This window comes from Cibotium barometz, chromosome 49 (assembly GCF_041138505.1).
Source record: "Cibotium barometz isolate CiBa-2024 chromosome 49, ASM4113850v1, whole genome shotgun sequence".
Lineage (NCBI taxonomy): Eukaryota > Viridiplantae > Streptophyta > Polypodiopsida > Cyatheales > Cibotiaceae > Cibotium > Cibotium barometz.
The window spans coordinates 16092902-16164990 of record NC_141094.1 but is presented as its reverse complement, the minus strand read 5'-3'; positions in this window follow the sequence as shown (position 1 = coordinate 16164990).

The window sequence follows — 72089 nt, the reverse complement described above, 5'->3', positions numbered from 1 at the left end:
TATTTCATCTCTCCTCTCTCCTCATTTAAGTCTAGTTCCAAAAAGTTAGCTTAACTGACCTAAAAATGGTCAAATATTGACCAAACTGATTTAGAAAATTCTAGAATCAGTTTGTTTGGTTAGGAGCTCAATTTTTCCTATAAATAGAAGCCTCCCCCTTGTTGAAAAAGATATAGTGTTTATGCATCGTTACTCTACTCCACCTAAGCCAAGAACTGTGAATTCATTTAATAATTCACTAGTTTTTGGAGTTTCCCTCTTTCTTCAATCCCCATTAGTGGCTCCATCAACATACTTAACCAATTGATTGGTTGGGGGCCTCTACCGTGAACAAAGAATCAAGCAAGTTGTAAGGTAATTAGTGAATATTGATCTTTCTATAATTTCTCAATGTTTCTCTCTTCTCAACCCCTCTCAAGCTTGAGAAGTTTAATTGGTATGGTTTTTTTTTAAATACTATTGAAGTTTGAATAGTAGTGAAGAGTTACATAAGTTAATAAATGCTATTGAAGTTAATTTTCATTTATGTTTAAATTCTAATGATTTTTATATAAATTCTCTCTCTCACTCAAGAAATGGTCATACTCATGACCCGTTCTCAATCCAAATCAAGCTTTTCATAAAGCTTTTCCTTAACCCAAGATTAAGCTATGCTTGAGGCCAATTTAATGGCTTTTTTTTATGCTTTTAGTTTATACATATTGATGATTCAATCCACTATAGATTAATGATCCAATTAGAGATCATTTTAATTATTTCCTTAATGATAAGCTTTATCCCTTAGAAAAAATTGAGATTTATCAGTCATAGCAGCGGAGCTATGGCAAAATTTTTATAAAAATTATGCATAAAATAATTTCATTCAAAGCATAAAAAGAGGACTTCCTACCATATTCCAGGAATTATCATCCTAGATTAATTGAAAGAATTTCATTATAATCATGGAGAAATTGAATTTTAATATCATGCATAAAGGATAATTTTTTTTATATCAAAAGTGTTACTTTTATCATTTTCATGCATAGACGTATGCATAAAGGATAATTTTTTTATATCAAAAGTGTTACTTTTATCATATTGGATTTCATGCATAGAGGTATGCATAAAAGTTGAATATTTTATTATAAAAGTGTTACTTTTAGCATAATTGAATTTCATGCATAGAGGTATGCATAAAAGATATGGGAAGTGATAAGATATGATAAGATGCATGTGGATGTGGATGTGGATGTATGAATGTGGATGTATGGATGTGAATGTGGATGTGGATGTGGATGTATGAATGTGGATGTATGGATGTGGATGTGGATGTATGAATGTGGATGTATGGATGTGAATGTGGATGTGGATGTGGATGTATGAATGTGGATGTATGGATGTATGAATGTGGATGTATGGATGTGAATGAGGATGTAGATGTGGATGCATGGATGTAAATGTGGATGTGGATGTATGGATGTATGCATGTAGATGTGGATGCATGAATGTGGATGTATGGATGTGAATGAGGATATAGATGTGGATGTATGGATGTGAATGTGCAAGTAGATATGGATGTATATATGTGAATGGGAATGTGGATGTGGATGTATGTATGCATGTGGATGTGGATATGGATGTGTATGTATGAATGTGGATATGGGATGTGGATGTATAAATGAGGATGTGAAAATGGAGATAAGCATGTAGATGTGGATGCATGAATGTGGATGTATGGATGTGAATGAGGATATAGATGTGGATGTATGGATGTGAATGTGCATGTAGATATGGATGTATATATGTGAATGGGAATGTGGATGTGGATGTATGTATGCATGTGGATGTGGATATGGATGTGTATGTATGAATGTGGATATGGGATGTGGATGTATAAAGGAGGATGTGAAAATGGAGATAAGCATGTAGATGTGGATGCATGAATGTGGATGTATGGATGTGAATGAGGATATAGATGTGGATGTATGGATGTGAATGTGCATGTAGATATGGATGTATATATGTGAATGGGAATGTGGATGTGGATGTATGTATGCATGTGGATGTGGATATGGATGTGTATGTATGAATGTGGATATGGGATGTGGATGTATAAATGAGGATGTGAAAATGGAGATAAGCATGTAGATGTGGATGTATGGATGTGAATGTGGATGTGGATGTGGATGTATGAATGTGGATGTATGGATGTGAATGAGGATGTGGATGTGGATGCATGGATGTAAATGTGGATGTGTATGTATGGATGTAGGCATGTAGATGTGGATGCATGAATGTGGATGTATGGATGTGAATGAGGATATAGATGTGGATGTATGGATGTGAATGTGCATGTAGATATGGATGTATAGATGTGAATGAGAATGTGGATGTGGATGTGGATGTATGTATGTATGTATGTGGATGTGGATGTATGAATGAGGACGTGATAATGAATGTATGCATGTGGATGTGGATATGGATGTGTATGTATGAATGCGGATATGGATGTGGATATGGATGTGTATGTATGAATGTGGATATGGGATGTGGATGTATAAATGAGGATGTGAAAATGGAGATAAGCATGTAGATGTGGATGTATGGATGTGAATGTGGATGTGGATGTGGATGTATGGATGTGGATATGGATGTGAATATATGATATGTGATGTGAAGGAATCTGAAGTGAAGAGATGGAAAATGATATGATTGGATGAGTACACATATAAATGAAATGTGGAATAAGTAATGTGGATTGCATGAGGGATAATGTGGAAAAATGAGAGTTAATATAGAAATTGTATTTGTAAACTGTTTGTAAATGGCTGTTTTATGTCAAGAATGCTGGGAAAGCATTTTGACCGTCTGTGATTAAGGTCGTGGAGACCTAACTGATAAAGTTGCAACTGCTGACGGAGAGTCAATGGAGGACGTCTCGCGTAGCAAGGTCGGCCGAGGTCTTGACCAGCCTCGGTTCGATTAAAATGGTGAGCTTCCGGTACGGTGGATGAGGAACCAAGGAAGCGGCCTATGAGTGAAGCGCTAGGTCACCTGCGAAGGATCCTAGAGGGTGCTGACCATACGGTGCTCGGGCTCTAGGTCGCCCAGGATACCCACGCGTGCGTCGAGGAAGATATTGGAACAAGGAGTAAGAGTTGTCTTCTGGAACCGGGCATGGATCTGGTTGACTGACCTTGCTGGTCCTCAACGGATGAGTCCATGGCTCTTTTATATGGATCTGTTGGTTGATCTTGCTGATCTTCAACGAGAGTCCATCTTGATAAGTGATTATATTGTTGAGTATTATGGGCTAGGAACTATTGAAACGGCCCCTGTGTGGACAGGTGGTGAGCGTTCTAGTTACCAATGATGCCATAGATACTCTGATGAAGGAAAGATGGGAAATTATGAATCAACTGGATAATTTGGGAGATTGTGATCAGTGGTACTACGGTTTCATTAAAGGATTGTTTTAAAGTTAGCTGATGCTAAGAAAAAGGCAATTTTCATATTGGGTGTGTAAGTGGTGTGGCTAGTTTTATGTTTGCATGAAATTCTGGCTAGGGGGCCTTGGAACTCTTTTCCTTGGTACCCGGGACAAAACCTAACCAAATTCCAAATTGGATCCCATCACTACAGTGGTTGGGCGGTTGGCTAACCCAGGGGATCGGATGGGGTTAGGCTGGACTGATGGATCCGTAAATCGAGACTCAATTTCTGTTATTACGATAGATAAAGTAAATCTCGGATAGTAATTGTTCTATGGATAGGAATCAACGGCTGTGCCTCCTTGGTGGGGAAAAAAGCGTTGATCCCAATGATCCAAGTGCAAGTTTCTTCCTTGTTCTGACCAAGTATCTTTATAGATGCAATCGGTTCTGTTTGATCAGTAAGAGTTTTGACTACGTTAGAGTAAAAATTATCCTGGTGGAATCGCCCGTGCTTTCCGGATAAGGGAAGTTTTTCCGGGTCTGGTTTTGGAAAAACCGACGGATTAGTCTTTTGTCCGGATATCCGTGGACGAGGCCCCGAGTGTGGGACCCTGCCTCGCGCAAGAAGTGCTACTTCCGCTGCTAGTACCCCGAATCCGTTGCGCGGTGGGAACAGGGATCTCACAGTTGGTATCAGAGCATTTGGTTAATAAAGATCAACTGAGAAACCAAATATGTCAAAAATTTATCAAGAAGCACAAAAAAAGGTTGTAATTGTGTGATATAATTCATACAATTTGATATTCAAACTGAAATTCATAATTTGGTAATTGGGTCTTCAGATGGAAGTACCGCAATTATATAGAATCCTTGACTTGCTTGAGGCCTAGACATGATGGTATTTACCTTATAATTCCAAGGGCCGTGACTATCCGTATATACCGAGAGTATAACTGCAGCTCTTTACTGACAGTATATACGAGTAAATCTAAGACTTGAAATTATAAGCGTTAATGCTATCCAGATGATGAATTCGAATGTGGTTGATATGATTTTTAATTCTGTTTGGGAACTGATGAAATTGATTTGGATTCTGATTGAAAATGATGATTTCTGAAATTTGGTTGAAATGTAATAAGCAGAACGAAACCACAATGAGGATGAATGGGACGAGTCCCTGTGATGATATTCATAACTGGAATGATGATAGTGATTTCACCAAATCACTATGAGATTAGTGGATTGTGCTGTCAAAGTGCTACTGTTAACACTTGACTCGGTATATCAAGTTAAGGGATGACAAATTGAAAACTTGCTTGACTGAAATTCCCGTGGAGGAATGTTCAGAAAAAGAAAAATTTTCGATCTGATGGACCATTATCGTGTTAAAGATATGAATGATATGATCTGAAATGAATTGTTATTTAATGATGAGTTCTATATAAGGGATATTTATCCCCGTATTCTGTTGGGTTGACCAGAATATAAGGAACCCTAGAATAAATTGGATCTTAAGAAAAAGAGTTGTCCTCTACTTGGCGAGATGAGGACATCTCGCACTTTTTAAGTGGGGTAGAATGTAAGATTCCTCCCCAACCTTCGAGGCATACAGGAGTAAGAATCTCCCTTTCTGATCTTATAATTATTCCCTCTCTAAAATAAAAGAAAGTTTCTGTTTAAAAAAGGAAGACCCTTTTCCTAGAATACTTCTCAGGAGTCACGCCTATTTTAAGGATTCAGAACAATGAGTTCAGAAGTGAAAATCGGTGTTTTGGATACCAAGGTTTTGGTTTTCATTCGAGTACGGCCCAAAAGAAGTTCTTTATCTATTGGGGAGTTTAAGAAGTTATCCCCCAGATATTGTGAGCCTTATATCTGAATTCAATGAAAGTAGGTGACTTAGCCTATAAACTTCTTTTATCTCCTCATCTCAAAGTTCTGAATACCTTCTATAGAAAAATGTGCCAAACCCAAATCATGGAAAGACGGTAAAACTTCAGTGGCAAGTTACCGTTGGCTTCTAAGTTACGCTAGCTCCTTCCTTTATATAAGTCGCAACTTTTACTTGTCGTTCACAGTAATCTTACTTCCATCGATCTTCTTTCTTTCTTAATCTCCTTCATGGCTTGGCAACAAGAATTAGTTTTATCCATGATGATTTCTCACCTTCAAGACGCAAGGGAGTCTGTGAAGAAAGATTTTATAGAGCAGTATGAGCGCTCACTTTTCCCTCATTTGGGAACTTCTGTAGCGCAGACAAAATGGCGGACCTATCAAGACATAACTAGGGTAACACCCTGGGGTCAGCAGCACTTTCGTAACAATGTCCGCTTGGCCATGGTTATTGAAGCTTTGGGTTTGGGTCCCCGATACTACTGCGTCATGAGATCAAGGCATCCTGGGTTTTCTGAGCGGGTCTTCTTACTGGCGTGTTTTCTTCCTCATGAGAAGATATGCCTTTACCCCGTTTTTGACTTGCCTCTCAGAGGTCCTTTTGTTAGAACACCTCATACCACTGAGATAGGCGCAGCAATAACCCACAGAATCATTCCCATAGATGAGTTACCTTATACTTGTGCAGCTTGTGAGGACTGCTTTTGTGACCATATGATGGACGGGCTTATGGAAGTGTAAAGAGTTCTTCTATCTTTACTGTATAAGTTCCGAGAATGAATAAAGTTTAAATCTTGTTCTTATTTTGAATCTTGCTCTCTTTAAGACGTTTCTTGGTGGTTAATCTTGATTAAATTTTTTCTCTAAGTCTCATATTCGTGCATCTTGCGAAATTATCCCAGTTTGCGAGATGAGGACATCTCGCATTTTTTAAGTGGGGTAGAATGTAAGATTCCTCCCCCACCCCCTTTTTGATGTCTAGTATCTTTCCCTGTAATCAATCCCTCTTCAGAAATATAAAGACCTTGTTTCTATCTGTAGAGAGAGAAAAATATTCTAGAGAGAGAATATTCAGATTTTGAATATTTTTGGATAGAAAAATATCTCTTCTAATTCAGATGAGTTCCCTTGAAACAGAAATTCAAAAAGAATTTTCCAATGTGCAATTGGAATTAATTGAAAATAGGTATAAAGAACCTTAGCCTAAGGGTCTAGATTTTTAGAAATCTTTAGACTATGGTCCAATTAAGGTTCCTATGGACCAATAGCATCAATCCATGTGTAGGGAGGAGATAAATCCAACTTGTAAAAAGAAAATACCCAAAAATGAGTAAATGCTCACATGAGGTGAAGAGTTGAAAATGTACAAAGTTTATTAGTAAAAAACTATGAGCAATATTAAAATGATTCCATTATGACACATATGTAAGGAAGGGGAGTTCTTTAAAGGATGTGCATATTTCACATAAGATGAAGAGTTGAAAATGTACTAGGTTTATTAGTAAAAAACTATGAGCAATATTAAAATGATTCCATTATGACACATATGTAAGGAAAGAGAGTTCTTTAAAGGAGGTGCATATTTCACATGCTTGAATGAGTTTTAAACTCATAAAAATTGAGATATTTCATCTCTCCTCTCTCCTCATTTAAGTCTAGTTCCAAAAAGTTAGCTTAACTGACCTAAAAATGGTCAAATATTGACCAAACTGATTTAGAAAATTCTAGAATCAGTTTGTTTGGTTAGGAGCTCAATTTTTCCTATAAATAGAAGCCTCCCCCTTGTTGAAAAAGATATAGTGTTTATGCATCGTTACTCTACTCCACCTAAGCCAAGAACTGTGAATTCATTTAATAATTCACTAGTTTTTGGAGTTTCCCTCTTTCTTCAATCCCCATTAGTGGCTCCATCAACATACTTAACCAATTGATTGGTTGGGGGCCTCTACCGTGAACAAAGAATCAAGCAAGTTGTAAGGTAATTAGTGAATATTGATCTTTCTATAATTTCTCAATGTTTCTCTCTTCTCAACCCCTCTCAAGCTTGAGAAGTTTAATTGGTATGGTTTTTTTTTAAATACTATTGAAGTTTGAATAGTAGTGAAGAGTTACATAAGTTAATAAATGCTATTGAAGTTAATTTTCATTTATGTTTAAATTCTAATGATTTTTATATAAATTCTCTCTCTCACTCAAGAAATGGTCATACTCATGACCCGTTCTCAATCCAAATCAAGCTTTTCATAAAGCTTTTCCTTAACCCAAGATTAAGCTATGCTTGAGGCCAATTTAATGGCTTTTTTTTATGCTTTTAGTTTATACATATTGATGATTCAATCCACTATAGATTAATGATCCAATTAGAGATCATTTTAATTATTTCCTTAATGATAAGCTTTATCCCTTAGAAAAAATTGAGATTTATCAGTCATAGCAGCGGAGCTATGGCAAAATTTTTATAAAAATTATGCATAAAATAATTTCATTCAAAGCATAAAAAGAGGACTTCCTACCATATTCCAGGAATTATCATCCTAGATTAATTGAAAGAATTTCATTATAATCATGGAGAAATTGAATTTTAATATCATGCATAAAGGATAATTTTTTTTATATCAAAAGTGTTACTTTTATCATTTTCATGCATAGACGTATGCATAAAGGATAATTTTTTTATATCAAAAGTGTTACTTTTATCATATTGGATTTCATGCATAGAGGTATGCATAAAAGTTGAATATTTTATTATAAAAGTGTTACTTTTAGCATAATTGAATTTCATGCATAGAGGTATGCATAAAAGATATGGGAAGTGATAAGATATGATAAGATGCATGTGGATGTGGATGTGGATGTATGAATGTGGATGTATGGATGTGAATGTGGATGTGGATGTGGATGTATGAATGTGGATGTATGGATGTGGATGTGGATGTATGAATGTGGATGTATGGATGTGAATGTGGATGTGGATGTGGATGTATGAATGTGGATGTATGGATGTATGAATGTGGATGTATGGATGTGAATGAGGATGTAGATGTGGATGCATGGATGTAAATGTGGATGTGGATGTATGGATGTATGCATGTAGATGTGGATGTATGGATGTGAATGAGGATATAGATGTGGATGTATGGATGTGAATGTGCAAGTAGATATGGATGTATATATGTGAATGGGAATGTGGATGTGGATGTATGTATGCATGTGGATGTGGATATGGATGTGTATGTATGAATGTGGATATGGGATGTGGATGTATAAATGAGGATGTGAAAATGGAGATAAGCATGTAGATGTGGATGCATGAATGTGGATGTATGGATGTGAATGAGGATATAGATGTGGATGTATGGATGTGAATGTGCATGTAGATATGGATGTATATATGTGAATGGGAATGTGGATGTGGATGTATGTATGCATGTGGATGTGGATATGGATGTGTATGTATGAATGTGGATATGGGATGTGGATGTATAAAGGAGGATGTGAAAATGGAGATAAGCATGTAGATGTGGATGCATGAATGTGGATGTATGGATGTGAATGAGGATATAGATGTGGATGTATGGATGTGAATGTGCATGTAGATATGGATGTATATATGTGAATGGGAATGTGGATGTGGATGTATGTATGCATGTGGATGTGGATATGGATGTGTATGTATGAATGTGGATATGGGATGTGGATGTATAAATGAGGATGTGAAAATGGAGATAAGCATGTAGATGTGGATGTATGGATGTGAATGTGGATGTGGATGTGGATGTATGAATGTGGATGTATGGATGTGAATGAGGATGTGGATGTGGATGCATGGATGTAAATGTGGATGTGTATGTATGGATGTAGGCATGTAGATGTGGATGCATGAATGTGGATGTATGGATGTGAATGAGGATATAGATGTGGATGTATGGATGTGAATGTGCATGTAGATATGGATGTATAGATGTGAATGAGAATGTGGATGTGGATGTGGATGTATGTATGTATGTATGTGGATGTGGATGTATGAATGAGGACGTGATAATGAATGTATGCATGTGGATGTGGATATGGATGTGTATGTATGAATATGGATGTGGATATGGATGTGTATGTATGAATGTGGATATGGGATGTGGATGTATAAATGAGGATGTGAAAATGGAGATAAGCATGTAGATGTGGATGTATGGATGTGAATGTGGATGTGGATGTGGATGTATGGATGTGGATATGGATGTGAATATATGATATGTGATGTGAAGGAATCTGAAGTGAAGAGATGGAAAATGATATGATTGGATGAGTACACATATAAATGAAATGTGGAATAAGTAATGTGGATTGCATGAGGGATAATGTGGAAAAATGAGAGTTAATATAGAAATTGTATTTGTAAACTGTTTGTAAATGCTGTTTGTAAATGGCTGTTTTATGTCAAGAATGCTGGGAAAGCATTTTGACCGTCTGTGATTAAGGTCGTGGAGACCTAACTGATAAAGTTGCAACTGCTGACGGAGAGTCAATGGAGGACGTCTCGCGTAGCAAGGTCGGCCGAGGTCTTGACCAGCCTCGGTTCGATTAAAATGGTGAGCTTCCGGTACGGTGGATGAGGGACCAAGGAAGCGGCCTATGAGTGAAGCGCTAGGTCACCTGCGAAGGATCCTAGAGGGTGCTGACCATACGGTGCTCGGGCTCTAGGTCGCCCAGGATACCCACGCGTGCGTCGAGGAAGATATTGGAACAAGGAGTAAGAGTTGTCTTCTGGAACCGGGCATGGATCTGGTTGACTGACCTTGCTGGTCCTCAACGGATGAGTCCATGGCTCTTTTATATGGATCTGTTGGTTGATCTTGCTGATCTTCAACGAGAGTCCATCTTGATAAGTGATTATATTGTTGAGTATTATGGGCTAGGAACTATTGAAACGGCCCCTGTGTGGACAGGTGGTGAGCGTTCTAGTTACCAATGATGCCATAGATACTCTGATGAAGGAAAGATGGGAAATTATGAATCAACTGGATAATTTGGGAGATTGTGATCAGTGGTACTACGGTTTCATTAAAGGATTGTTTTAAAGTTAGCTGATGCTAAGAAAAAGGCAATTTTCATATTGGGTGTGTAAGTGGTGTGGCTAGTTTTATGTTTGCATGAAATTCCGGCTAGGGGGCCTTGGAACTCTTTTCCTTGGTACCCGGGACAAAACCTAACCAAATTCCAAATTGGATCCCATCACTACAGTGGTTGGGCGGTTGGCTAACCCAGGGGATCGGATGGGGTTAGGCTGGACTGATGGATCCGTAAATCGAGACTCAATTTCTGTTATTACGATAGATAAAGTAAATCTCGGATAGTAATTGTTCTATGGATAGGAATCAACGGCTGTGCCTCCTTGGTGGGGAAAAAAGCGTTGATCCCAATGATCCAAGTGCAAGTTTCTTCCTTGTTCTGACCAAGTATCTTTATAGATGCAATCGGTTCTGTTTGATCAGTAAGAGTTTTGACTACGTTAGAGTAAAAATTATCCTGGTGGAATCGCCCGTGCTTTCCGGATAAGGGAAGTTTTTCCGGGTCTGGTTTTGGAAAAACCGACGGATTAGTCTTTTGTCCGGATATCCGTGGACGAGGCCCCGAGTGTGGGACCCTGCCTCGCGCAAGAAGTGCTACTTCCGCTGCTAGTACCCCGAATCCGTTGCGCGGTGGGAACAGGGATCTCACACTTTGAAATGTTGAAAAGGGGAAGAAAGAGGAAAACAAAAGGTTGTGTTCACTTTTATAATTGAATGTAGACTAATATGTTTTCACTTGCTAATGATTGTTTTCCATGCAGGACAACTTCAAGCAATAAGGACCTAGATAAAGCTTCCAATATAACAGATTATCAACCGGACAAGGAGAAACCTGCCAATATCTCTGAAGGATCCGGACGAAAAGGTGCTACTGCCAAAGTCAAAAAAAGATTGCAACCCTAAATTCTACTAGTTCTCCCCATGAATGCATGTCTACCCCCTTTTTTGGGTTCGTCCCATCAATAGCCATTCTGGCTCTGTAACCAAATTGTTGACATTTTCTATTTAATGAATGAAAAGAGTCCGACTATTTTGTTTCTTATATATCTCTCATTGTTATGTATTTCATTCATTTCTTTTCCAATGTATGAAATTTATTCATTTCTTTTCCAATGTATGAAATTTATCATTACAGACACTGTTAGTGTGTGGATGGACTAGCTAAAATATCTGGCAATGTCCTCACAAGCCAGAATGGTGATACACTACAAGATAGTGATAAAGTGCATGATGGTGTAAATAAAGTGTAGGATGGTGATAAAAAGCACGATGGTGGCGATAAAGTGTAGGATGATGGTGAAAAACTGCAGGATGGTGGTGATAAAGTGCAGGATGGTGAAAAAGTGTAGGATGGTAATAAAGTCACAGAGGAGGATAATGATGTCTGGGAAAAGGCAGGTTTTTGGTATTTTGTCCAAACATCATGCCTTGCAGCCATAGTACAAAATGCAAGGAAAACACAGGATTGTGGTGTTCCTATAGACAATTCTGCTGACATGCTAAGACAGATTAAAGCACATGCTGTTAGTTTTTATGATGCATCTGAGGGAAAAAGTGAGGTAAAAGGTGAATGTGGGACTGAAAAGGATAGCTCTCAGAGCTCAGAAAATGCTGCAGAGAACTATGTGTTCAAGGAGCATTATGAGGCACAAGACACAGCTTCAGTGGAGGGTGATGTAAGTGCCCATATTGCTATTGATCAGAAAGCATCAGAGTTGTTTGAAAAGCATGAGAGTAATCAAAGAACTGAACTGAGAGATGATATTGAATCCATTAGATGGTAGTGTTAGACAACCTAATGCAAAGATGTTTCGTGCCTGGGAGGATCCAACCAGCCCTTCATTTCAATTACGACCAGCTTTAATTTTGGATCTCAATGGAGTGCTACTCACAACGGTTGACTGCAGATATGCACAAACCCCCCCTATTGGAATATGCTTGAAGAAACAGATATGGGTGGCAGGAAGCTGTTAGGGCAAAAGCATGATGCAAAGAGGTTTGTGCAATGGTGCTTGGAATGCTTTGATGTCTTTATATGGACTTGTGCTAACAAGGTCAATGCAAAGAGAATTTTGAGGTGCTTTATGCATTTTCACGTCCACTGTTGGTTCAAAGGCATGCTTATGCAAGAGTTTTGCACACAGGAGACTAAGTTCCCAAGAAACTAGTGTTTTATAAGAAATTGACCATGTTTTGGGAGGCTTATCCTCAGTATTCACCAACAAACACTATCATGGTGGATGACAGTGAGTACAAAACTTTATGAAATCCTCAAGGAACCGCATGTATAGTAAAGAAAATGGAAGATCAAGACCCTGGGGAAATGCAGGCTTATCTTACGACAGTCCTCAGAGGCTGGCTTGATACATGGCTTGGTGTCGAGGATTGCCTCACCTATATATACTATAGATACGCCGCTACCAATCATGGAAGATGATGACAGCATAGCTGTGCGAAGGAGGTGGATGTATGAACATATGAAAGAACTGTAGTATAGCGAGACTTGTGATCAGTCCATTATGTTCCCAACGAACTAAATGTAAGTTTTATTATGGAGTCCACTTTGAAACCTTGTATATGTTGTAGAAGTGTTCTAACTGACATAATGCGATGGCCGTTTTTGCACTCTTGCAAAGCTGTAGACTGGATATATAAGTTATTGTCTTGATTATAGGTATCATTTAGTCTAAATTTGAAACATTGGTATAATGTAAAGTTTTTCAATTTCTGCTTTTTTTTTTTGCACTACTAAATTTGAAACACTAGTATAATCTGTAGATTGCTACCTTGGTGCTACCTAGGTGCTTGTAGGCTACTACCAAGTGCCACCAAGTGCTACCAAGTTCCTGTTGCTAGGTACTGGTATACTGGGGTGGGTGATAGATTTATTTCCAGATGCTGCTAGGTTAGTATGTAGATGCTTGGTTTATTCCCAGGTGCTGCCAGGCTAGTATGCAGGTGCTACCATACTACTACCTGCTTGATACCATATCATTGTCTTCTGCTATCTTGGTGCTACCTAGGTGCTTGTAGCCTACTACCAAGTGCTACCAAGGTCCTCCTGCTAGGTACTGGTATAGTGGTATACTTTAGAAGCTCATTAATTGTGCATCTTGAGCAATATGGTTATGCCACATCATAAGACCCATAGTGTAAAAGAATACCTTGACATGTATGGAATGTGCCTAGTAAGATTTACCATGTACCACAATTTGAGCATCCGCATGAGTAGACGAGGATCCAAAAAAAAACAAGTATGTCCAAAAGAAACAGCTTGAATTATTTTCAGCAAGCTATACATCAAAGGGAGTGCTATTGTAAATAGCCTCATATGCTTCTGGGGAAATCAAAAATCTCATCCCACATCCTTGAACCTTTTCCATTGGAAACTTGATGGATCTTACAAGGTGGGATGGCAAAATAGCTTCAGGCTTGCGCCGTAATAGCTTATACTCATAGGGATTTCCTTTCGCTTGTTTGTACCATCATATTCCCTTGACAACAAATGAACCAGCAAGGCAACCATTCCCCCAGCCATCTATTAGCTTAGTATCAGATTTTTGCTTTTGAGCTGTGCATTTCAAGACATAAAAATCTGCAAGCTCCTCATTGTCATGAGGAGCTATGACAACAAAATTGTCACCAATGCAGTGCATCACTCAAAGGATCATGGTGTCCTTCGTATGCAAAATCTTCAACTTCCATTAGGAAGTGAATGGGGTCTTCTTGGGCCCTTTAATTTGCCCAAGCCTAATCAAGGTGATTAAGGAATAGCCAAATGGGGGGTTGCCATGTGGACTGAAATGTTGGGTTTTTAAGAGAGGTGTAAGAGTGGTCAAAGGGTGCACTTTTTCCCCAAGGGGGGGGGGGGGGCAATTTTACAATTTTCGGACCTCCATAACTTCTACATACAAGCTCCGATTTGAGCGGAGATTATAGATCCGTGATCTATGCATCAAGAGCTTTCCATAGATATGTTACATGATATGGTTTTATCCGCTAGATTTTAAATTCTATTTTCCCCCCAAAATTCAAATTCGAATAAAGTAGCCGTTTTGAAGCTTCTAATTAGAAAACGTTTCTTCTTAAGAGAAAAGGTTTGACTCCCTTAAACTGCCAAATAAAAGGGCCCAAGAAGCCTTCCATTGAGGTCCTAATGCATTAGCATCTCTGACATATTTTCAAGGTTCAAGGGCAACATACTCCCACTTCTTGACATGTGACTTCCTAGAGCACCACCTCCAAAGGCCTTGCATACAAGAATTGCAAAAGCATGATAGGTGCGTGCATCTGAGAGCTTTTCCATTTGTTAAAGAGTAACCTGAGACACAATGTATCCCACAAGCGCCATCCACAAATTTGCAGTCCCACTTCTTGCTTCTATCCACGTCGCCTTCCTTAACTTCCCAAAACACCCTCAAAATTGGTCTTACTTTGGATGCATATGTGGTAGTAGCCCCATCACACATGGTTTGTCTTAAAAAGGCAACCACATCCTCTGCACATTGCAATTTTCTATAGTCTGCTGGCTTATGCTACTCTTGAGTCAAAGGTCTTTTGATAACAGCACCTACACCATCATGTTCACCCTTCCCATGACCAGATCCCGAGAAATGATGTGTCATCTTTAACCCTGTGAGAGTCCATACCACGCAACAAAGTAGAAAGGCCTCTTTGCCTTAAACTGTGAAGCTGCCCCGTCTAACCACACCCAATGCTCCTTGAGGGATAAGCCTAGCTCTTTCAACCATCCATGATGGAGCATGAAGCAATGTTGAACAAAAAGAGTATCATGAGTTTTATCATCAGAAATGTAAAAATGATAATACTTTTGAAGACTTCCTATAATCTGCACATATGTGATATAGACAAATATTGTAACTTGGCAAGAAAACCAATGCATTGATTGAATCTCATTTTGTTCTTTGAATGTATAATTTTCAGCAAAGTCTATAAAACTGAAACAACCATATCGTCAGGAAATACACGTAGACACTCTTTAAATTGCTCAGCTTGCCATCTGTAGATAAAGTTGTGCTTTATGAACTTTTGTAAGTGATCCTTAAAGAGGTCAAATAGTTCCCCAGGTTGCATCTCCTTGTGGAAGAGAACTTTTCTTTTCTTTTTCTTGCCAGAATCTGTTTCACCAACTTGAATGTCTTAAAAAATCTTCACCTTATTGTGCGTACGCTACTTGATTCCTCCATAGGACACGTCGATAGCTTCTTTGAGGGTCCACAAGATGGGCACTCTCCCATCAAACACTTCAAAGCAAAGAAGTCTGAATTGCTAAGCTTCAAACACAATACTGATTCCCACAAATTTGTAAGGCTCGAGTAAGTTTGTGTGTGAGCTGTGCATTTTTCTCCAACACCACAAATGTTACATTGACATATACACTCTTTTCCATGCACACCTGGACCAGCTTGGCGTAAATGGTTGATAGCATCTTGTAAGAATGACATCTGGACATGTGTGATGCAACAACAAGTGTACCGATCTCGAAGCTTGCGTACAAAACAAGGCTTCATCTTTTCAAATGCTCTTTCGTGAATCTATACCTCTGGATGACTCTGTTTGAAAGCAAGAAAGAATTCTACCTGCAATAAATCAGGACAATAAATCAGCCTATGAACAACATATATAGCTTATAGAAGTCAAAGAATTAGAACTAACTTGGTAATTTAGAAATTTTTCATGCCAGAAATAAACAATGGCTTTTATTTTAAAGGTTTGGAACAATAGCTGCAGTGTTAAGAGGGTAGCTATTTGGTTAGACATTAGGGGAAGGTTGAGGTCTATGGGGGCCCTTTAAGCTGCCATGAGATTAAGGAGATGATTAGTGTGAAGGCCAATAGGAAAAATACATGTGTACAAAAATGTTGGGTTGATTAAGAACCTAAATCTTGTGGTCAAAGGTAGAATCTTACCTTTTTCAGATCTGCCAGCAAAGAAAATCTTCAATATCTTTTCTTTTTATATTTTTATAAAGGAAAAGTTTCAAAAAGTTACCCCCTCACTTCCCTCTTCCCTCCAAAAGTAGGGGCGTGTTTCTCTCTCCTCCCTTTTAGACTAACCCACTCTCCCCATCTACCACTCTCTACACCCTCACTTGCAGCCCTATCTTCATCTCCAACTTGAGGAAAGCTCTTTGCTACCACCTACTCAGAGAAAGCTCTGTTATCAGCCTCTCTCTCTCTCTCTAGAGGAAGCTCTGTTATCACTCTCTCTCTCTCTCTCTCTCTCTGCAAGCAGGCACCTAATGCAATCTCTCATTAGCTTTCTTTTGAGGAAAGCTCTTTGCTACTAGCTACTCAGAGGAAGCTCTGTTATCAGCCCTTCTCTCTCTCTAGAGGAAGCTCTGTTATCAGACTCTCTCTCTCTCTCTCTCTCTCTGTGCAAGCAGGCACCTAATGCAATCTCTCATTTGCTTTCTTTTGAAGGTTTAGCTTTCTATGTGTGTGTGCATGTGTGTGTGTGTGTGTGTGTGTATTGTGTGTGTGTGTATGGATTTGCAACGATCTTCTTTGAAGCTTTAGCCAGCTCTCTCTCTCTCTCTCTCTCTCTCTCTCTTTCTCTCTCTTTCTCTCTCTCTCTCTCAGAGTAGGTATTTGCTTTTTTGCCATATTCTTAACATTCACTTTCTTTTCATTTGGGCAATCTATGGCTCTTCAATGTGTACGCACGCCATCATCCACTATCGAGTCCATGACTATTTCCAAAGTACAGGATGATGAAGGTTATTGGATTCCTACCGTTTTTAAGCAATTCATGTGGATAACAATGCAACCCAGCTTGAGGGGTGCACACAAGGTTCCTCGAAGGCATATGGCTTCCACAAGCCATCATTAGAAAGGAACGATCTTAGAATTCAAAGTTTGCAACAAGGATGGAAAGCGGCTTGCAAAGGTGCAACATGTTTACACCTCAAGCCAAATACATCTTGAAGATGAGAACTCACCACAGTTGCCAACTAACTGTAAGTTTCAAACTTGTTTATAGTTTCTTTGCTTTAGAGAAATGCTTGCATGAAGACTATGTGAATATCAAGAACTCCAATGTATTCTATTGTATGCAGATGTTTTCCCTTCAACTTGTGTGGAATGGCAGCCTCTAGAATGTTTTACAGGGACCTTCGAAGCATGTCATGTTGATCTAGGTAGGCTTATGTATGCTGGGGAAATAAGTTCCGAACTTGCAAATAGAGGAGTATTTTTCATTACTGCAACATATGTTGTGCCACAAAGGGGAAGGTTTGGAGCACTTGAGCCAATTTCTCCTCCTGCACTAAATAGCCCGGAATGGCCCATTCCAGACCCCACCACAATGGAGAGCTTTCAGTGCAGGATTTTCCATGACATTCAGTCAAGCCTAAAGGCTGCATATGGATCCCACAGGATAAGTGTATCTCTTTTCATGCCTTTACATGTGTTTATTGCTATTTTCAAAGTAGGCAAGTTCCATCGCACCCCAACAATGTGGATAAGCAAAGATGGGGCCTTTGAAGCTCTAGATACATTTCTAAAAGGCGATTGGACCACCAAGGTGGCAAAACATCAAGGCGATGTAATAAAGTGCTCAGCGGTAATGTCAATGGTAAGATGCAGGTATCAGATAGGCAAGCAAAATCTAATTATGTTGTACCCAATTAGAAGGTGGAAATGCTCGCATGGTGAATGGGAAGCTTTGGACTCTGATCTCTAGGAGGTAGAACTTCATGTTGAAGTTCACCTAGGAGAGGAGCATACAGTGGTAGATGATGATTGGAATTTCGCTTAGTTGAGAGATCGTATTGTCATGTCCTTTAATGTAAGGAACCAATTCAAGTTTGTTGTTTCTAATCAACCTATGCGTCACAGGTCAGAGAAACATACACTCTGTGTGTCATTGGAGCCCCCTAGGGTCCTTAGCCTGAAAGACTATTAAGTTGCAGACTTAGTAACATTTTGAGTGATTTTTGGCGATAATTTGTAGTGGTGTACTTTTGAATACAAAAATTTTGATTGCACCATAGCCCCAATGTCCTCTTTATTTCACTGTAATTTGGATTTAAATTTTGTTAATTTTAAAAATTTTAAGTATGTTCTATAAATTTATTAAATGTTTAAATGGAATGCTTTATAAGAATAGGTTTTGCTCTATAAAGCTCATTTCATTCTTAAGATCTCGCAGTTTCTATTTTCCTTCAATATCTCGCCATGGCTTCAAGCTCTAACTGGCTACGCGCAAAGCTTGAGAAAATTGGGCTCTCAGCAGTGTGCAGGTCAGAACATCGCCATTTTTGAGGGGGTGATTGATATGCAGAGAACTATAGACGTTCAAGCAAAGGCTTTTCAAGAGCAGGTCCAGTACATGATTGATGTAGTGGCACAATATGTCATGCAATTGCCTAAGTCCACCACTAAATGGGTTCCAGTGGACTTAATCAGGCATCTATACCATGGTGACAAGTCGTTCGGATTCAGGCTCAATCGATTTTTGAAAGGGCTTACATCTAGCAATTACAGGGTCGAAGATGATGACACCGTTTATGAATTGCAAGTTGATAATGTAGGCACCACCTTCCTTTCATGGGATATGACGTTAGCACTATTTCTGCAAGAAGCCAGGGATGCAGAAAAAAAGAAGGGAAAGGCAATGAGTAAAGAAGTAGCTCTTGTGAAGGAATCCAAAGGCGAGGTGAAAGAGGTTTTCTCAGAAGAAGCTGAAGCATCCATGGCCTTGGTGCTTCTCCAACAAGGGTCAACTGAGGATGAAGAGCCTCATCGTGACCTCGAGGGGGATGAAATTGGGGAAGAGATCCCTGAGTTGGATGTAACCACTTTGAATCCCATCATCATGGATAACAAGGAATTTATTTTCCTTAATGACAGTTGTAAATCCTTGGGGTTAAGGGAGAATGAGGCCCTAAGCATATTAGCAATTGGGTCCGGTTTCTGCAAAGAAGACACACTTGAGCAACAGACTGCAGGTGTTCAAATTGATTTTGATGACCATGATCTTACCAAAGCACTAGCATTCCAAGGTTATGATACAGAACGTACAATTGAGGAAATTGTTTCCAATGCTCTTGTTGCTATAGAAAATGTAGCAGCAGAGTATGAAACTGTCCCTCAAGAAGCATTTCAACCACATAAGCGCTTGCATGTAGATACATTAGTTGAGCAGCGTGGAAGCAGTATAGACATATGCAACCCACGCACAAGCCAATGTGATGATGACATTGAGGTGGGGTTAAATCAAAGTCGTGCCTTCATATTTATAAAAGAGTTGTTACTAACACCTAAACTTTTTCTCTTGTAGAAAGCTTATATTTTTGACAAGTTTGCTGCACGTGCAGGTGGAGTTCGTCTGCAATCCGATGGACGAGACACCTCCCTGATTCATTACCTTCCTAGCCTCTCTCCATCATTTATTCGAGTAATCCATTTAGAGTACTCTGAGGAGGCACAAGCAGAGCTCATCAAGTGTAAAGCTCTAAGTGGGGTTCTCACCGAAGATGGGCTAGCAAATAATGCAAACAAATGTATACTTATTAGCAGGGCGGCAGCTATGTATACATTTACAGGCAAACCGGCCATGTGCTAAGCCATTGTGCTACATCAATCTCCAAAGTTGTAACCAATCCTATTATTATAGCTAATAGCCTAGGTGAGAAAGCCACGTAGAGTGACCAAGATAAAGAAGCTCTCAGAAATCTTCTTAGGAACTTGTAATTTTCTTTCTACGAATTCAATACAAAATGTATACTTTTTTAATTGTAATTTTTTAAGAATTCTCAACCATTTCTCTTGTTTATTTGCTGTGTCAGCACTGTGCCCTATAAACTCGCAGCCATGTGAATGTGTAGGAAATTTCATTAATAATGATCAAATATTTGTTCAAATATTGTCAATTAACATCCAGCTGAAATTTGGTAGTACAAAATTTGAACAATTTAAAAAAAATCAAATTTTTTATATTTTTTGATGTTTGTAAGCATATTTATCATCAAAAAAGTGTACATAATGCATGAAAGAGTACAAAAATGAAAAAAACAGGCCTGTGCGCTACGACGCGAATTTAAGCTTTTCAAAGTTGAGGAAAGGCTTAAATTCGCGCCGTAGCCGCACAGGCATCATTTGTTCATTTTTCTACACTTTAATGCATTGTGTACACTTTTTTGATGATTACTCTACCTAGAAACATCCAAAAAAAAAACTTTTGATTTTTTTAAAAATGTTCTATCTACTGTCAGACTTCACCAGGTGATTTTGAGCCCCAAATGACTTTTTTTTTTGTCCCTGAGCTTTTCTGAGGCCTTATTGAGCTTTAAGCCTTTTTCTTGGTCCTAAAATAAATTCAATTTAATTTTGTTTCTGCACTATGTAAGGATCCTTTGTTCAATGCCAACAACAATACCACGTATAACAAGATAATATTCAAATTTCATATTGGTTTTCACAATCACCTTATCAATAATACAAATTTTGTTCCTATTTGACTAAAGCTCTTAATACTTGATCAAGAGTTTTACCCATTCAAACCACAGTACATGAAATGAAATGTCTGCTTTTATAACACAGTTGAAACAACTAAATACGTTGGTTAACGAGTCATTTACAATATCTTATAGATTCAAAAAAATGTATTACAATGTTGGAGATTACAAAAGGCACAAAGGCCGCCGCATAAAAGCTTAATCCTATTCAATAAAGCCTTCCTTATGGAGCGCTTTATCCTGATGTAGATGTAGTGCAAGTGCCATGTCAACAGGCTTTAGGGTCACCCTTTTGGCGTGAGCATGGCACAGCACCGAATCTTGAAATAGAGAGACCAAAATTGTTTCTGACGCCTCTTGGACGCCCTCGAGTGCCGTACTCTGTACCAGAGTGACCCTGTCTCACTGTACTTGTCGATGACTTCTTTTACAACTCTTGCAAAAGGGGCCTTTGCCATGATGGGGTCTGTGCTCTTTTGGTACTTTCTGATTTCTCGCAGAGCCACGGTCCCCAGTTTCCATCTTCTCTTCTTGTTGGCTACACGGGGTGGTGGTGGATGCGACCTCTCTTCCCATGGTTGTCTATCATTTCTAAAAAAATTTCGCCTTTCTTGCTCGGTTGGATCTAGATTTAGTCTTCTTTTACTTGCTTCTGCCTTCTTCTTTTCTTGTTCTTGTTTTAATCTGCGTGCTTCTTGAATTCTTTGTTGCTCCACCTGCTCCCGTCTTTCCCTCCCCCTTTGCTCCTCCTGCTCATGTCTTTCCCTCTCCCTTTGCTCCTCTTCTTGTCGTCAATCCGCCTCTTCCATCTCCACCTCTTGCTGCCTATTTGCACGTTCCTTCTTTCTCTTGACACAAATCTTTATTCTTTGTTTTTTAGGTGGAGGCTGGGGCTAGCGCCTCTCAAGTTCTTCATGTAGTGTTTGTGCTAAGAGCCTATCCTGCTCCTCACGACAGCTTATTTCCTCTGCTTCACAGAAGTCAGCAACTTGTTGATACTGCTCTTTCTCAGTACAGAGAAGTGCTTCCTGGTCTTCCTCAAATGCGACCCTTAGCTCCTCTTCTAGCTGTTGAGGGAGTAGGGCTTGTTGTTGCTCTCTTCTTCTATGTGCCTCCATATCAATCTAGCGTTGTTGCTCTTCCAGCACACACTCCTACTGCTCAGCCTTTGAGAGAGGTCGGGGGAATGGTGTACACATGGCTCTTAATGAGCCGGTGTCTCCAGGCTGCTTGGAGACATCCTCAATATTGTCCAGTCCTGAAAACACATCCGATTGTACATCTTCCTGTCGAGTCTCTACCTCTCTGTCCATGCTTGTATGCTTCTTTTTGATGCATTTTTGCACTTGTTGAAATGCCTGTGCCAGGTCGACTACCTGTGTCAAATTGTGTGCACCAGACGGTACGTTTGGGTTCTCAGTTTTGCATGCAGTATGCTTAGTTCTAGCCATCCATTGACTTACACGAGTGAATGAACGTGAAAATGTACTTTTAAAACTGACTTTTACATGTTTATATAGTTTTTGAAAAAACTTGTTAATAAAAAAATTCTCTAGAAATTTTTTAAAAAAAGCTTTCACTTAAAAAAGGCTACGATTTTTTAATATGGAACCCATTTTCGACCGATACGCCTACGCGCACCGAACCACTCATGCATCCCATGCATGGCACTTGATGCTCGCCATGCAATTGCTCATTGCAGATTGACATTTTTTACAACCCTTCGTAGTAATGACACCCGCCCTTTTGGTTTCTGTCGGCGACCTCTGCGATAAAACCAATTAAACATCTCATGCAAGGCATTACTTTTTTCCTTACCACCTCCACCATGTCACGTGTTCTTAAAGTATGTTGCCTTAGCTTGATAAATGAGAGCGCTCCATTCCTTGGGTGCTCCAAATTGCCATTGGACCATATTGGTCGAGAAAAAACTATGCGTGGGCAAATATAATATGCTGCAACAAAGATCATATCAGAATTTTATTATTTGGCAATTAATATCTATAAATAGATAGAGAGGTAAATACCATATAGTGGGTGATATGTGTTTCTCCCCATGCATCAACCATTTGCTGAGTAAATGTATGTATTGCAGTCTTTAAGTTTGTAATCTCCTCAGCAACAAGTGGAGCCTTTTCTAGCAATTGAATCATTTTATCAAGTGACTCCCACAGCCTTGCCCGCTTGAGACCAAGCTTTGCATTATTCCCACGATAAGTGGTGCATTCACAAATGGCCTTCCATATCTCATATTTTGTGTGACTATTGTACCCCTCGTAATTTGAGAGAAGGTGTCTTGCTTTGGACCCACCCATGCATATTTTGTTTGGATTGTCCTGACCCGGTCTTGACTTTTTAGTATCCTTATTTAACTTTACAGCACCACCATGAAGCCCCACGCTTGAAAGGACATCTTCCAGCTTACTGATGCATTCGTTGCAAAGATGTTCGGCTCCATATTCCATGCATAATTGATATGTAACTTCAGTAATTTGTCCTTTATGCGTAACCTAGCATGAAGCGTGCAAATATGAACACGGGAAAGTGGAATCTCTAATACAGGGCTCCATGAGATATCTTCTTGATCACGATTAGGCAGATAATTGGTATTACAATTCGTAATGTCATTAACCCACTACGTATAGGTTTCTTTGGATCTTTGTTTTGTGTTGTACTCATTGAAGGTGGTTGTGCATTTTTCTTGCCCTTTGCATGAGATTTGGTTGTCTTGGTGGCTGCAACCTTGCTTGAAGCTTTGCGGCGTTCAATATACTCTAATTTTGAATGGCAGCCATAAATACATGGAAAAAAAGTATTTGCTCCTAGCTTGCATCCTAGAATACACTTCAATGTCTTTAAATCACCTGCCATGTGCCACTCAACTGTAAATGTTCCTACATCTCCCACATGCAAAGTCTCTCCTTTTGATTGCAATGATATGACATTTTGGATGCCTGTTCAGGTAAGGTACCATTGCAATGTATCATTCGTCTCCTGTGGAAGCTCAAATGCTGACAATCACCGTATATTATTTTCTGATTGCACTCCATAAGTAATCTTTTCCCTGAGATTGCCTTCCCGTGTTGGAATTTGAGGCTTGTGCACTACAGTCAAGAAGATTATCATCCTGTTCCGGATTTCCTTTGATAGTCCTATTCATAAGTGTTAGGCTGACTCTTTCTAATTTTCGTCCTTTTACAATTTGACACTCATCAAGCTTTAACACAAACACAGCGTGACCTTGGCACTCCTCAGTGCTTAGACCATTAATAAGAAATCATAGCTCTTTGAAGGGTCCTTAAATCAATAAAGACATTGTTGTACTTGTTGTATTCAAATACCTTTGTAGTACATACAGGCAGAGCATCCTCCACATGATGGTATTCACCTAACATGTTCGCAATGTCTGAGTTTGCACTTTTTCTTGCCGTGGTTACACTGTATGGAGTTGGTAGCATGGGTCAAAGAAGTCCTTTAGCATGATGACCTAGTGTAAACACCTTGTAAATGGCTTCATATCCCTTCCTACTGACACCAGCACCATCACATGCATCCATAATCTGTATGGGTCTTACCATATTTTGCAGCTCTCTAGAAATTTTGTTTCGGATTTGGTTAGATATTTTGCATGTGGGATCTTCTTGCAGCTTTGATATGTCTGATAACTTAACATGTTTCAATATGCCTGCTCTACATTCCTCAGCACCACCTTCATATCCCATCATATCCCCAGCAATATCTCTACATGGAACATAAATACAAAATAACATCAATATGTTTCACAAAACAGAATGGCCTGCAAAACAATGGCAAGAATAGAAGTTACCTTGTTGCTCGTACACGTCGTTTTCTTGCTCCACTTAGGGTTGCCAAGGTTTCTAGGGACTGACGCTTTCTTTTTTGTTGTCGAAAGCCTACTGGAAGCTTCTTCAGGCTTGCAAGGTGTCGTTGCTTGTTTCGTGCATCCTGTTTGGCTGCATTCATCTTGTCCCGTTCAATATCAAAGGCCTGCTTAAGCAACAAGTTGTTCTTCTGGAGCTCCTGATTCTGAGTTTTCAAGTTGTTCACCACTTCTTCAAGCCTATCAATGTCCTTCTTGTGTTGTTGCTGCAACTCATGCCATAAGCCTCAAAAATGCACTCTTGAATGCGATTCCTGAGCTGCAACAAAAGAAAGCCTCCTACAATAGCCAAATAGACCATTAGCTCCATCACCTACATACGTAAGAAATGTAGTGATATTAACAAAATGAGGTGGAGCATTGGTGAGCGGGTCAATAGGGTATATGAATCCATTCGTCCAGAGGTCAATACATTTTCGCCCTTGTGATCGAAGAGTACCCAATGGCACATTGGTCACACCACTTGTTTTTGAGCTGCGAATGGTAGCATACTCAGTAGCCAAATCTACATGTAACCCTCGGGGGGGTCACTCGTATAAATATGTAAGTATCAGGTGGGTTCAACAGAAGGACATTTTAAATATTTAAAACTTACAGAAATATATTTACAGAGGAGATTTATTTATTGTATTTTAAAAAAAAAATACAAATTTGAATAGGAAAGGATACATTATATTCACTAAAAAATTCATAGATAAGGGACTTTTTAAATAGGCCTTGAATGCACGTTGATATAGAGGATTCACATATAGTGACCCCCCCGAGATGTAACTTGAACTTTGGTGCTCTGTTAGATATATCTTCAAGTGGCATTTTCTTTAGGGTTAGGCAATGCTGAAAAGAGCTTCTTGTAGAACACAATGCGAGAGTGAGGATAGGGTATTCTGAGGAGAGTGCAATGAAGTTTTGCTGTAAAAAATGTTAGAAGATCATAGATGGAGTGATTAGGTAATAGGAGAAAGGACAAGGAAGATGGCAAGAGGCATAGAAGATGGTAGATTGAGGTTTTGTAGCATAATACAGTAGAGAGAGAGAGAGAGATGTAGATTGTAGACGGAAGTAGGGGATATGTATGGTAAACAATGCAAGAATGGAAAGTGGTAAGCTCTGAAGCTATGGAGGTTGACAGAGGGATTTTCTACACTTCAATGTGGGAAAGACATGAGAGAGAGAGAGAGAGAGAGAGAGAGAGAGAGAGAGAGAGCAAAAAATGATAAAAAGATGAGGCATGGAGGATGAGAGAGTGTGAGATATCTGCATTTGGAAGTGCAGAGGTTATGGAAGCTTACTAATCAGAGATGCAGAGCCATGGCACACCCAAATGTGAAAAAGGGGAAGAGAAAGAGAGTTGTAGTGAGACGAGGGCATCTTAGAGAGAGAATATAGAGAGAGAAAGTGGGGGGTCCTAAAAGTGGAGGAAGAGAGGAGGGAAGGTTTTTCAGCCATTTTGAATTTGGTGAATCCAAAAAGTTACCCCCAATTTAGCTCAAGCAAATATATATTTGAAAAAATAGAAATTCAAATAATGATTGCATAAAGATCCCCTTGTCAGGCCTAGTCAAAGTTTTCTTAGAGTCCTTAAGCAAAAGTACTTAAAAACATAATATGGCAGCTTAAAGGGCCCCCATAGACCTCAACCTTCCCCTAATGGTGGGTGCCACCAGGTAGATAAGGTAGCAACCATGTTAAGAGTGGAAGCTACTAGGTGAACAATGGTGGCTTTTAGGGACAGAAAGGTAACTACCAGCTTTGGAATAGTAACTGCCATGGTAGCTACCTATTAGAGTGAAAGCCACCGGGTAGGTAAGGTAGCAATCATGTTAAGAGTGGTAGCTACCTATTAGAGTGAAAGCCACCGGGTAGGTAAGCCACCGGGTAGGTAAGGTAGCAATCATGTTAAGAGTGGAAGCTACCAGGTTGACAATAGTGGCTTTTAAAGACAGAAAAGTAACTACCAGTTTTGGAACAGTAGCTGCCATGTTAAGAGTGGTAGCTACCTATATAGAGTGAGAGCCACCAGCTAGGTAAGGTAGCAACCATGTTAAGAGTGGAAGGTAGCAGGTTGACAATGCGGCTTTTAAAGGCAGAAAGGTAACTACCAGGTTTGGAGCAGTAGCTGCCATGTTAACAATGGTAGCTACCTAGATATACCTATACCTGTAAGAATTTCACTCTCTAGACTCATGCTGAATTGCTATGCTCTTATGGCCTTTCAACTGACACCACACTCATAAAGACTACAACCTAATAATTACATGCAACTAGATCTTCCCTGATCCAATAGCTCCTGCCTCATAGAAATTCAACAACCAACATATTACTCACCCACCATGACATTCTGACAACTCACAGGCAACATTCAGTGCATGAAACATAAAGATTCTCAGAGAAGCTAAGTAAACATGAAGGTGCTTAGTACTTATCAACTAGTAAGCAATACAAACATGACAAAGATTCAAACAAACTTTGAAAGTATTTCTTTGTTGCATTGATTACTCTAACCCTGTGTCTCATACAAACTCACACAATGAAAGAGAAATGTCTAAAAGATAACATAGCGCTCAAAAATTTAGCCACCATAGCTGTTGCAACTTCTTCAAATGCTTCTCTCTTCAAACCATAAACTCCACAAAGAATATATATATGTTTTTTTACAAAGAACCAGAATCCTCCTACCCCTCTCTCTCTCTCTCTCTCTCTCTCTCTTTATCCCCTCTTTCTGTCTCTGTGTCTTCTTGCTATCTTCTCCTCCCCTTCTCCTTGTTCCTTTTTTTCTCTTACTCTATGATCCTGTCTCCCTCACAATCCTCAACTAATACAAAATCAAAAAGATTACTTATGCTACCTTCCTTCCTTGAAAAAAGGATCTAGTGCCCAGTTTCTTTAAACTCCCCATTCTCTCTCTCCTTTAACATCACCTTTATTCTTTTGGATTTCTCCCACGCATCTTCACGAAGAGCTTACCCTTTTTTAGCAAGTGTGTGGCCTTTACCCTCTTTTCCTCTTATATATGGGCCAAAGAGGATTACTGGACAACTATCTAGCCTATGTGCACTAGGTACCACTGATGGAAGGACGTTATTGAATGCAAGCCATCTAAGTAAGATCACATCAAGTAGCCCTACCACCATCATCTACAATATTGAGAAGGAAATCTTGGTATCCAAAAAAAACTGCATCATCGTAAATCCCGTGAGTCACTTAGTGACATAATTTTACTTCAATACTATCAGTAAGTGACATAAATAGTGTCGCTATTATCAACAATTTGCTAGGGGCCCATAGCGTTGCTTTAATTATTGCTAGGGTCCTCATGACTTTGTAGTGCACCACTCTCCTTCCTTCCTTTCTTGTTGCATGCATCTTACGTTCCTTCGAAAGCATCTTCTTTACTCGAGGGCTGCACTATATGTAAACTCTCTATATCACGTGTGTTCAAGGCCTAATTAAAAAACCCCTTAATTTGTAAAATTTTCATGAATAAAACACACCCTTTTTCTATTCAATCTGTAAATACCCCCTTTAAATGGTACCCTTCTGTATGTTAAAAATATGTAAAAAGGGAGTTTTAAAAAACCCTTCCGTTTAACCCACGTGCTACACTTACATATTTATGAGTGACCCCCATGAGCTTCTTTATGAGCCTTGATGAGTAATATATCAAATCGTCATATGATAATGCAATGAGCATTAAAAAAAGGTAACCATGATGGTAAAGAATTGATTATCTCATGAAGGATCACTCACGGAAAGAGGCTCGTCACACTAGCATTGCTCCATCCATACATTGCTTCCAAATTGAGCAACTCTAGAGTGGCATGAAGGAATAAATATGCACAACCCTCATATAGTGGAGTCCTTGCTTCTTCTCGCGTAAGAGTGCTTCGTTGGGTGTGACACTCTCCCCCCTCCTCTTGTACCTCTTTAAAGAAGTTACTGACCATTTCTTCCACCAGTGCCATACCATCTGGTGTCATATCATCTAGTTTCATGTATCCATCAAATTCATGCATTATTTCTTCGGCCGTAGCATGTATGTGATATATCGATGGATGCTCAACCGAGGTCCTCTCTTGGTCGAGTCTATGTTTCCTCCATAATCAACCACTTTTCATCGAGTAATGAGGCATTGACTTGATCATCCTCCAAGCCACTTGTTTCTCATCTTCATCCTTCAAGTGTAGCACATTTTTAAATTAGGCATATTTGGAATAAACGCATGCCATTCATTTGTGTTCACATTCTCAAAAATCATGAAGAGTGACCTCGTCGAGATGGACTTGCCACACTAAAATTATCCACATGCTCAATTGTGATCGGACAAAGATGCACAATTACATGTTTCCATATCTTGTCCAAGGACATGGTATCTTTTCCCTCAACCATTCACCATATGTCCTTTGTGGGTGGGAAGGGTATCGAGAAGCTCATGCTCACCCGAGGACGATATCGATGAGGTGGTACCACCTATGGTAAAAAACAATGGCAAAAAACAAGCACTTGGTTGTGAAAATAAAGAAGGGAAAAAATATCAAAGAAAAAAAGCCCTTATTGTTGTTTTTTAATTTTTTAATAGTGGGTTATTGGCCAGTCTATTAGCTTGGCTAATGGCGTGACTAATGGCATGGCCACTAGCTTGGCTAATGGTACAACTAATGCATGACCTAGCTACTACTAGTCTGACTAATGGCATGGCTAATGGCCTCGCTACTACTAGCCTGGCTAATGGCCCGACTAATGGCATGGCTGATAGCCTAGCTAATTGCACCACTTGTAATGATGGCAATTAGACATGGGCGGTCGGACATGTAAATAAATAATGGACCTCCCAAGGCCATGTAAACACAACATAGGCCATATAAGTGAGTTAGAGGAGATGGAGACTTATCTTTACAATCATTAATACAAATCTTGAGCCCAAGCTCTTGGCTATGGTGGTACTCCCTTGAGTGCATATGTATGGTGCTCCACTTGAGTGCATATGTCTGGTACTCCACTTGAATGCATCTCTAATCCTAACCCTAATCTTTCTTTCTTCCATTGGTATCAGAGCCTACCTCTTGATCCATATTCACCTTCTTTCTTTCTTCTCTTTCTTGTAAAAATTTCAAAAAATGTGGGGTTCTTGATTTTCTTGAGCTTTTTGATGTTCTTGATTTTCTTGAATTTCCTCCAAAAAATTTATTGGAAATCTTGGTTCTAACAAGGAAATGCTTCAAGATTGGAGGCTATGGACAATGGATGTGGTGAATTTAGATGATATTATTGGCTATGGAAAGCTTGCAAGCAAAGTGGCCATCTAATAGGGAAGGTGCTGGTCATTTTTAAAAAAACCCATGGGAACCCTAGACATGGCGGACAAAGTTCTGGGACAAAGTGTGAATGCATAAAAAAAGCAGGGAGAAAAAAACGATAAAGTTTTGGGACAAGGGAGAAAAAAACAAATCGCTTGCTGCTGCTCGCTTAATCGCCTATATTTTAGCGTTTGTAAGCCTTGTAGGCTAGGCAGGCATGTTTTGGTAGGATTTGTAAGCCTTGTAGACTAGGCAGGCTTGGCCATGTTGGAGGTTTGACTGGAAGAAGATGATGAATGAAGAAAAATGAAGAACAACTATGCACCGATCTAATCTGGCCGTTAGGGATTTATAACACGCCATCTAACAACTGATTCGACGCCGTCCATTTTCGCCTACAACAACTGATTCGGCCACCAAGGAGTTGCTTTGAGGTTCATCTTGCATTATTCTTTTAAATGGTTTGAAACACTTGGATACAATGTTTCAATATTGGAAGCCTATTCTCTTCGAGAAGATGCATTAATCTTTATAAAGAACTAATCCTCATTAATCTTTTTCAAGGGTTGCATTTACAGCTTTTGCATTACTTTTGCTTTTACATTACTTACTATTAATGTATGCTAAGATTGTTCTATATCATTCCTTGAAGAGTTTTGATCCATTGCATCAAGTTTAGGGATTTTGATCCATTTTCAGCATTGTTTTGCAATTGATGGTCTTGCTACATGCCATTCATAGCCATTTCTATGCTATGATATGTCATAAGACATGTATGAAGCATGCTATGATTTCATATGAGCTTATGTTGTAAGCTTCTATGAAGGATTGATGAGATATGGATGCTCTTGTTACATATTGGAGCTTCATAAGCAAAGAGTCATGCTATATGATGGAGGAATGAAGATTAATACCATCAATCATGTTTGATTCAAATGACATAAGGCATGCCATATGCTTATGTGAAGACACACATCTTTGGAGAAAATCGATGAAGGAGGAGAGAATGAGTCCATGCTAAATGATATATGGCATGAGTTCATGCAAACAACGTTGTAAGTGAAGTTACCCAATCTTTTCAAGCATTGTACACAAATCCCACAAAAACAATGTACTCACATTTCTTTTCCTAGAATCTTGAAAATGTGTGAGGGTACCCTTCGCACTAGAGGAGAGGCCAAGGGATAGTGTGTCATGAACTCTTTATGTCATGATTGCCTAGGAAAGGCGGTACAAAGAGGGATTAGGTACAAAGTGTGAAGACATGGCCTCAACCCTTGCCATTGGATTGCAAACTTTGGTAAGGGGATGAGAAGGCTTAGCCTGGAGATCAGCAAGCATAAAGCTCTTCTCCATTATCATTTTGTTCGACACCATATTTGATTGGGAAAAGATAAAGGCTATATGCATGACAATTGATATGGAAATTGATTAAGATGGTGACAAAATCATAGCAATGGCTTGGACAATATGATTTACTGCATTTTGAGCTAAGTAGAGATTGTGATTTTGTTGCAAATGCATCAAGGGTATGGAAAAATGTCTACAAATTGAGGACAAATTCTGAGTACAATTGGATAAAAGTGGTGCATAGGATATGCAAATGCTTTGGGGAATGAAGTTTGGTGGTTTGGATACCAAGGGCATGATAAATTTTCACAAAATCTCTCTTTGACTATTTTTTGGAAAACCCTAATTGCAAATTTGAAGCCGAGGAGCGAACCATGAAAAATTGAATTGTAGCTTTGGAGGAGGTTCCAAGCCCACCTTCTTCGGATCAAAGGTACTCTGGGCTGATGCGAAAGGGGGACGATGCCTTGCAGAGGTTTCCCAAATGAAGGGCTTCAGTAGAAAGGGGCACCTCAAGGCCAACTATTTGCCTCTACCATTAAAAGTTATGGGGTGAGAAATGACATTGGCCGCCGTGCTATCGGGGTGGGTGCTCTTGCCGCCATGTGCAATGCTTGGCTTCTAGGTACGAATCCAGGACATGGATGTCCATGCAATCCGTGATAAAGGTGATGCATAAAAGATAAATTTTTATTATAAAAGTGTTACTTTTACCATAATTGATTTTCATGCATAGAAGTATGCATAAAAGATAATTTTTTATTATAAAAGTGTTACTTTTACCATAATTGATTTTCATGCATAGAAGTATGCATAAAAGATAAATTTTTATTATAAAAGTGTTACTTTTACCATAATTGATTTTCATGCATAGAAGTATGCATAAAAGATAATATTTTTATTATAAAAGTGTTACTTTTATCATAATTGATTTTCATGCATAGAAGTATGCATAAAACATAAATTTTTATTATAAAAGTGTAACTTTTATCATAATTGATTTTCATGCATAGAAGTATGCATAAAAGATAAATTTTTATTATAAAAGTGTTACTTTTATCATAATTGATTTTCATGCATAGAAGTATGCATAAAAGATAATTTTTTCTTTATAAAAGTGTTACTTTTATCAAAATTGATTTTCATGCATAGAAGTATGCATAAAAGATAAATTTTTATTATAAAAGTGTTACTCTTATCATAATTGATTTTCATGCATAGAAGTATGCATAAAAGATAAATTTTTATTATAAAAGTGTTACTCTTATCATAATTGATTTTCATGCATAGAAGTATGCATAAAAGATAAATTTTTATTATAAAAGTGTTACTCTTCTCATATTTGATTTTCATGCATAAAAGTATGCTTAAAAGATAACTTTTTTAATCGGAGATCGAGGTAAATGAATATTTCTCAAGAAATCCATGTTTTTGAAATCTGTAAATAAATATTCCTCGAAAGAAATTTTAGAAAAAGAGAAATTGAGATAGTACCTTTCGAGAAAGATAATTTTAGGAAGAACCTTTCCAGATCTAAACTCTGACTCAGACTATTGACCAAGACCTAATTCCTTCGTCAGTTTCAATCAATGACGATGTGCCCAGTTCAGGGAAAATGTACACAAATCACCCACCGAATCTGAAATTAAGATAAGACGTGATTTTGATCTGAGGATCAAGTTAACAGAATTCGAGGAATTCTGTTTGGAATTGAAACCTGGATCTAGAAGTATTGAGATACGGATTTAAGATATACTCATGGTATTCAAACAAAATCAAAACTGTAAACTTGCATAGAAACCCTGCTTTCTTAAAAGACTGTCTTACGCCAGAATGCTGGAGGGAGCATTTGGCATATATGTTTATCTAAGGGAAGTTCGATTGCAACAGCTGGCGGGGAGTATTCGAGGGACAGCTCACGTGGCAAAGCCTGCCGAGGTCTTGACCTGCCTCGGTATGGTTAAAATGGTGCGCTTCCGGTACGATGGACAAGGGCCGATGAAGCGGTCCGTGAGTGAAGTGCCAGGACACCTAAGGAGGATCTTAGAGGGTTCTAGCCAGGTGATGCACGGGCTCGCAGTGCCGGCGAGGACATCCATGCGTATGTCGAGGAAGATATTATATGATGGACCTATGTTTATTGTAATCTATCACACTGGATCTTGTTGTTGACTCGCTGGTCTCAACGGAGAGTCCAGAATGACACAGTTTTGTGAGAAACAAAGACTCAATGGAAATTTTGAAGTATGACATGTATAACCAGTAAATTATTTGTTAATGGATTGTTTTATTAAAGTTTTAATAAAGAGGAGTGTGTGCGTATCTGTTTTCTAAAGCTAAAGTTAAGAAAGGCAATTCAATTATGGGTGGGTGAGTACTTGTTTGGTTCCACTGATTCCAGTGGTAGGGTGCTGTTGGCTAACCCACGGGCCGGATGGGGTTAGGCTGGAATCATGGAGTTTTTAATAATCAAACTGAAAAAATCTTAGGATTATACTAGGATTCGAGTAGATAGCTAATTTCCTGATAAAATTCTCGATTGAGTGGATAAACGGCTGTGCCTAATCATCTTGATTAGGAGAAAAGCGTTGAATTTCTCAAATGATCAATTTATATCAGTGATAGTTTCCTTTATTTGATTTAATTTCGGGTGGAGGATAGTTTAGATTTTGATCTCGTTAGAAAACTCGTTAAGAAAAATTCAAAAAGGTGGAAGCGCCCCCGCTTTTCGGGCATGGAAAATTTTTCCGATTTCGGTTTTCGGAGTGACCACCAGCCTAGTCTCGTGCCCGGACATTCGAGGGCGAGGCCCCGAGTGAGAAACCCTACCCCACGCGTGAGGGGGCTGCTTTCGCGGTCAGCTACTGAGAGTCCGGCGCACGGAGGGGGCAAAGGGATCTCACATTGAAGATATTCTTCACAAATATATTTGCCACATGTAAGGCCCCCGTCCCGTAGGGCGGGGGAATCCTTTTGATAGGCGGTCAAGTCTCGTGTTATTTTTTGATTGACGACACCTCGATCTCGTAGAAATACGAGGTTACGAGCAAACGGACGAACCTAACTCTATCTCGCAGGGGAAACGTAGTCATCCTAAAGGAAATTCTAATCCCTAGCACAAAATGTGCGTGGAGATGGAACAAGACCCACACTTGGTTCAAGGAAGCCAACGCCTTTTTCCCCCGTATTTCATGAGGCACGGCCGCTGGCTCGGTCCCCTAAAACAAGTCTTGTTCGTGACTCTACTATTCCCTAAATATCGTAGGTTACGACTAGTAGAAAGCTACCCGACTGATCGGGTCCACCCATCCTTAGAATGGTACCGTCAGAGCATCCATTCTCCCACTTTCCACACACTCACCCGTTCAATTGTTTCCTAATTAAGTCCTACCACACTGTGAAACACTTAAAAACAAATTCCTTTGTTAATTAATTACACTTGATTCCTTAAAGAAAAATCTTCCTTAGCACAACATTGAAATCAACGAGCATACTTACAGTGAAAAATATTTACAAAGACCCTGAAACCGGGCCGATATCCCAATCCAAACTTCATGTCCAAACCATAACCATAACCACAATCCAATCACAGTCACAACCACAACCACAACCACATCCACATCGATGATCTAGAATTCGATCTTCCAGCCTCAACCAGCTGGGTAAACCTCACGGACCATCTCCCCTCGTCGCCCGACGAGGGCCAAGCCGTCCTGTCACCCCCTCAGGTACTGACGCTTGTACCAAACCCTCTCGCTCTTCGGAGGGGATGTCTCCTCATGAGGTGGGGGTTAAGTCACCACACTAGCCTGGACCCACAGAACTAGGCAGCATATATACATCACCCTGGTGGTGAAAACCAATTCCCAGTGGCATAGGAGGGGATTGCCCTGGGCCAACTCCCGGCCTCGCTATATCCTCCACCCGGCTACACAGGCAAGCACGGAGTTAGCTAAGGGGGGAGAGAAGCTGTACCTGCATGTTAGCAATAAACCAGCAGTATATCCAATAAAAAAAGACATAGCCTTTATTCAATGAATTCACACATTAACAAAAACCATCGTTTTGGAAAGACAATGATTCAAAATCAAGATTATTTTCCTATAACTTTATTTAAAAGTAACCATAAGGTACTTTAGGCCATCGATACTAGGGGTTTAACCTTGGTTTCTTTCCTATTATTTCGAATCTTTGCATTAAGCTTCATAAGAGAGAATTTTACTTAAACTTGTTAAATGACCAACCTGGTTATCGTTTTCATGCCTATTCACTTCAAGAGGGGCGAAGTCGATTGTAGGGACGCGATTCGCTTCATTCCCTCCTTGGGCAGCGCGTGGTTCTTCAATTCGACGGCGTTTCGGCGCCATAGGAGCACTAGATTTTTAAGAGGATAGAGAGAAAACGAGGTGAATATAAGAGGTTGGGAGCGTGGAGAGAAAAGAGAGAATTCTACTGGTTCAAACGGATTCGAAAACAGAGTCCGTTTGGGGTAGGAAAAACTTGTTGGGCTTATGGGTAGGAACGACCTCTTAGCCTAAGTTTAAGTCGCCGCATATGGGGGGGGGAATTGAGAGGGTGTCCTTAACTTGGAGAGCTCTTGAGAAGAGTGTACGTCTAGGGCGGCCTAGGGAAGAGTAAGGCAAGGGTTGGAGGAGAGGCACACTTTAAGTCTATTCACACAGGGGGGGGGGGAGAAGAGTGTAGGACATGTCCTAGAGCTTGAGAGAGGGCTTGCGCGTAGGGGCTTGCTAGGGGCTTGTCTGGAGAAGGGGGCTGGGAGGGTCCTTTTATAGGTGCTGGAGGGTGGACGTCCGGGTGCGGGAAGGTGACACCTGGGTGGTGTAGGTGTCCGGGAGAGAGTGTGGACGTGAGACACCTGGGGGTGGAGGTGTGTCGAGGAGAGAGAAAGTGTGACACATGGGGGTGGAGGTGTCCCCAAGAGAGAGAGAGCGCGACACCTGTGGATAGAGGGTTCTGGGAGGAGGAGGTACGTGTAGGGGTGTGCTGGAGGGTGCATCTAGGTCGTGTACACGCTTGGGTGTCCCGGGCGGATTGTCGGTTTTTTTCACGGGCGGCGCCCGTGGTGGGGTCCACACCGGCCGCCCGCCGCCGTCGTCCCAGGGGTCAAAAATTCTTTTTTGACGGAAATGTCCGGCCTTGCCCCGTGACCATGGGGGCGTGTTCCGTTCGTTGATTAGACGCCTGGATAGTTACTATTTTAGGTCGGAAGTTCGCCGATTAAAGGCTTAAAAGCTTAATTAAACCCATTCCGGGTACCCGTTTTTAGTTCAGAAAAAACTATTTTAAGCATAAAATTACGCGTAGATTCCAAATTTGGATTCAGAATTACAAATTTCTAAGCAAAAATGGCTCATTTTTCAAAAATAGAAGTTTTTTGATCGTAAAAATGATAAACTAAGTTATATTTTTCAACTCTGAAGCAAGTACATTGTTATTTACAATGGGTATGTTACACCACATCCATACTCGTATATGAACTCTTGATAGGCAAGAAATGAGCGGCTTTTGTAAGCCTATCTACCACCACAAAAATGCTGTCATAACCTCCTTTAGTCCTTGGTAGCCCAGTAATAAAGTTCATGGATATACATTACCATTTCATCTCTAGCACATCCAATGGTAACATAGAACCTAGTTTCTTTACATGCTCAGCTTTCACCTGTTGGCATTTTAGACATTTCGCCACATAATCCCTTACATAAGCTTTCATTCCTAGCCAAAAGAAACTCTTTCTAACCTTAGCATCTGTTTTTTGAAATCTTGGATGTCCTGCTATGGAAATATCATGAAGGTAATGCATCAACTTGCTCTTGATCTCCACAACATCAGGTATGCATAACCTTTTCTCATAATATAATATTCTATCAATTACTTCATACTTTGCAAATGCATCTATTTCCTCTTGTGACCTATATTTCGTTGTCAAACTCGCAAAAGCTGTTTTGAAGAAAGAATCTCTTGGAATCTCACTCTTTACATGTTCTCCCAAACTATTATGTATGACAGGGATTGCACTCACTAAAGCAACTTCTCGTTTTTTGCTTTATGCATCAGCCACTTTGTATATATGGACATGCAAATCGAAATTCGATAAAAAAAGTGAAATGTGACCTGTTTTTGGAGTCAACTTTCACATACAGTAGATTTTAGTGATTCCGCTCGCGTTGGGTTGTAGACTGCACATGGTCTCATAATTTTAAGTACCCACATGACTAGTTTTCGATAACTCTGCGGGAAGTTATACCAAATGTGAATTCTTTAAAGATAGGGTGGAGTACTTGGGACATTATATCTATTAGAATCTCAATACTATAGCATTCTTTTCTCTTAGTATTGTGCTCTCTTCCATTCATGTCTCTAATAGATCTTATCTTAGATAAACGATTTTATATGCTAATCTAGTCTTGTATACGCTAGAGTTTAGTTGGTCTCCTAAACTCATCTTAATTCCATAAAATTTAACTCCAAATAAGAAATTAGATAGATCTTGAGGCATTACACAAAGTATCTTGATCTTGTAAATCAATCACTATCCATGTCATAAAATTTAACTCCAAATAAGAAATTAGATAGATCTTGAGGCATTGCACAAAGTATCTTGATCTTGTAAATCAATCACTATCCATGTCATAAACAAGCCTTCTTGGAATCACAACTTAATTAACAATAATAATTTGATGAGAAACATTATCATCGTATTGTCTTACATATCTAAATTACTAAGTTTGTGACCAAACTTAATCTTTTATGTTCTCTAAGTATTTCCTAATTTTCAACATTAAATATAGATGCTAAAAATCACCGAATCAAATGGACCCAAAAAATACGTACATATGAGTACGTTACATATGAGTACGTTACATATGAGTACGTTACATAGCTGCTCCTATTCAAGAATTGAAGCCTATGCCATGGGGTTGAAACCTTCAAATGTACCATACCCTTTACTGGGTGATAGGCTAGATGATATAGAACTGGGAAACATAGAGCAGCAAGTGTTCTAATTTAGCACAAGGCTCAAAACTAGCTAACTCGGGATGGTGGATTTTCTTGAGATAAGGGTTGTCACATACATGATCACCCATTCATACAAGCAATGAATGCGAGAGCATATCGTTGTCATGGGGTGGCCTACGAGGAGATTCAAGTGGATGTTAATGGTTAGGTTGTACTTGCAAACTTTGGTATACAGCCAACTTGAAGATTTTCTTTCCTCACAATTAAAGAATATGGAGATATCTACATGGCATCTCCACGGCATCTGTGTGTGGACTCCCTATATATACGCATCAAAAGAAGTTCCATAGCTAGGCAATTCCATGAAACGCGTGCTCATGACTCACATTTCATTTACAATTTTTTCTACTTAAGCATGAAACTTTTGAGTCACTCAATTAACAGCCATAAGATATGCTTACCACAGTATACATTAATGGCAAGCCATTTCAGAGCTTGCAATTATCGCCACAGTCAGATTTCATAAACTCATCCTCCTTCTCAGGATGATTATTTTGATAGCTATAAGAGAGAAGGTATATGCAGGGCCATCCAATAGTGACATTATGTATTATTATCATCGCCTCTCCTTCCTTCCCTCTTATATGTATACCACTTTTGAGGACTGATCGATGCGACTTCTAGAAATCCTTGTACTCCTTGCATTGCACACTCCGTGTTCTCTAGATACACGAAAAAGGCCACTACAAAGAATACCTAGGCCAACAAGCCCTACAAGAGAGGATGGAATTCGGATTAGGTAGGGGAATGTTAACCTATTTTGGGATTAACTAAGAGATAGCATAATAAGTGTCATGAAATGGCACTTTAAGTATTGTAATTGTGAGAATAGTTGGCTATGCCACAAAACTATGTAATTTGTAAACATTTAATTCATCTATTATTAAGTCTTAGGCACCCAAGTGTGAATAAGGGCCAATTGTATAAATAATATTATTCTCATAATATAAGACACAATTCCCCTTTATGCCAATTGAGTCTAGTCTTATCTCCTTCCTCTCTTGCTTGTCTATGGTGTGTGTGTGAGACAGAGAGTTGAGAGGAAAGAGAGAGAGAGAGACCTGTATTATTGGTACATGTTCTTTTCATGCTTCTATCCTTGAGTGTGAGAGTAGAGGGGTGAATGTCCTTGTATGAAGAATGGCAACCTCATGGAGTGACATCTTAGGGAGGAGGCAAGAGAGTGGAGCTAAATACCACTAGCAAATCTTGGAGTCTACCAAGATACGAGCTTGGACACTGGCAAGTTCCCCACGACAAGTTAAGGTGATCATTGTCATTGCATTAGGAGGGGATGGTGCAACTAGTAACAATGGTGGACAATGCGATGGTGTGAAGACAAAGTTCATGTGCTAATCGTGATATTTTTGTATTAGCATTTAATTGATCATTTGTAGACTCTCATGTGGGTAGATTTTATGTGTGTATGTGCAGAAGATTAGCCAATTTGTGTGTGTGTGTGAAAAAATAGTTGTATATGTATAAGTCCATGAGACAAAGATTGAAGCATGGATAACAATTTGTGCACATTTATTATTGGACAAAAGGTTGTAGCATGTGTAAACCTTTAAAACTTTGGACAAGGTGTAAAGCAAAAGCCTAAAAGTGAAAAAGGTGCTATTATTGGCGCTAAGGGCTAAAAAAATGAATATGAATATGACATAAATACCGCATGTGGGAGAAGTAGCCACACGCATCGACGGGGGGGATATTGCAACCAATGCTCTTGTTCATGTGTTGATAAGTATTTTCTTCTTCTTTTGCTATGTTATGGTGTGTTAATTTAAATAGTACACCCTTGATAATCTGAATTGCAAGCTACATAAATACTTGGAGAAAAGATTCATGTTTCATTGCAACCAATGCTCTTGTTCATGTGTTGATAAGTATTTTCTTCTTCTTTTGCTATGTTATGGTGTGTTAATTTAAATAGTACACCCTTGATAATCTGAATTGCAAGCTACATAAATACTTGGAGAAAAGATTCATGTTTCATTCCCACAGAATAGAAAGTGGGAAATAATCAAGATAAGTTTTACTAGGAAACATTTTTAAGCCGACTTACACTTGGTGTAATCTTTGTTACTTTTCTCCATATGTATTTACAAGATAAATAATATCCAAATATGTGTTGTGATCACATACACTACACAAGTATGCCTAACCCAGTATAATGAACACACACAAGACAAAGGTATACATCAAAGAAAAGTCTTCTCTCATAATGATCGATTTTCTCTATCTTCTATGCTTGAGGATGCTTCCACCACATTGCAAAGATTGATACCTTTATGCCTTGAATTATTGTTACCATGGTCTAGAACCTGTTCATTCCACTGAAGAAACCAACCTCATGACCAGATGGTTCTCTAAGATAAGCTTAGTTTAATTTGAAAGTATAAATGCCCTTTAAAAACCACATCCTTTTCCTTACTACTCACTTGGCTATTTGATTAATGTTTTTAATAGACTTACTTTTACAAGGATAACAATCAGGTTGCACTAATAGAGCCGACATGCCCAATAATATATCATGGTTCTATTTCTTGGTTTTTTGCTTTTTTTTGGGGGGGGGGGGCGAGGGGGGTGGATGGATGCAAATGAAGTGCTACCATGGGGTGATAACATGTGTTTTTTTGAATTGAGCTATCTTATGTAATGTGCATGGTATATAAGCTATCTTATGTAATGAGATGAGTGCTATTATGTTTTTTGAATTGCATATGGTATATGAGCTATCTTATGTAATGAGATGAATGCTAATAAGTTTTTTGAATTGCATGGTATAGAAGCTATCTTATGTAATGAGACTTGCTACTATGACACCTTACTTTCCACTAATAGAGCCGACATGCCCAATAATATATCATGGTTCTAGTAGCTGCCATGTTAACAATGGTAGCTACTTGTATAGAGTGAAAGCCAGTAGGTAGGTAAGGTAGCAACCATCTTAAGAGTAGAAGCTACCAGGTTGACAATGGTGGCTTTTAGGGATAGAAAGGTAACTACCAGCTTTGGAACAGTAGCTGCAATGTTAACAATGGTGGCTACCACCACTCTTAGCATAGTACCTATCATCAAGATACCACCTGAATCACTAGCCTCATGCCTATTGTTGAGATATCGAGCTCGTCTATTGTTAACAGTGGTGGCTACCACCACTCTTAGCATAGTACCTATCATCAAGATACCACCTGAATCACTCCTAGCCTCATGCCTATTGTTGAGATATCGAGCTCGTCTAGTGAGGTGGTGGACACTGATGACCCGCCTGGGGGATAGGCCCCACACTTACACCACTGGCATGGTTGGTGAGATCTTGGGTGATATGCGGCCAGTGGGATGACAGGCTGTGTGACAGCCATTCTAGAGACTGGCATAGTTATAGCGCCAGCTCATTTAGTCGGGTTCACACTATAGAGAACCCGTGTATGTATTGGTTGAGTACCTTTCATATTATTGTGTACTCTTATTTTGTATATGATGTGTTGAGTGTTGAGTAGAGAGAAGAAGAAGATTTTAGCCTCTCACCTTGTGTGTTCTTCTCTATTAGGGTTTTGTGAGTGTGTGTGTGTGCTTGCAAGATCTCAAGCTCTCTGCCCCCTGCATCTTTTCATGGTATCAAAGCCTGGTTCATGCTAAGGGCTGAGCTACAAGCAAGAGAATCACAGGAAGCGGTACGAGGGTAAGAGCTTCAACTACTCTTCCCTATTTGTGTTGGTGACTACACCCTTGTCGGGAGCTCTACGAGAGGCACTGGCAAACAATTTCTGATTGAGGAGCTTTCTTCGCGGGAGTAAAGCTACAGGGCCAAAAACGCGTTTCGGGCGCGTCTGGACCTCCGTTTTTCAGAAAGCAGGCGATTTCGAGCACTGCGGGTAAGTCACTGATTCTCTGCAGAACTCTGTTTTAAGAACTGCAGGAAGACAGATTGACTGTGCAGACACTGTGGGTGCTGCAAAGAGGTCAACAGTTGCCATTGGGTGTATGTATGCACATTGAAGTCACTGGTTGTGACATTAGAGAGTACTACAGTACCGCTGTGCAGAAAATACAGCAGTTTGTGTAGAAAAACCAGAGTGCAGTTTCTGGTAATATGTGTGTTTGGCAAGATGTCAAATGATGGGATAACTCAGATTGTGGCTGAGAAGCTTGATAAGAATAACTTCCATGCTTGGAGGTTCAGGTTGACGAATTTCCTGATGGGAAAAGGCTATTGGGACTACATAGAAGGTGAGCATGAAGAGGCACCAGAGATACCGGATATAAACCGACTGCTCTGCAGATGTGAAAGAGTTTAAAGACTAGAACCAAGGAGCTAGGAAAGTCGTGTATTGGCTCTCCATTAGTATACAAGACACCATGATTGGGCACATTCAGGATGCCAAGTCCCCCAAGGAGGCGTGGGTCACCTTGGTAAAGCTCTATGAAACAAATACCAAGGCACGTAAGATACAGTTGAAGAATGAACTTCATACTGTAGAGAAAAAGAGCATGTCTGTGAATGACTATGCGCTGAAGATAAAGGGTATTGTGGAATCCCTTGCATCTATTGGTGTGTCAGTAGATGATGATGACAAGGTGGAAGTCTGTCTACGTGGTCTCGGGCCACAATACAAGGCATTCAAGACGTCTATTCAGACTCAAGAAAACATTCCCAACTTTACAGATTTGGTGTCTATGCTGATTATCGAAGAGAAGAGTTTGGGTGAAGACCAACAGTATTCACAAAGCAAAAACAGTTCAGAGCAACAGGCCTTCTACACGAGTTCAGGAAGAGGACGAGGTAGAGGAGGCCGTGGACGCGGTCAAGGAGGTGGTCGAACAGGTAATCAAAATTATGGCCAGCAGCAGCAGCAACAACAACAGTCCCAGAATCAACAACAACAACAACAACACGCAGGTGGAAGAGGCAAATTCAGAGGAGGCAGGGGGAGTCAAAGAGGCCGTGGAAATTGGCAAAGGCAATATAATGATACACGTGAATGCTATTATTGTGGTAAGCCTGGACATGTGCAGGCAAAATGTTATAAAAAGTAGGCTGACATGCAAAATGGGAAAGTGCAGCAAAACAACTATGCATCCTCAAGCAAAAATAATGAGGATAATGAACGGTTGTTTGTTATGCAGCATGTCGTGAACGCCATGTCTGAAACTGTTGATGTAGCACAAAAAGATAATGTATGGTATGTGGATTCAGGTGCTTTGAACCACATGACAAGTCATGGGGAGTGGTTCAAGGAGATGAAAAACCCGGAAAGACCAGGTTTTGTGGAAACAGGGGATGACACTGCTCATCCAATTGCCCATGTTGGAGATGTGCCATTGTCTATGCAGGATGGCAAAGTGAAGTACCTTGTAGATGTACTTCACGCTCTGAACATAACAAAGAATCTGGTTTCAGTTGGCCAAATGATTGAGCAGGGTTTGCAGGTTCGGTTTAACCCTGATGGTTGTTATGTTGAAGACTTTAAAGACAAGTGCAGGTTGGTTGCAAAAGGCAACAGAGTGGGCAGAATGTTTACATTGAATGTAGACATGCCTGAAATGAGTGCTGCGATGTTTGCGAATGGTTCAGGAATTGTTGCAGACACAGACATTTGGCATAAAAGGATTGGACATGTGAATGTGCAGAGATTGAAGTCTATGCAAACTAAAGGAATTGTGACAGGGCTGCCAAAATTTAAAGTGGAAGGTATGCAGAAAATATGTGAAGCAGGCCAATTTGGGAAGCAAACAAAGCATGTGTTTCCACGTAACAGATATGTGAGCAGAAATGCACTAGATGTTGTGCATTCAGATGTATGGGGTCCTACGAAGACCATATCTATGGGAGGCTGCAAGTATTATGTGACTTTCATTGATGACCACACAAGGAAAGTGTGGGTATATTTCATGAAAGAGAAGAGTGAGGTGTTCACTCACTTTCAGAATTTCAGAGTTTTGGTTGAAAAGCAAACAGGGAAATATGTAAAGTGCCTAAGGTCAGATGGAGGGGGAGAGTACTCCTCCAATGAGTTCTCTGAATTTTTGAAGCAGAATGGTATTCGGAGACAATTCACATGCAGATACACTCCGTAGCAAAATGGAGTTGCTGAGTGAAAAAACAGGCACATTGCTGAGATTGCACGAGCATTGATGGAAGAGAAGAATCTGCCGCATAACTATTGGGCTGAGGCTGTTTCTACAGCAGTACACATCATGAACAGGACTCCAACTGCAGCCATACATGATGTAACTCCAGAGGAGAGGTTTATTGGCAGAAAACCAGATTTGTCTCATCTGAAAGTCTTTGGATGCATTGCATATGTGCATGTGCCAGATGAGCTGAGAACTAAGCTGGATCCAAAAGCTGAAAAATGTCTGTTTATTGGATATTCCATTGAGCAAAAGGGATACAGGTGTTATAACCCTACTACACGTGAGTTGTGGGTAAGCAGGGATGTTGTCTTTGATGAGATGAGCAGCTGGTATGCTGCTGAAAAAGAAGCTGTTGGGGCTGATGTGAGTGGAAGTGTGGTTGCACAGAATGCAGGTCAGCAATCACAGTCTTTGAGTGGACCAGGAGAGTCCTCATCTAGTGGGTCTGTTGATAGATCATGGAGTGGCAGGCTGCGTCATAATACCAGTCCTGCAAATGTGGTTACTACATCACGTAAAGGAAAAGAGAAAGTGGTTGAGCCCCTTGGTATGCCTGACATTTCTGCAGGGCATTCTCATGTTGATGGAGAGTCTAGTGGCTTAGATATGAGCCTTGATGAGGAGCTTGGGATCCCAGCTATGAGAACACCTGGTGTAAAGAAGGCTATGGAAGCCATGAATGAAAAGCTGCAAAGATCTGGGAGAGTGAAAAATCATGTGCAGAGATTTACCTATGATGGTTATGTGGCACATCACTATGCATATATGGCAAAGGTTGTGCAGGTTGTTGAGCCCACATGCATTGATGAGGCTGTTGGAAATGTGTGTTGGGAGAAAGCTATGGATGAGGAGATGGATGCACCATATGGAAATGAAACTTGGGATTTAGTGCAATTGCCTGAAGGCAAGAAAGCCATTGGATGCAAGTGGGTGTACAAAGTAAAACATAACAGTGATGGAACCATAAACAGGTACAAGGCTAGATTGGTAGCCAAAGGATATGCGCAGACATATGGCATTGATTATGAGGAAACTTTCAACCCAGTTGCCAAGATGGCAACGGTAAGAGTTGTGATAGCAGTGGCTGCATCAAAGCAATGGTCTTTACATCAGATGGATGTAAAGAATGCATTCTTGCATGGGGATTTGCAAGAAGAGGTGTATATGTTGTAGCCACCTGGTTATGAGGACGTGGATCACCCCGAGCATGTTTGCAGGTTGAAGAAAGCCTTGTATGGCTTAAAACAAGCACCAAGAGCATGGTCTGACAAGATTTCTAAATATCTTGTCACTATTGGCTTTCATGTAGCCAATATAGATTTCTCGCTGTATGTGAGACATGGTGATAGAGGGGTTGTGCTTGTTGTCATCTATGTAGATGACTTGATCATTACGGGGGACCATGATGCAGAGATCTTTGATGTAAAGATCTTGCTTAGACAAAAATTTGAGATAAAGGATCTGGGGGAGCTCAGATATTTCTTGGGCATTGAGGTGATTAGGTCACCACATGGTATTGGATTACTGCAGAGACAGTATGGCTTGGACATGTTGTCCAAGTATGGTATGACAGGCTGTAAGCCTATTTCTGTGCCATTGGATCAGAATGGCAAGTTGAGTGTAGATTCAGGAGAGATCTTGGAGGATCCTACTATGTATAGACGCATAATAGGAAGCTTGATCTATATGATGATCACCAGACCAGATTTGAGCTATGCTGTTGGGTTGGTGAGTCAGTTTTTGCAGGTTCCACGGAAACCACATTTGGATGCAGTGAGACACATACTGAGGTATGTGAAGTCTACTTTGCATTGTGGACTATTCTATGAGACTGGGACAGAGATATGTGTACATGGGTACACAGATGCTGATATGTGTACATGGGTACACAGATGCTGATTGGGCTGGTAGTATCTCAGATAGAAGATCTACCAGTGGATTCATGTTTTCTTTGGGGAGTGCTGCTGTGACTTGGAGCAGCAAGAAGCAACCTACGGTTGCTCTATACAGTACAGAGGCCGAGTACAGAGGAGCTGCTATGGCAGCATGTGAGGTAGCTTGGTTGAGGAAGCTACTTGCAGATTTGGGTCTATCAGTGGATAGACAAGTTGTCATTTTTCTGTGACAACATTAGCAGTATACAGTTGGCTAGGAACCCAGTCTTTCATGCTCATACGAAGCATATAGGGGTCCACTATCATTTCATTAGAGAGAAGGTCTTGGCAGGAGACCTTGACCTTGTTTATGTCAGCACAGAGGATCAGGTAGCTGACATCTTCACCAAAGCATTGGGTACAGAGAAGCTCCGCAGATTCAGGGCTTCGTTGGTGTACATGAGATGGAGTTGAGCTTGAGAGGGAGTGTTGAGATATCGAGCTCGTCTAGTGAGGCGGTGGAGGCCCCACACTTACACCACTGGCATGGTTAGTGAGATCTTGGGTGATATGTGGCCAGTGGGATGACAAGCTGTGTGACAGCCATTCTAGAGACTGGCATAGTTATAGCACCAGCTCATTTAGTCGGGTTCACACTATAGAGAACCCGTGTATGTATTGGTTGAGTACCTTTCATATTATTGTGTACTCTTATCTTGTATATGGTGTGTTGAGTGTTGAGTAGAGAGAAGAAGAATATTTCAGTCTCTCACCTTGTGTGTTCTCTATTAGGGTTTTGTGAGTGTGTGTGTGTGCTTGCAAGAGCTCAAGCTCTCTTCCCCCCTACATCTTTTCACCTATGAGGTCCAAGCTTGGTAACTGAGCTCGAAGCCTGGGAGCCACCACTCTTAGCATAGTACCTACCATGAAGATACCACTCTTATTAGCTCCCAGGCTTGGAGTTCATTGGTATGACAGAAATCCTACCCTGATGCTTCTAGCTGCTGGCCTAATAACATATCAGCTTGAGCAAAACCTTTGCTACCAATCTATGAGCCTACCACCACCTTGGTGGCTTCCTTTGCTAGCCACCTTTACGAGGATGAAACTGTAATTGAAAGTGGTAGCTATTTATCTACAAGGGTTACCATGGTAGACTAGTATTACACACTATGACGCTGGTGCCTAACTTTAGCCCTGCACTACCGACCAATGTACAACCAAGAGGTAATTAGGGACATTTAAAAAGTATGGCATAACAAGGAAGACAAACCTGAGGTTGTTCAAGCAGATGCACCGGATGCTTCTCATACAACTTTCGTCCAACATGCTTTCGACAAACATCCTTTTTATTCGGCGACACACGTGTATTGTTTATCCAATATGCAATGACTAAATCTTTCACTTCCTCTGTGATTATACTTCTATGTTGTCGTTGTCGCTCACACAAATGCAATGGCAGCTGTGAGTCATGTTGCTTCATTTGAGATCTAGCTGCATAAAAATTTCTTCCATGAACTCCAAGTAGCCTTGATGCAGCTGCTATATTTGGTTTTCTACTTGTGGAATTCATGACCATCATGAAACTTGCCCGTTTAACAAACAATTCCCTAGAGCTTTTTGGTGTTTTGACAGTCTTGAGCGTATTGTGTAATCCATGGAGCAAGAACTTATGATCCTGTGTGGATTCCTTAGCTTTGTGACAGTTAAGAGATGCACAATTAAATTGTACATCTCTTATAAATTGTACATCTCTTAAAGCTCGATGGTTGAGTATACTTGTGACGATCTCACCCTTTGCTTTATTGTGAAGACCCTATGTGTATTCCGTGAAACACTTAATCACTTTTGAAGTAATCATCTTCTGTTTTGTGATGCTAACTTGTTTCACTGGTGACTTCCTTGACTTTAACTTCTCACGATAAGCACGCTTTCGGCCTGTTTCATACTCCCTAATTAATTTTGATTTGCATGGTGCACACTTGAAGGAGCCAGCACATGTACATAAGTTGCTGCCAACATCTTCTGCTTGTGCAATTGGAACTATTTCCATGTTGAAAAAACTCCTTTTGATCAGTTCAACAAGTCTAATGTGCTCACTTTGTGGATAGCATGAGGCTCGTAAGAGAGTCAGATAGACCCACACCTGTCCATCAAAACATTGAAGACACTGTAAGATGAGATGAAGGTAGCTGTCCACAAGCCCTGTACGTAGCTACTGTAATGCTTCTAATTTCTGAGAAGGGCTGCTTGTAACATTGTCTATTTTTTTGATCTAGCGGGCTGTGATTGGGGTGGCTTGGCTGGTGCCCTGGCCTAGCCTTGGCTTGTTGGGCCCTCAGATGCTAATATAATGTTAAGAAATCCAGGAAACCTGCAATGCAAAAACACACACAGACGTGAAGTCACCGAGGAGGCTTGTTCAAAGCAAAGAGAGAGAGAGAGAGAGAGAGAGAGAGAGAGAGAGAGAGAGAGAGAGAGAGAGAGAGATTCTTCTATAGAGAGGGGAAGGCTTACCACCAGCAATCACAAGAGACACACACACAATGTTACATATGAAGTCGCCATCGAAGGTTGTTCATGGGGCAAAGAGAGAGAAAGAGAGAGATTCTGCTATAGAGGGTAAGCCTTACCACATCAATCACAAGACACACACACAGACATGAAGTCACCATGGAAGAGAGAAAGAGAGAGAGAGAGAGAGAGAAAGTCGCCAGGCAAAGAGAGAGAGAGAGAGAGAGAGAGAGAGAGAGAGAGAGAGAGAGAGATTCTGCTATAGAGGGTAAGCCTTACCATCAATCACAAGACACACACACAGACATGAAGTCGCCATGGAAGCTTTTTCACAGTAGAGAGAGAGAGAGAGAGAGAGAGAGAGAGGACGTGGGGAGTGGTTGACCATAACCGAAAAACGGTTCTTTTTCTTTTTCTTTTTTTAAACAACCCACTTTTTGCTTTGTATTAGATGGTTACTATCAGTGTACTAGCTGTGTCCCGGACATAGGTATTAAAAGTCCACCTATTTATGCATACACCCATGTGACATGTATAACTTAAATTCAGCATCCAACAACTCTCTGGAATTTTATGCAGATGAATTTTTCACATAATTCAAATTATGAGTATTTATCAAAAGTGAAATTTTGAGCATTATTATTTTTAGTGAAAAATATGGGTAAATTTGATTTTTGTAAATCCCATGAATCTACTCAAAAGAAGAATATTGAATATATTTCACTTGAGAATTTTGAGAAAGAATATGAAAATATCCATCGAGAAAAAGTACCTTTAACTAGGTCAAGCAATTGGCAGAAATCTAGAAAAGTCCCATCATCGGTATCGAAAGTAGAAAATGTTACTAAATGTGAATCGATGTGAATAAGATGTGAATACGATGTGATAAGATGTGATAAGATGTGAATACAATGTAATAAGATGTGAGTGGATGTGATAAGATGTGATAAGATGTGAGTGGATGTGATAGGATGTGAGGATATGTGAGAAGATGTGATGTGATCTAAATGGATGTGGATGTGGATGTGATAAGACGTGATGTGATGTAAATGGATGTGGATGTGGATATGTGATAAGATGTGATGTGATGTAAATGAATGTGGATGTGGATGTGTTAAGATGTGATGTGATGTAAATGGATGTGGATGTGGATGAGATGTGATGTGATGTAAATGGATGTGGATGTGAATGTGATGAGATGTGGATGAGATGTGATGTGGATGTGAATAAGTTGTGATGATATGTGAATAGATGTGATGTGATGTAAATGGATGAGAATGAGATGTGAAGTGATAGATGTGCATGTGGATGAATGGATGGATGTGGATAGATGTGCACGTGAATAAATGGATGGATGTGGATAGATGTGAATGTGAATAAATGGATGGATGTGGATAGATGTGCATGTGGATGAATGGATGGATGTGGATAGATGTGAATGTGAATGAATGGATGGATGTGGATAGATGTGCATGTGAATGAATGGACGGATGTGGATGAATGAGATGAGATGTGAATGGATGTGATGGGATATGGATAGATGTGGATGTGGATGTGATGTATGGAATGAATGAGATGTGATGTGGGTAGATGTGGACGTGATGTAATGTGGATGGAATGAACGAGATGTGATGTGGATAGATGTGGACGTGATGTAATGTGGATGGAATGTGTGATGTGACATGGATGCAATGAATGTGATTGTAAGATTCCTCCCGAGCCTCTCAAGATGTCCAGCATCTTCTCCCTATAATCAATCTCCTCTTCAGAAATATAAACGATCTTTTTTCTACCTGTTTTAGCCTAGAGAGAGAATATTCAGATTTTAAATATTTTTGGATAGAAAAATACCTCATCTTATAAAAATAAGTTTCTGTGAAGCAGAAGTTCAAAAAGATTTTCAGAAGGTGCATTAGAAATTAAGTATAATCTGTTCAAGAGGCATTATCTTGGGGGTGAAGATTTTTTCGAAATTTTAAATTAAGGTTCCTATGGACCAATAAGATTCATCCAAATGTAGGGAGAAGATAAATGATGAAATAAAAGAAAAATCTCCCAAAAATGAGTAAAGACTCACATAAGATGAAGAGTTGACTAAGGACAAGGCTAATAGTTAAAAAGGGGAGATATTTAGAAGTAATGATGCATTTTTGACACCTCTGCATGGGGATTTTCTCCTCATTAATGAGGCGCCTACTTCACATGTGCAATTGACTTTTCAATATTCAAAAATTGTGATATTTTTATCTCTCCTCTCTCTTGAACCAAACCAAATCAAAAAGGAACCAAACCGAATAAAAAAGGAACCAAACTAGGTCCAAATCTGGTCCAAATTCAACCAAATCAAAATCTAGAAAATTCTAGAAATTAGTAAGCTTTGGTTAGAGCCTTCCTCTCCTATAAAAAGAACATGAGTCCTTTGAAAAAAATAGGAGAATTTTACTATACCAGAATTATGCTGAAATAATGCTAATTTTTACTATTCTCTAAAATTCTCTCAAAATTGAAGAAATTGGAGCTTCCCTCTTTCTTCAATCCCCATTGGTGGCTCCATCAACATACTAAACCAATTGATTGGTTGGGGGCTTCTACCGTGAATAAAGAATCAAGCAATTTGTAAGGTAAATGGTGAATTTTGATCTTTTCTATAATTTCTCAATGTTTCTCTCTTCTCAACCCCTCTCAAGCTTGAGAAGCTTAATTGGAATGGTTTTTGAATGCTATTGAAGTTAATTGATGAATGGTAGTAAAGAATTATATAAATTGATGAATGCTATTGAAGTTAATTGATGAATGGTAGTAAAGAATTACATAAATTTCCATTTATGCTTAATTTTAATGGTTTTTATGTAATTTCTCTCTCTCAATCAAAGAATGGTCATTCTCATGACCTTTTCTCAATCCAATTGAAGCTTTTCATAAAGCTTTTCCTTAATCCAAGATTAATCTATGCTTGAGGCCAAATTAATGGCTTTTTCCTATGATTTTAGTTTATGTATTTCATAAAAATTGATGACTCAATCCATTATGGGTTGATGATCCAATTAGGGATCATTCTAATCATTTTCTTAATGTTAAGCTTTATCATTTAAAATAATTGAGATTCATCAGTCATAGCAACAGAGCTATGGTAAATTTTTAAAAAAATTACACATAAAACAATTTCATTCAAAGCATGAAAAGAGGACTTCCTACCATATTCTAGGAATTATTATCCTAGATTAATTGAAAGAATTTCATTGTAACCATGGAGAAATTGATTTTTATGTTATGCATAATTGATGAATTAAGAAAAAGAGGATTTCTAGTTTATGTTAAAAAGAGTAATCCCCATCGTATGAGTATCATTAAAGGGTTATTTTCATTCTAGACATAGAAAAATGTACACTAGAAATATTTTATTATAAAAGTGTGATTTTCGTAGTTGATTTTTATGCATAAATTAGATGCATAAAAGAAATTCTTTTATATTAAAAGAATGATTTTCATCATAAATGAATTGTATGCATAAAGGATATAATTTTTATATTAAAAGTGTGATTTTCATCATAAATAGATTTTATGCATAAATAAGATGCATAAGAGAAATTCTTTTATTCTAAAAGTGTAATTCCTACTAAATTGATTTTTTTCATAGAAAGATGTATAAGAAATCTGTTTTTAGTTCAAAAGAGTTATTTTCATCCATTTTGATTTTATGCATAAGAAGAAGCATAAAAGATTGAATTTTAATTCAAAAGTGTCATTTTTATTTAAAATGAATTTATGCATAGGAAGATGCATAAAAGATTGATTTTTATTTTTAAAGTGATATTCTCCTTAAAATGGAATTTATGCATAAATAGATACGTGAAGAAATCTTATATCAAAAATAAGAATTCTCTTGTATTCTATAAATAGATACAAGGATGTGAAACGAAATCAGATAGATGATAATGAACGAGGAATAGATGGAGATATATGTATGCAAAAGAATGGACGTAGTTATATGTATGTGAAAGAAATGATGTAGATGTATGTATGTGAAGGATGTATGTGAAAGGAAAGATGTATGTGAAAATGGATGTATGCATGTAGATGTGGATGTATAGATGTGAATGTGGATGTGGATGTGGATGTATGGATGTGGATATGGATGTGTATGTATGAATGTGAATGTGGATGTGGATGTGGATGTGGATGTATGGATGTAGTTACAGATGTGGATGTATGTATGTGGATGTGGATGTATGAATGAGGAATGTGAAAATGGATGTATGCATGTAGATGTGGATGTATGGATGTGAATGTGGATGTGGATGTGGATGTGAATGTGGATGTGGATGTGGATGTGGATGTATGGATGTGGATATGGATGTGTATGTATGAATGCAGATATGGGATTGGATGTATGATGTGGATGTACGAACATGGATGTGTATGTAGAATAATGAATGTGAATGTGTATGTGAAATAATATGTCGTCGATATGAGTGAATGGATAAGAATGAGTACACATATGAATGGAATATGGAAAAAGTAATGTGGACTGAGGAGGGATAATGTGGAAAGACGAGAGTTTGATATAGAAACTGTATTTTGTGACCTGTTTGTAAATGACTGTTTTATGTCTAGAATGCTGGGGAAGCATTTTGACCGTCTTGTGGATTAAGGTCATGGAGACCTAACTGATAAAGTTGCAACTGCTGACGGAGAGTCAATGGAGGACGTCTCGCATAGCAAGGTCGGCGAAGGTCTTGACCAGCCTCGGTTTGATTTAAATGGTGAGCTTCCGGTACGGTGGATGAGGGACCAAGGAAGTGGATGAGGGACCAAGGAAGTGGCCTATGAGTGAAGCGCTAGGTCACCTGTGAAGGATCCTAGAGGGTGCTGACCATACGGTGCTTAGGCTCTGGGTCGCCGAAGATACCCACACATGCATCGTGGAAGATATTGGAACAAGGAGTAAGAGTTGTTTTCTGAAACCGGACATGGATCTGGTTGATTGACCTTGCTGGTCCTCAACGGATAAGTCCATGGCTCTCTTATATGGATCTGTTGATTGATCTTGCTGATCTTCAACAAGGAAATTCCATCTTGATTTTTATATGTGAAAATATTGCCGGGTACTATGAGCTAGGAACTATTGAAAAGACCCCTGAGTGAACAGGTGGTGAGCGTTCTGGTTGCCAATGATGCCATAAGTACACCGATGAATGAATGATGGAAAATATGGATTCAACCAGAGATTTTGAGGATTATCATCAATGACATAATGGTTTCATTAAAGGATTGTTTTAAAGTTAGTTTGATGCTGAGAAAAAAGGCAATTTCATATTGGGTGTGTAAGTGTGTGACTAGTTTTATGTTTGCATGAACTTCCGGCTAGGGGGCCTAGGAACTCTTTTCCCTAGTACACGGGACAAAACCTAACCAAATTCCTAATTGGATCCCATCACTATAGTGGTTGGGTGGTTGGCTAACCCATGGGACTGGATGGGGTTAGGCTGGACTAATGGATCCGTAAATTGAGACTCAATTTGTGTTATTACGATAGATGAAGTAAATCTCGGATAGTAATTGTTCTATGGATAGGAATCAACGGCTGTGCCTCTTGATGGGGAAAAAAGCGTTGATCCCAATGATCCAAGTGCAAGTTTCTTCCTTGATCTAACCGAGTATCTTTATAGGTGCAGTCGGATCAGCTTGATCAATAATGGTCTTGACTACGTTAGATTAAAAAGTTATCCTGGTGGAATCGCCCGTGTTTTCCAGGTAAAGGAAGTTTTTTCGGGATCTGTAAGATTCCTCCCCCAACCCCTTTTTTGATGTCTAGTATCTTCCTCCGTAATCAATCCCTCTTCAGAAATATAAAGACCTTGTTTCTAACTGTTTTAACCTAGAGAGAGAAAATATTCTAGAGAGAGAATATTCAGATTATGAATATTTTTGGATAGAAAAATAACTCATCTTATTAAAATAAGTTCCCCTGAAACAGAAATTCAAAAAGAATTTTCCAATGTGCAATTGGAATTAATTGGAAATAGGTATAAAGAACCTTAGTCTAAGGGCCTAGATTTTCAGAAATCTTTAGACTATGGTCCAATTAAGGTTTCTATAGGCCAATAGCATCAATCCATGTGTAGGGAGGAGATAAATCCAAATTGTAAAAGAAGATACCCAAAAATGAGTAAATGCTCACATAAGATGAAGAGTTGAAAATGTACAAGGTTTATTAGTAAATAAACTCATATGTAAGGAAGAGGAGTTCTTTAAAGGAGGTGCACATTTCACATAAGATGAAGAGTTGAAAATGTACAAGGTTTATTAGTAAATAAACACATATGTAAGGAAGGGGAGTTCTTTAAAGGAGGTGCATATTTCACATAAGATGAAGAGTTGAAAATGTACAAGGTTTATTAGTAAATAAACACATGTGTAAGAAAGGGGAGTTCTTTAAAGGAGGTGCATATTTCACATAAGATGAAGAGTTGAAAATGTACAAGGTTTATTAGTAAATAAACACATATGTAAGGAAGGGGAGTTCTTTAAAGGAGGTGCATATTTCACATAAGATGAAGAGTTGAAAATGTACAAGGTTTATTAGTAAATAAACACATGTGTAAGAAAGGGGAGTTCTTTAAAGGAGGTGCATATTTCACATAAGATGAAGAGTTGAAAATGTACAAGGTTTATTAGTAAAAAAAACTATGACACATATGTAAGGAAGAGGAGTTCTTTAAAGGAGGTGCATATTTCACATAAGATGAAGAGTTGAAAATGTACAAGGTTTATTAGTAAAAAACTATGAGCAATAAAATTTTGACACATATGTAAGGAAGGGGAATTCTTTAAAGGAGGTGCATATTTCACATGCTTGAATGAGTTTTAAACTCATAAAAATTGAGATATTTCATCTCTCCTCTCTCCTCATTCAAGTCTAGTTCCAAAAAGTTAGCTTAACTGACCTAAAAATGGTCAAAAAGTGACCAAACTGACTTGGAAAATTCTAGAATCAGTTTGTTTGGTTAGGAGCTCAAATTTTCCTATAAATAGAAGCCTCCCCTTGTTGAAAAAGGATATAGCATCTTATGCCTTGTTACTCTACTCCACCTAAGCCAAAAAAATATAGTGTCTTATGCTTGTTTCTCTACTCTTATGCTTTGTTTCTCTACTCCACCTAAGCCAAAATATATAGTGTCTTATGCTTGTTACTCTACTCCACCTAAGCCAAATTAGATAGAGTCTTATGCCTTGTTACTCTACTCCACCTAAGCCAAATTAGATAGAGTCTTATGCTTTGCCAAATTAGATAGAGTCTTATGCTTGTTACTCTACTCCACCTAAGCCAAAATATAGAGTGTCTTATGCATTGTTGCTCTACTCTACCTAAGCCATGAGCTGTGAATTCTTTAATAATTCACTAGTTTTTGATACTTCTCTCTTTCTTCAATCCCCATTGGTGACTCCATCAACATACTAAACCAATTGATTGGTTGGGGGCCTCTACCGTGAATAAAGAATCAAGCAAATCATAAGGTAAGTATATTGAATTTTGATCTTTTCTATAATTTCTCAATGATTCTCTCTTCTCAACCCCTCTCAAGCTTGAGAAGCTTAATTGGTATGGTTTTTCTTAAATGCTATTGAAGTTAATTGGTGAATAGTAGGGAAGAGTTACATAATTTAATAAATGCTATAGAAGTTAATTTCCATTTATGTTTAAATTCAAATGGTTTTTATGTAACTTCTCTCTCTCTCTCAAGAAATGGTCATACTCATGACCCATTCTCAATCCAAATGAAGCTTTTCATAAAGCTTTTCCTTAATCCAAGATTAAGCTATGCTTGAGGCCAAATTAATGGCTTTTTGCTATGCTTTTAGTTTATGCACATTGATGATTCAATCCATTATGGATTGATGACCCAATTAGAGACCATTCTAATTGTTTTCTTAATGATCCAATTAGAGACCATTATGGATTGATGATCCAATTAGAGACCATTCTAATTATTTCTTTAATAATGAGCTTTATCCCTTAGAAAAAAATTGAGATTTATCAGTCATAGTAGCGGAGCTATGGCAAAATTTTTATGGAAATTACGCATAAAATAAATTCATTCAAAGCATAAAAAGAGGAATTCCTACCATATTCTAGGAACTATCATCCTAGATTAATTAAAAGAATTTTATTATGCATGGAGATGTGGTTGTTGCATGTAGATGTAGATGTATGGATGTGAGTGCGAATGTGGAGGTGGATGTATGCATGGGACGTGGATGTATGCATGTAGAAATAGATGTGTAGATGAGGATGTAAATGGAGATGTGGATGGATGCATGTAGATGTAGAGGTATAGATGTAGATGTGAATGGAGATGTGGATGTATACATGTAGATGTAGATGTATAGATGTAGATGTGGATGTGGATGGGGATGTATGCATGTAGATGTAGGTGTATAGACGTTGATGTGGATGTAGAGGTGGATGTATGCATGTAGATGTAGATGTATAGATGTAGATGTGAATGGAGATGTGGATGTATACCTGTAGATGTAGATGTAGATGTATAGATGTAGATGTGGATGTGGAGGTGGATGGATGCATGTAGATGTAGATGTATAGATGTAGATGTGGATGGATGCATGTAGATGTAGATGTATAGATGTAGATGGGAATAGAGATATGGATGGATGCATGTAGATGTAGATGTATAGATGTAGATGTGAATGGAGATGTGGATGTATGCATGTAGATGTAGGTGTATAGATGTAGATGTGGATGTAGAGGTGGATGTATGCATGTAGATGTAGATGTATAGATGTGGAGGTGGATGTATGCATATAGATGTAGATGTATGGAGGTGAAATGTGAATGTGGATGTGGATGTATACATAGAGATATAGATGTATGCATGTAGATGTGAATGTACGCATATAAATGTGGATGTATGGATGTGAATATACGATATGTGATGTGAGGAAATCTGAAGTGATGAGATGGAAATGATGTGATGGGATGAGTATACATATAAATGGAATATGGAATAAGTAATGTAGATTGATGAGGGATAATGTGGAAAAATGAAAGTTAAAATAGAAATTGTATTGTAAACTGTTTGTAAATGCTGTTTGTAAATGATTGTTTTATGTCAAGAATGCTGGGGGGAGCATTTTGACCGTCTTGTGTTTAAAGTTGTGATGGTAAAGTTGCAACTGCTGACGGGGAGTCAATGAAGGACGTCTCGCGTAGCAAGGTCGGCCGAGGTCTTGACCAGCCTCGGTGCGATTAAAATGGTGAGCTTCCGGTACGGTGGATGAGGGGCCAAGGAAGCGGCCTATGCGTGAAGCGCTAGGTTACCTGCGAAGGATCCTAGAGGGTGCTGACCATACGGTGCTCGGGCTCTGGGTTGCCTAGGATACCCACGCGTGCGTCGAGGAAGATATTGGAACAGAGTTGGAGTTGTTTTCTGAAATCGAGCATGGATCTGGTTGATTGACCTTGCTGGTCTTCAATGGATGAGTCCATGGCTCCTTATATGGATCTGTTGGTTGATCTTGCTGATCTTCAACGAGAGTCCATCTTGTTAAGTGATTATATTGCCAAGTATTATGGGCTAGGAACTATCGAAACGGCTCCTGAGCGTTCTAGTTGCCAATGATGCCATAGATACTCTGATGAAGGAATGATGGGAAATTAAGAATCAATTGGATAAATTGGAAGATGGTGATCAATGATACTATGGTTTTATTAAAGGACTGTTTTAAACTGGTTGAATCTGGTTGAAAAAGGCAATTTCATATTGGGTGTGTGAGTGGTGTGACTAGTTTTATTTTGCATGAACATCCGGCTAGGGGGCCTTGGAACTCTTTTCCTTGGTACCCGGGACAAAACCTAACCAAATTTTTAATTGGATCCCATCACTACAGTGGTTGGGCGGTTGGCTAACCCATGGGATTGGATGGGGTTAGGCTGGACTGATGGATCCGTAAATCGAGACTCAAACTTTTGTTTTTACGATAGAAAAAAAAAAAATCCCGGACAGAAACTGTTCTATGGATAGGAATCAACGGCTGTGCCTCTTGAATGGGGAAAAAAGCGTTGATCCCAATGATCCAAGTGCAAGTTTCTTCCTTGAACTGACTAAGTATCTTATAGATGTAATCGGATCATCTCGAGCAGAAATGATCTTGACTACGTTAGAGTAAAAAGTTATCCTGGTGGAATCGCCCGTGCTTTCCGGTAGAGGAAGTTTTTCCGGGTTCGGTTTTGGAACAACCGACGGAATAGTCTCTTATTCGGATATCCGTGGGCGAGGCCCCGAGTGTGGGACCCCTGTCCCGCGCGAGAAGCACTACTTCCGCTGCCAGTACCCTGAATCCGTTGCTCGGTGGGAACAGGGATCTTACAGTTGGTATCAGAGCATTTGGTTAATAAAGATCACCTGAGAAGACAAATATGTCAAAAATTTATCAAGAAACACAAAAAGGTTATAATTGTGTGATATAATTCATACAATTTGATATTCAAACTGAAACTCGTAATTTGGTAATTGGGTCTTCAGATGGAAGTACCGCAATTATATAGAATCCCCGACTTGCTTGAGGCCTAGACATGATAGTATTTACCTTATAATTCCAAGGGCCGTGACTACCCGTATATACCGAGAGTATACTGCAGCTCTTTACTGACAGTATATACGAGTAAATCTAAGACTTGAAATTATAAGCGTTAATGCTATCCAGATGATGATTTTGCATGTGATTGATATGATTTTTAATTCTGTTTGAGAATGGATGAATTGAATTGGATTCTGATTGAAAATGCTGATTGAAAATGCTGATTGAAAAATGTTGATTTTTAAAAAAATTAGTTGAAATATAATGAAACCACAATGAGGGGGAATGGGACGAATCCCTGTGATGATATTCATAACTAGAATGATGATAATGAATTCAGCAAATCACTATGAGGTTAATGGGTGTGCTGTTAGATTGCTACTGTTAATATTTGACCGGTAGATCAAGTTAAGGGATGTCAAATTGAGAACTTGCTTGACTGAAATTTCCGTGGAGGAATGTTTCGAAGGAAACTTTTCGGTCTAATGGACCATTATCATGTTAAAGATATGAATGATATGATCTGAATGAATTGTTATTTAATAATGAGTTCTATATAAGGGATATTTATCCCAGTGTTCTGTTGGGTTGACCAGAATATAAGGAACCCCAGAATAAATTGGATCTTAAGAAAAAGAGTTGTCCTCTACTTGGCGAGATGAGGACATCTCGCATTTTTTTAAGTGGGGTAGAATGTAAGATTCCTCCCCAGCCTTCGAGGTATACAGGAGTAAGAATCTCCCTTTCTGATCTTAGAATTATTCCCTCTCTAAAATAAAAGAAAGTTTCTGTTTAAAAAAGGAAGACCCTTTCCCTAGAATACTTCTCAGGAGTCCCACCTGTTTTAAGGATTTAGAACAATGAGTTTAGAAATGAGAATCGGTGTTTTGGATACCAAGGTTTTGGTTTTCATTCGAGTACGGCCCAAAAGAAGTTCTTTATCTCTTGGGAAGTATAAGAAGTTATCCCCCAGATATTGTGACCCTTATATCTGAATTCAATGAAAGTAGGTGACTTAACCTACAAGCTTCTTTTATCTCCTCATCTCAAAATTCTTAATGCCTTCTATAGAAAAATGTATCAAACACAAATCATGGAAAGACGGTAAAACTTCAGTGGCAAGTTACCGTTGGCTTCTAGGTTACGCTAGCTCCTTCCTTTATATAAGTCGTAACTTTTACTTGTCGCTCACAGTAATCTTACTCCCATCAATCTCCTTTCTTTCTTAATCTCCTTCATGGCTTGGCAACAGGAATTAGTTTTATCCCTGATGATTTCTCACCTTCAAGACGCAAGAGAGTCTGTGAAGAAAGACTTTATAGAACAGTATGAGCGCTCACTTTTTCCTCACCTAGGAACTTCTGTAGCGCAGACCAAATGGCGGACCTATCAAAACATAACTAGGGTAACACCCTGGGGTCAGCAACACTTTCGTAACAATGTCCGCTTGGCCATGGTTATTGAAGCCTTGGGTTTGGGTCCCCGATACTTCTGTGTCATGAGATCAAGGCATCTTGGGTTTTCTGAGCGGGTCTTCTTACTGGCATGTTTTCCTCCTCATGAGAAGATATGCCTTTACCCCGTTTTTGGCTTGCCTCTCAGAGGTCCTTTTGTTGGATCACCTCATACCACTGAGATAGGTGCGGCAATAACCAGTAGAATCATTCCCATAGATGAGTTACCCTATACTTGTGCAGCTTGTGAGGACTGCTTTTGTGACCATATGATGGACGGGCTTATGGAAGTGTAAAGAGTTCTTCTATCTTTACTGTATAAGTCCCGTGAATGAATAAAGTTTAAATCTTGTTCTTATTTTGAATCTTGCTCTCTTTAAGACTTTTCTTGGTGGTTAATCTTGATTAAAATTTTTCTCTAAATCTCATATTCGTGCATCTTGTAAAATTATCCCAGTTTGCGAGATGAGGACATCTCGCATTTTTTAAGTGGGGTAGAATGTAAGATTCCTCCCCCAACCCCTTTTTTGATGTCTAGTATCTTCCCCCGTAATCAATCCCTCTTCAGAAATATAAAGACCTTGTTTCTAACTGTTTTAACCTAGAGAGAGAAAATATTCTAGAGAGAGAATATTCAGATTATGAATATTTTTGGATAGAAAAATAACTCATCTTATTAAAATAAGTTCCCCTGAAACAGAAATTCAAAAAGAATTTTCCAATGTGCAATTGGAATTAATTGGAAATAGGTATAAAGAACCTTAGTCTAAGGGCCTAGATTTTCAGAAATCTTTAGACTATGGTCCAATTAAGGTTTCTATAGGCCAATAGCATCAATCCATGTGTAGGGAGGAGATAAATCCAAATTGTAAAAGAAGATACCCAAAAATGAGTAAATGCTCACATAAGATGAAGAGTTGAAAATGTACAAGGTTTATTAGTAAATAAACTCATATGTAAGGAAGAGGAGTTCTTTAAAGGAGGTGCACATTTCACATAAGATGAAGAGTTGAAAATGTACAAGGTTTATTAGTAAATAAACACATATGTAAGGAAGGGGAGTTCTTTAAAGGAGGTGCATATTTCACATAAGATGAAGAGTTGAAAATGTACAAGGTTTATTAGTAAATAAACACATGTGTAAGAAAGGGGAGTTCTTTAAAGGAGGTGCATATTTCACATAAGATGAAGAGTTGAAAATGTACAAGGTTTATTAGTAAATAAACACATATGTAAGGAAGGGGAGTTCTTTAAAGGAGGTGCATATTTCACATAAGATGAAGAGTTGAAAATGTACAAGGTTTATTAGTAAATAAACACATGTGTAAGAAAGGGGAGTTCTTTAAAGGAGGTGCATATTTCACATAAGATGAAGAGTTGAAAATGTACAAGGTTTATTAGTAAAAAAAACTATGACACATATGTAAGGAAGAGGAGTTCTTTAAAGGAGGTGCATATTTCACATAAGATGAAGAGTTGAAAATGTACAAGGTTTATTAGTAAAAAACTATGAGCAATAAAATTTTGACACATATGTAAGGAAGGGGAATTCTTTAAAGGAGGTGCATATTTCACATGCTTGAATGAGTTTTAAACTCATAAAAATTGAGATATTTCATCTCTCCTCTCTCCTCATTCAAGTCTAGTTCCAAAAAGTTAGCTTAACTAACCTAAAAATGGTCAAAAAGTGACCAAACTGACTTGGAAAATTCTAGAATCAGTTTGTTTGGTTAGGAGCTCAAATTTTCCTATAAATAGAAGCCTCCCCTTGTTGAAAAAGGATATAGCATCTTATGCCTTGTTACTCTACTCCACCTAAGCCAAAAAAATATAGTGTCTTATGCTTGTTTCTCTACTCTTATGCTTTGTTTCTCTACTCCACCTAAGCCAAAATATATAGTGTCTTATGCTTGTTACTCTACTCCACCTAAGCCAAATTAGATAGAGTCTTATGCCTTGTTACTCTACTCCACCTAAGCCAAATTAGATAGAGTCTTATGCTTTGCCAAATTAGATAGAGTCTTATGCTTGTTACTCTACTCCACCTAAGCCAAAATATAGAGTGTCTTATGCATTGTTGCTCTACTCTACCTAAGCCATGAGCTGTGAATTCTTTAATAATTCACTAGTTTTTGATACTTCTCTCTTTCTTCAATCCCCATTGGTGACTCCATCAACATACTAAACCAATTGATTGGTTGGGGGCCTCTACCGTGAATAAAGAATCAAGCAAATCATAAGGTAAGTATATTGAATTTTGATCTTTTCTATAATTTCTCAATGATTCTCTCTTCTCAACCCCTCTCAAGCTTGAGAAGCTTAATTGGTATGGTTTTTCTTAAATGCTATTGAAGTTAATTGGTGAATAGTAGGGAAGAGTTACATAATTTAATAAATGCTATAGAAGTTAATTTCCATTTATGTTTAAATTCAAATGGTTTTTATGTAACTTCTCTCTCTCTCTCAAGAAATGGTCATACTCATGACCCATTCTCAATCCAAATGAAGCTTTTCATAAAGCTTTTCCTTAATCCAAGATTAAGCTATGCTTGAGGCCAAATTAATGGCTTTTTGCTATGCTTTTAGTTTATGCACATTGATGATTCAATCCATTATGGATTGATGACCCAATTAGAGACCATTCTAATTGTTTTCTTAATGATCCAATTAGAGACCATTATGGATTGATGATCCAATTAGAGACCATTCTAATTATTTCTTTAATAATGAGCTTTATCCCTTAGAAAAAAAATTGAGATTTATCAGTCATAGTAGCGGAGCTATGGCAAAATTTTTATGGAAATTACGCATAAAATAAATTCATTCAAAGCATAAAAAGAGGAATTCCTACCATATTCTAGGAACTATCATCCTAGATTAATTAAAAGAATTTTATTATGCATGGAGATGTGGTTGTTGCATGTAGATGTAGATGTATGGATGTGAGTGTGAATGTGGAGGTGGATGTATGCATGGGACGTGGATGTATGCATGTAGAAATAGATGTGTAGATGAGGATGTAAATGGAGATGTGGATGGATGCATGTAGATGTAGAGGTATAGATGTAGATGTGAATGGAGATGTGGATGTATACATGTAGATGTAGATGTATAGATGTAGATGTGGATGTGGATGGGGATGTATGCATGTAGATGTAGGTGTATAGACGTTGATGTGGATGTAGAGGTGGATGTATGCATGTAGATGTAGATGTATAGATGTAGATGTGAATGGAGATGTGGATGTATACCTGTAGATGTAGATGTAGATGTAGATGTAGATGTATAGATGTAGATGTGGATGTGGAGGTGGATGGATGCATGTAGATGTAGATGTATAGATATAGATGTGGATGGATGCATGTAGATGTAGATGTATAGATGTAGATGGGAATAGAGATATGGATGGATGCATGTAGATGTAGATGTATAGATGTAGATGTGAATGGAGATGTGGATGTATGCATGTAGATGTAGGTGTATAGATGTAGATGTGGATGTAGAGGTGGATGTATGCATGTAGATGTAGATGTATAGATGTGGAGGTGGATGTATGCATATAGATGTAGATGTATGGAGGTGAAATGTGAATGTGGATGTGGATGTATACATAGAGATATAGATGTATGCATGTAGATGTGAATGTACGCATATAAATGTGGATGTATGGATGTGAATATACGATATGTGATGTGAGGGAATCTGAAGTGATGAGATGGAAATGATGTGATGGGATGAGTATACATATAAATGGAATATGGAATAAGTAATGTAGATTGATGAGGGATAATGTGGAAAAATGAAAGTTAAAATAGAAATTGTATTGTAAACTGTTTGTAAATGCTGTTTGTAAATGATTGTTTTATGTCAAGAATGCTGGGGGGAGCATTTTGACCGTCTTGTGTTTAAAGTTGTGATGGTAAAGTTGCAACTGCTGACGGGGAGTCAATGAAGGACGTCTCGCGTAGCAAGGTCGGCCGAGGTCTTGACCAGCCTCGGTGCGATTAAAATGGTGAGCTTCCGGTACGGTGGATGAGGGGCCAAGGAAGCGGCCTATGCGTGAAGCGCTAGGTTACCTGCGAAGGATCCTAGAGGGTGCTGACCATACGGTGCTCGGGCTCTGGGTTGCCTAGGATACCCACGCGTGCGTCGAGGAAGATATTGGAACAGAGTTGGAGTTGTTTTCTGAAATCGAGCATGGATCTGGTTGATTGACCTTGCTGGTCTTCAATGGATGAGTCCATGGCTCCTTATATGGATCTGTTGGTTGATCTTGCTGATCTTCAACGAGAGTCCATCTTGTTAAGTGATTATATTGCCAAGTATTATGGGCTAGGAACTATCGAAACGGCTCCTGAGCGTTCTAGTTGCCAATGATGCCATAGATACTCTGATGAAGGAATGATGGGAAATTAAGAATCAATTGGATAAATTGGAAGATGGTGATCAATGATACTATGGTTTTATTAAAGGACTGTTTTAAACTGGTTGAATCTGGTTGAAAAAGGCAATTTCATATTGGGTGTGTGAGTGGTGTGACTAGTTTTATTTTGCATGAACATCCGGCTAGGGGGCCTTGGAACTCTTTTCCTTGGTACCCGGGACAAAACCTAACCAAATTTTTAATTGGATCCCATCACTACAGTGGTTGGGCGGTTGGCTAACCCATGGGATTGGATGGGGTTAGGCTGGACTGATGGATCCGTAAATCGAGACTCAAACTTTTGTTTTTACGATAGAAAAAAAAAAAATCCCGGACAGAAACTGTTCTATGGATAGGAATCAACGGCTGTGCCTCTTGAATGGGGAAAAAAGCGTTGATCCCAATGATCCAAGTGCAAGTTTCTTCCTTGAACTGACTAAGTATCTTATAGATGTAATCGGATCATCTCGAGCAGAAATGATCTTGACTACGTTAGAGTAAAAAGTTATCCTGGTGGAATCGCCCGTGCTTTCCGGTAGAGGAAGTTTTTCCGGGTTCGGTTTTGGAACAACCGACGGAATAGTCTCTTATTCGGATATCCGTGGGCGAGGCCCCGAGTGTGGGACCCCTGTCCCGCGCGAGAAGCACTACTTCCGCTGCCAGTACCCTGAATCCGTTGCTCGGTGGGAACAGGGATCTTACAGGATCGATTTTGGAAAAACTGACGAATTAGTTTCTTGTCCGGATATCCATGGACGAGGCCCCGAGTGTGGGACCCTGCCCCATGCTAGAAGTGCTACTTTTGCTGCTAGTACCCCGAATCCATTGTGTGGTAGGGATAGGGATCTCTTAGTTGGTATCAGAGCAAAATTGGCTAATGAGGATCAATCGAGAAGCCAAATATGTCAAAAATTTATCAAGAAGCACTAAAAGGTTGTAATTGTGTGATAAAATTCATACAATTTGAGATTCAAATTGAAATTCGTAAATTGGTAATTGGGTCTTTAGACGGAAGTACCGCAATGGTATGGAATCCCTGACTTGCTTGAGGCCTAGACATGATGGTATTTACCATATAACTCCAAGGACCATGACTACCCGTATATAACGAGGGTATAACTGCAGCTCTTTACTAGTAGTATATACGAGTAAATCTAAGACTTGAAATTATAAGCATTAATGCTATCCACATAATGAATTCGAATGTGGTTGATATGATTTTTAAATTCTGGTTGAGAACTGATGAGTTGATTTAGATTCTGATTGAAAAATGAATCCCTGAAAAACTGGTTGAAATGTAATAAGCTGAGCGAAACCACAATGAGGATGAATGGGACGAGTCCTTGTGATGATATTCATGACTAGAATGATGATAATGATTTCAGTAAATCACTATGAGATTAGTGGATTGTGCTGTCAAATTGCTACTGTTAACACTTCACACGGTAGATCAAGTTAAGGGATGACAAATTGAGAACTTGCTTGATTGAAATTCCCGTGGAGGAATGTTCAGAAAGATATTTCCGGTCTAATGGACCATTATCGTGTTAAAGATATGAATGATATGATCTGAATGAATTGTTATTTAGTGATGAGTTCTATATAAGGGATATTTATCCAAGTATTCTGTTGGGTTGACCAGAATATAAAGAGCCCCAGAATAAATTGGATCTTAAGAAAAAGAGTTGTCCTACTTTGCGAGATGAGGACATCTCGCATTTTTTTAAAGTGGGGTAGAATGTAAGATTCCTCCCCCAGCCTTGGAGGTATACAAGAGTAAGAACCTCCCTTTTCTGATCTTATAATTATTCCCTCTCTAAAATAAAAGAAAGATTCTATTTAAGAAGGAATACCCTTTCCCGAGAATACTTTCTCAGGAGCCCCACCTGTTTTAAGGATTCAAAACGATGAGTTCAGAAGTGAGAACCGGTGTTTTGGATGCCAAGGTTTTGGTCATCATCAGTTAAAAGACTGCTCGACTCTTGCCATGTCAAGGGCACATGGAAGTTAAGAACCCCAAATTCAGAGACCAATCCCTTCATACCAGTCTAATCAAGGTCCATCTCGCCCAAGCCAGGGTAACCCTAGAAGAACTCCAGCTCATCCATCTGTCTCTGTCCAGAATAACCTCAGAACTCCTTTCCAGAATTGGAGCAACCAAAGAGAAAGAATTCCACCTTAGACTGCAGCAGCCAGAGCAATCGCAATTTTAGATGTAGTTGAAGAGAAAAAAGGACAGATCTATGCTACAATTGCTACAATTTAATTTCATATTGGGTGTGTAAGTGGTGTGACTATCTTCTTGAAGTTTGCTTGGAGAGCCGACTAGGGGGCCTGGGAACTCTTTTCCCTGGTACCGAAGGCAAAATATAACCAAATTCCTAAATGGATCATATCACTACAGTGGTCATGGGACTGGATGGGGTTAGGCTGGACTGATGGATCCCTAAAATGAGCCTCAATTCTGTTATGGTATGATAGATGAAATAAATCCTGAATAGTCTTTGTTCTATGGAAAAGAATCAATGGTTGTGCCTCTCGATGAGGAAAAAAGCATTGGTCTCTATGATCCAAGTGCAAGTCTCTTCCTTGATCTAACCATGTGACTTATGGGTTCGGTCGGATCAGTTTAGTTAGTTAAGACTCTTAACTATGTTAGAATAAAAATATCCTGGAGGAATCGCCCGTGCTTTCTAGACGAGGGAAGTTTTTTCGGGTTTGGTTTTGAAAGAACCGAGGGATTAGTCTCTTGTCCGGATATTCTTGGGCGAGGCCTCGAGTGAGAGGCTCTGCCCTGTGCAAGAAGTGCTACTTCCACTGCTGCTAGTACCCCCGATTTCGTTGTGTGGAGGGGGCAGGGATCTTTCAGATGAAGTGTAAATTCAAGTTTGAGTTTTCTATTAGCTAACATGCTCAAAGGCGGCCTTCCAGTGTGTATATGGACATGCAAAGCGAAATTCAAGTTTGAGTTTTCTAATAGTTAATGTGCTCAAAGGCAGCCTTCAAGGGTGTATATGGACATGTAAAGCAAAATTAGATAAAAAAGTAAAACGTGACATATTTTCACATACAACCGCTTCCACATACAACCACTTTCACATACAATCGCTTTCACATACAGCTCCTTTTCACATATAGCCTTTTTTCACATACAACCGCTTTCACATACAACCGCTTTCACATACAACCGCTTTTCACATACAACCACTTTCACACAACTACTTTTCACATACAACGCTTTCACATATAATCGCTTTCACATATAGCTCCTTTTCACATATAGCTCCTTTTCACATATAGCCTTTTTTCACATACAACCGCTTTTCACATACAGCCTTTTTTCACATACAACCGCTTTTCACATACAGTCGCTTTTCACATACAGTCGCTTTTCACATACATTCCCTTTCACATACAGTCGCTTTCTCATACAACCGCTTTCTCATACAGTTGCTTTCTCATACAATCGCTTTCTCATACAACCAATTTCTCATATAGCCGCTTTCACATACATCCTCTTTTTCATACAACCGCTTTAACATACAGTTCATGTATAGCCTCTTTCACATACATCCTCTTTTTCATACAACCGCTTTAACATACAGTTCATGTATAGCCTCTTTCACACAGAGTTCACATAGAATCACATTCATGTACAACTGCATTCATGTATAACCGCTTTCATGTATAACCACTTTCACTTACAACCACGTTCACATACAAGTGGTTTCACTTACAGCCACATTCACATACAGGCGCTTTCACATAGAGCCAGATTCACATACAGCCGCTTTCACTTACAGCCACATTCACATACAAGCGCTTTCACTTAGAGCCAGATTCACATACAACCACTTTCACTTACAGCCACATTCACATACAAGCGCTTTCACTTATAGCCACATTCACATACAGCTGCTTTCACTTACAGCCACATTCACATACAAGCGCTTTCACTTACAGCCACATTCACATATAGGCGCTTTCACATAGAGCCAGATTCACATACAGCTGCTTTCACTTACAGCCACATTCACATACAAGCGCTTTCACTTACAGCCACATTCACATATAGGCGCTTTCACATAGAGCCAGATTCACATACAGCCGCTTTCACATATAGCCGCTTTAACATACAGTTCATGTACAGCCGCTTTCACATATAGCCGCTTTAACATAGAGTTCATGTACAGCCTCTTTCACACAGAGTTCACATAGAATCGCATTCATGTACAACTGCATTCACGTATAACTGCTTTCACATATAACCGCTTTCACTTACAGCCACATTCACATACAATTCACTTACAGTCACATTCACATACAGGTGCTTCACATAGAGCGAGATTCACATACAGTCGCTTTCACATATAGCCGCATTCACATACAATCGCATTCACATACAGCCACATTGACATAAAACCGCTTTCGCATATAGCCGCATTTACATACACCCACTCTCACATATAGCCCCTTTCACAAACAACCTCTTTCACATACATCCGCTTTCACATATAGCCGCTTTCACATATAGCCGCTTTTGGAAATTCCACCCACGTTGGGTTGTAGACCATGTATGTTTTGGAAATTTTGGATATCTAAACAACTAGTTTCTGATAACTAAGCACAAAGTTATACCTGTTTGCAAGTTGCTACCCTGACAACAAATCTAAGAGGCTTGCCAAATCTGCAAACATCACTTCCACAACTTTTGGAGAGTAGACATGGATCCCACAATCACTCTAGACGTCACAAAATATAATGGGAAAGTATAGAAATGCTCTTTTTATTAATTTTCTTTAAATTCTTTTGAGATTAAATAAATAAATCGATAAGTGTGTATATGATAGAATCTGAATCGACATAAGGCATGCTTAATGGTGAGTAATTCTTGACTTTATTAATTATACATGATCACCTTAGTCTAAGTGACTCATAGAATAAAAACTTTTGGAGGTAAACTTAGAAGATAGAATATTTGACTAGTTTGTGAAAAGATTTTAGGTATATCATTCACAAGGGGCTATTTTGTGAAGTGTTTAGAATCAGATTTTGATGTAAACATGAAAGTTTTAGACAACTAGAAGCTTTACAAGACTGTATGAGACTCTAGAAAGCCAAATCCCTTTTGTTTTTAGTAATTCGAGTGCAAAGTGGGGCACTTGGCTCTTTTTGACATTTTAATGCTACAAACACAACTTTGGCCAGTTTGAACGCTCTCAAAAAGACCCTAGAAATCATTTTTAGAGAACCATCACATAGATATGTTTTATAGAGCGTTAGAATTTCTTAAACTTTATAGTTTTGACTTTTCTCTAATTCCAAATAGATTGGAAGATATTACTCTCCCAAAGAGACCAGTTGTCAGGCTTTGCCTTAGAAATTACTATCAAGATTGCCTATCTTGTCTATATAGACCAGATGGACCAATACATAAGCATAGTTATGACTTAGCTATAGCGACTAGAGATGATCTTGCTAGTTAGAAGGTGATAATTAATTATATTAAAACAAAGATTCATGTATGACTTGAAAGAATCAAGAGACTAAGAGAAGTAAAGACTGTTTGAATTAAAAGCTTATTTTTATACTAAGTGAAGTTGATTTTGATTGATTTGAATATGCTACTCTTGAAACATTATGGACTAGATATGAGTGTAAGATGATATGTATGAATTGTGATTGCTTTGTTTTGGAATGACTGATTGATATACATGTGTATGATGAGACTTCACATGAGAATGAGATTAAGGCTAGTTGTCCTTAGACAGGGAATGCCAAATTATGAATGAGATTGAAGCCCTCTGGGAGCCTTGTGGGTAGAACCTAGAGAGGACGAGAATGAGATAGAGGTGAACCCGTGATGACTGTGATATACAAGGGAGGCTGGGTGGAATAGGGCAATGCCCTAGATTTATTGGTCATTATGACTAACCATCTTGTCGAGCATGGTGATGATGATAGAATCTTTGAGATGGACACATATAAGGAGATCTAATGAGATGCTATGCTTTAATTGATAAATATTTATATTATGTGAATGTTTGTTTGAGATTTATTGGTCATTATGACTAACCATCTTGTCGAGCATGGTGATGATGATAGAATCTTTGAGGTGGACACATATAAGGAGATCTAATGAGATGCTATGCTTTAATTGATAAATATTTATATTATGTGAATGTTTGTTTGAGATTGTATGATTCTTTGCTTATGTGATAAGAATCTTGGATATGGCAGGCATGCTTATTTTTCTATTTGTTGAGAGGATTAATTTGATTGTAGTGATATGTAGTAATTGAGTTTTAATGTTTTCTTAGATCAAATCGTACGATTAAGATATGGTTATATTTGGGACCGTGACAGTTGGTATTAGAGCCTAGGTTGGGCAGCCTGCACTTAATTACGAGTGCTGCAAGTCTTGGGTGACTAATATAATTTTTGATTTTTGTGATACAGCCAGGAGTTTCTTTTCTTTGAATTTTTTTTTAAACAATTTCGTTATACAATCACAAGATGGTTGCACATCAAAAAAGTTCAGTAGTCAATCCAAGGCAAGAAAAGAAGCTTTTATAGGGATTATTGTGTGTGGGTGTGGCTCCAGAAGAAGTTATAAGACTTATTGATAGAAATCAATAATTGGAGGAAA